The 72,089-nt window shown below is 38.3% G+C and overlaps 1 protein-coding gene across 2 annotated transcripts; it reads right to left on the reverse strand.

Annotated features, from left to right (window-relative positions):
* Nucleotides 1–5,491: 5,491 nt before the first annotated feature.
* Nucleotides 5,492–51,656, reverse strand: CAMK2A (calcium/calmodulin dependent protein kinase II alpha). 2 transcript variants are annotated; one of them, XM_032210707.1, is made up of 14 exons: nt 51,597–51,656; nt 49,832–49,904; nt 47,298–47,400; nt 45,351–45,434; nt 41,102–41,196; nt 38,282–38,404; nt 36,910–36,993; nt 35,402–35,444; nt 29,962–30,002; nt 24,839–24,887; nt 14,218–14,293; nt 11,847–11,941; nt 10,491–10,719; nt 5,492–8,694 (listed from the first exon to the last, which is right to left on the reverse strand). In XM_032210707.1, exons 2-14 carry the CDS (start codon nt 49,856–49,858, stop codon nt 8,691–8,693), a joined length of 1,053 nt encoding a protein of 350 aa, XP_032066598.1. In that variant the 5' UTR covers nt 49,859–49,904; nt 51,597–51,656; the 3' UTR covers nt 5,492–8,690. The 2 variants fall into 2 exon arrangements, with proteins under 2 accessions (XP_032066598.1, XP_032066597.1); XM_032210706.1 differs by having other exon boundaries at nt 5,492–9,608.
* Nucleotides 51,657–72,089: the final 20,433 nt, after the last annotated feature.

Consider the following 72,089-nt stretch of genomic DNA (forward strand, 5'->3'; position numbering starts at 1 on the left):
TCTGATTCCCCACCCCAGTCACTGTTCTACTTACCATTGCTGACTTGAAAGATGAGCATGTGAGCTTCTAAATGCTCCATTTTCAATGCTGCATGCAAGCAAGAAGGTTCCACACCTATTTGCAGTCTGACTCAGATGACTCTAAAGTACAGATAAACTCCTCAATGACTCTCAAAGAACTAACTACTGACGTTCAAAATGCCAATGGCCAGGTGACTGCTAAAATATATATATCTTTCCATCCTTCCCCACCATTCAGCCAGAACTGAGGAAGTTTCTTGGATGGGAAACCTTTTAAGGAAAAACTCCCCAAGAAAGTCCAGTTGCCTTTTGAACAGCACATTTGGGATAACTAAGCATGATACCAATCTACCGCCAAACACCAGCAGAGGATATTACAACCCTTTTGTCAGACCTGCAGCCATCTTTTCTTTTGGATCTTTGACCTGTCACACTTTCTATTATTCTACTATGCATTTTCTATTGTGGGAAAATGGGAGGGGTTGTACGGAGTTACATAGTATGTAGCCATAGCAAAATTCTTTCTAGAAAGCCAAGGTCATCCTTTGTCTCTGCACCTCTGCACCTCTGCACCTGACCGGAAGTGGATGGGTGGAACTGCCAGCGTGGCAGTGGGAGATTAGACCATGTGATGGATTGGTGGGTGTGTGGCAAGATCTTGAATTTTCAACTGGGTGGGAAAAACCTGGAAGCTTTCAGATTTGGGTTTTCCCAGATGTGCCAACACGGCTCTCTTAATAAATTGGAATTTTTAGCAATACTTTGCTTTGGACTCTGATTTATTTTGGATGCTATTTGGAACCCAGACACCCTTCTATTCCTGAAACTCTTGTGTTGTTTGTTTTAAATAATATAACTCTAGGCTGCTAGCAGCAAGTTTAAGAAAAGCAACTTGAGATATTCAAAACAGCAAAGGCAGACAATCAAACACAGTGTACCTAAGGTCCGAAAAATCCACCCCATCTTGCAAATGACTAAAGACAGACAATCCAGCTGGGTTTAGTTAAGATCCTGGTTCCAAGGCTGGAGGGAAAAACAAAGCCTTTAAAGCCCTGTGAAATACCTAGACAGCTGAGGCTTGGAGAGTGTGAGGTATGTGCATGTTGGGCTACACGGAAACAGAGAAAGCATTTCTTCTAAGATCCGCTAGATGGCAGTGCTTTATAGAAAAGAGCTACACTACATTGGCAAATACAACAGCACCTTCCCAGCCAGTCCCTAGATGAAGATGAGCGCAAGTAGATAGACCACTTAGTCCAGCTAGCAAAAATATAGCTTGATGTTTATTTATTCAACATCAGCAAGCATTAACTGGCAAGATGGGACAAAAGCAGGGAGCGAACACATTAACAAGAGGCAAGCATTTACATTATCAAATCTTGCTAATATTAAAAGGTACAGAGGCAGTGGCAACAAGTTAGCTGGCCAGAATCACTTGTGCCTTTTTTGTTCTCATGTCCTCCATCCAGCAAGCACAGCCTCAAAATCGAATATCTTCTACCTTTTTCTTTTGTTTTCTCTTCCACTGTTTGCCGGAGGCCTTCCATGAGTGTCTGTAGTGAAATTTGAAAAGCACATTGTCATCAACTAGCATGTGTTCTTGAAAATAAAGATTTGTTTGGGAGGGGGGGGGGTGTATGATAAACCACGATTGGAAAACTAGTTTCTTTAAAACTGGGGAAAAACTTAATTTCATATGTATGTAGATCTGAGTACATTTTTTGCAGGATTTTGTGTCACAGTTGCCAAGAAATGTAAACTCTTAGTGTTTCCTCCTTTTCCCCATTCCTTAGTTCTCCTTTCCAATTGTCCATATCCTCCACATACTTCTGCCTGATGGGTGACTATATAAATGATATAATAAACAAACGCACAAATAAATATTGTGCTATCTTTAAAGCCACAATGGGATTCAGGCCCTTCATTCTCTACATCTTGGCTTTACTAAATAATTGTGTAAATTTTCATGCGGGGCCCACAGTCCCGGAAAGGGGTCCATGCATTGCAATCTTGCCTTCATGGGCAAGCTATAGCACCCTGATTCTGGCTTAAGACCTGGACTGGGCTGTGCCTCCCTCCAAGCACCTCTTACTGAACCTCGGCAATAAGAGCCGAGGTGGCGCAGTGGTTAGAGTGCAGTACTGCAGGCTACTTCAGCTGACTGCTAGTTCAGCAGTTCGGCTGTTCAAATCTCACCAGCTCAGGGTTGACTCAGCCTTCCATCCTTCCGAGGTGGGTAAAATGAGGACCCGGATTGTTGGTGGCAATATGCTGACTCTGTGAACCGCTTAAAGAGGGCTGAAAGCCCTATGAAGCGGTATATAAGTCTAACTGCTATTGCTATTGCTATTGCTAACTAAATTTTATGTACAAGTACAAAGAGCAAAGTGTGCATATAATATCCAAATATGTTTGAAGGATGCTTGACTGGTGAGGGACCGCTTATTTAGCACCTTTCATCATTCCCAAATCTCATTACCCCAGATATCTATCCTTCAAATCCAAGAATTTTTGGCATCTGCATCCTGCCTGAAGAATTGTGGAAGGTAGAGTTTATACATTTGAAGAACACCCAGGTTGATAAAAAAAGAGGCGGGGGGGGGCAGTGCAGTCAAGAGGGAAGAGGGAACGGCAATGACCCCAATGACTGATTCTTCAGCATCTCACGGCTCTTTGACCACATGATCTACTGACTAAAAAGCCTATCAAAAGAGCCGAGGTGGTGCTGTGGGTAGAGTGCAGTACTGCAGCCACTTCAGCTGACTGCTAGCTGCAGTTCAGTGGTTGAAATCCCACCGGCTCAGGGTTGACTCAGCCTTCCATCCTTCCAAGGTGGGTAAAATGAGGACCCAGACTGTGGGGGCAATATGCTGAATCTGTAAACTGCTTAGAGAGGGCTGAAAGCTCTATGAAGCGGTATATAAGTCTAACTGCTATTGCTATTGCTATTGCTATCATTCTGCCTTGCTAATCTGAAACCAGATTCTTCCTTCTACTTTGTACACATGTACACACATAGCACGTTTTAAAACTTTTCTCTAGGACAGGGATGGGCAACTATGACAACTTTACGACTTGTGGATTTCAAGTCCTAGAATTCCTGAGCCAGCCGTTAGGAATTATGGGAATTGAAGTCCACAGGCCAGTAAGTTGCCATAGCTGCCTACCCCTGCTCTAGGATGTACCTACACAGGTTTTATCTCATCCTATAATCTAATCGTGAAAGGAAATATGTTTGTACTTATAAAACCTGCTTTACCAATCATTGGTCAGGTCAGATTTCCATGGGATAAACATTTCAACCTCCAACAGCAAGTGTTATAGAATCTGGAAATGATCCACCTCAGACAAAGAAATAAAGGAAGACAGACTGTAGGAATTATTCAACAAGAATCAGTATTTTCCATACAAGAATTTGTAGCTATTTTATTGCACTTAAACACCAAGAATAAATTTGACAACCCTAATTTCCCCCCTTCACCCCAAAAAATATAGCATAAAATTTTAGCAGTGATCATTTGTTCACAGCGACAGCTTCAAAAAAACTGGAAGAAAGAACCCGACACGATCACGCTGCTTTACAATTCTGATTCACGTACAAAAGATACTGACAATTTTTTTTTAATTTATTTTTTTCGGAGTATTCCAGTCACATCAAGTTGCAAATGAGAGGAAGAAACTCTCTGAAGTTTTTATTTGCTTACATTACAAAGCAGTTTTTTTCCCCAGTTTGCGTTTGCTTTTTGCATTCGTGTGAAATAAATATTTCCAAAGATATTTCATATATATATATACATATATATTGTGTTTGTTATTTATATAATATATATTTATATATACACATAGTTCCCTTTAATTTTTTTCCTGTTACTTCCCTCTAAAGTTAAAAAGTCATAAAATTGTGCAACACTTAGAAAATGAAAATCCCGAACTGTTTTCCACAGATTTTACTTTAAGGCAGAAAAAAAGTCAAAAGTTGGCTTGTTTGCAGTCATGCAAGAACTGAAGAGAAGGAAGTAAACCCATCACAATAAAACATAAAATATGGAAGATAATTGGGAGGGGAAAAATAGCCTGTATTCCCAGCCATGTGGGAAGCCAAGAGAACGGAATCTTCATTTGGAATCTCCATTTGTTTAGCGGGGGGGATAATCACACCAGTCTAATTGACACTGACCAATGTCATAAGATCTGCTATGAAATTCAAAAACGTGCTTATTTTCTAGAATCAGAAATAAGTTGATTTGCAAAATAATGAATCGGTAAATTCATAGTGCAGCAGAAAATATTCTTCCATTATTCTTTTAAAATTAGTTTCTGAATTCACAAACTATTTCATCTGGAGTAGCCTCTTTTCATCTTGTCCAATTTACTAGCGCTAAAATAGACACATTGATTTATTTAGAAAATCTTCAGAGAAAGAGCTCTCTCCATACCGCTATATAAAAATATTAATAGACAAAGCACACATCAGCCCTGGCTTCCTATTTTTATAAAGAGTAATGTCCAGACAAGACCTCCTGCATTGCAGTTTATGGATGAGATTTGATTTTGAATTAGTTTGAGTGTTGTTATCCTTTCATTTATGATGCTTTTGTTGAATGTTGTTTCTTAACTATAAGTGCATGGATTACTTTTTTGCTCAAAATGTTTGCCATTTTTACTTTAAAAAAAAAACAGTGAATATGCTTCCATTACTTTGATGCAATATCCAGAAAGTCATATCTTGTTGTGATATTTCTATATGGGACAATTTTTGTTAGATTATAAAAATCAACTCCTCCTCCTTTAAAAAAAGGTAGAAAAAAAATCAATGACATTTCTAGGAGAATGGGTGGAAAAAATATAAATAAGCTGTAAGTTTTGTTAGAAGGAATTAAAAAAAAGATGGTGACAAAGGAAGAACAGAGAAATGTTATGAGGTGCTGTCCAAACATTAACAAAGATATTGTGTTGGAAAAAGTTAGCAATCCATTAGACACCAAAATCATTTCCCTCTTGCCAAAATAATTTAAATAAAAATAGAAATGGTTCTTTTTGCAGAATAAAATGATGTAAGATACTTCTTCCCTACATTTTTTATGTTACAATCAAGAAAGGTACTGTGTTGTCTAATCTCTGAAAACAGATCAGTCTTCAAAGTTAATATTAATTATGACTATGGGCCCTAGCATACAAAATAAATAATCAGAATGCTTTGTGTTTTATTGACAATTTCTTTGCAGAAGTTTGGAATCATTAGAAATGAGCCATTATAAATGCTAAAAATCTGAAAAAGTAAGAAAGGACAGAAAATATAGAAGAGAAACAAGTATAGCAATGGATAGTAACGTGGCTATAAATGCTTCCTTAGTTAAAGGGGGGAAAAAGTTTTAAAAATGCCAATGCAATCCAGAGGATTAAAGTGCAGGTGCTTATGTCAGATGCAGTAGGTAAAACTCAAAGGAGTTGAAATACATTTCAGTCTGTCAGGGTTTTTTTTTTAAACTGGAAGACTAAAAACTCAACTCAACTTCCTGTAGATTCTAGCTTCTCTTAGCTTATCAAAGCATTGCTCAAAATGACGATGGAAGCTATAAAATATTACAAAATGCAATGTTTAAGTTGCCACAAGAAAGATACTCAATGGCTACTCTTGATAGACAACATAGGTAGGACTCTTTCTACAAGTGAAAACTCAGGCAAGATAGGCTGTCAAAGTTTAGCAAAGCTGAAAAGTGTTTAAGATTTATTACCTAAACTGGGATTTTCATGAGGAAAGAGCACAACAGTAGGTCTCTAGCCAATTATTTAAGGATGAATGAGTTAAAAGGAGATTCAAGCTAAAAAGAAGATCCATTTCTTCCTTGGAATCCAGGGCTGAGTAGAAGGCTTAGTGATAATATAAAATTATGATCTGTGGGAGAATGACCCTTCAAAAATAAATGTTCATGATAATGAGGACCATATTAATGTGAAATATCAGGATAGAACTGGGTAAGGACCCCTTCCCCCCAAAATGTTCTGAAACCCAAGAAGTTTAAATATGAACACGTATTCAGATCCATACAATCATACAATACCTCTTGAACTCTAAAAGCCCTTCTCAACTCAAATAATCTCAATATAATTCTTCACAGCTCCAATGGAGCATTGAATCATCCAATTATGTTATCAGTTTTGTGTAAATGGTATATTTCTACTTTGTAAAAAAGTAAACTTCTATTTAAGGCAATCAAATCCTATCAAGTAGGCGCCCTGTAATTGTCATCACTTCCCCCCCCTGCTCCAGTGGGAAATTATTCTTGCCTTTTTGCAAACATAGTTTTTATAGCATCATGTATTCACACTTAGAAGATGGAAAGCTAAGCATTTTACGGAAAAAGTAAAACTACATCATTCAAAATGTATACAGCAAGCTTATCCATTTTCTGTTGTAATTGTTCCTAAACCAGCATGGTTTGTTTTGAAATACACATAGCGGTCTATAAAGTTAGATGTCATGCAAATGAAGGAAGCGCCATTTATAAATTCATTCCCCCGGTAGTAGAAGTGCATGGCAGTTAATCTCACACCAAAGAGTAAAGACTCTTAAAGCTGGAAAAAAATAAAAGGGAACAAGGAACAGAGACACTGCCAAAATAATAATAAAAACAACAACGACAACAACCCTCAGGCTTCTTATTTCTATCCTTGGAAGGCAAGTAGTTGATGCCTTCCAGGTCATTTTCAACATGTTTTCTCTGTCATTCAAAAAAAAAAAAAATATACAGGCTTATTTCTCTGTTTCTTCAAGCTGGCTTTTATGTCATGATATATTAACAGGTATTGCCACTGTTCCAACGTTGATTCTGTCTTCATGATGCCATTCAGATGTGCAGTTTGGATTGTCAGGCCTCCGCAGCATATAACAAGTGAACCCTTGGCAAGGTTCTTATATTTGTGTAAACTTCTTTCTGCCTTTCCATAGGGCCATGTCACACATCCTTCTTCCCCGTTTTTTAGTTTCTTGTACCTTTTTACACTTTTCATAACAACTTATCACAAGTCAACTCCAAATGTAAACAATAACATATTAAGTCACCCACCCCGCCCCAACTTTATTTTAAAAAAATCAACCACAAACCCAAAGAGTTGATATTTCTAGGTATTACATAAAGATCCATTTCAGCAATACTCAAAAGTTTACGAAATAACACGGGTTTCATTTTTCCTGTAAAAAGGCATGCAAAAGTACAAGAAATAGCGAAAGGTTTCATTTTGTTTGTTAAAAGCATCATCGAAAAGCCTCAAAGTGTCCTTTGTAAAGCTTGCATTTTCTATCTCTGCTGGAAAGGGTTAGCCTCTATTTTTATTTCAAATTAAGGGGCAGTTTTGTTTCACACTATAGGTATCCTCCATACTGCCATGTTTCCTGAAATTCATATGTAGGAAAGGTGGATGAAGGTAGAGGGAGGGCTTTGGGAGTCATTTGTTGATTTATTTAATGGCTTAGTGCTACCAAAATTCAGCTGACTGCTAGATACTGTAGTAGCAAAGAGAGAGAGCCAGAACTGGGAGCCCGGCTACTGCTATTGTCTAGTTAAGAATCCACATCTTGAAGAGGCAGAGAGAAAATAAAATTCACATTGTTAAAAATAAGGAAACAAAAGGCCTGCTGAGACAAAGTCTAACTCAGTAGCCTGTGAAGTCAAAACAGCACTTTTTTTAGGCAGCTGTTTCCCAACTGATCATAAATAAATGAAGCTTCTGTTATAAATTGAATAGTGGTAATTATATACTTCACTATATTTCACTATTTTGAAAATATCTCACTATAGTGAAAACTAACATGAAAATAATTGTTGTGGGCTCAATATTTTCAAGCTATTTTTTTTTATGGTTACTTATAACAGTTTTTTTTTTTAAATGAGACAGCTTTAAGATGTGTGGACTTCAATTCCCAGAATTCCTCACCCAGGATGGGGGAGGGGTTGAAGTCCACAGATCTGAAAATTGGCAACGCCATTCAGAATAAAGCTTAATTCACTCCAAGGAAAATTTGTGAACATAGAGATTTTCTCGAGTAATAGAAAGTTGTTTGGAATTTATGTAATTAATAGTTTAAACCAAATAATTTTGTTTATTTACTTGATGCGTATGGCCACCTAATAAGTTAGTTGCCTGCCTCCTGGGTTTAGGAGGGTGTGGCATCGGATTGAGTTGACAGCTGGTTCCAGGTACAACTGAAAATGGCTGGCATTGACTCAGAGTGGCTTCTTCACGTGGTGTCTGGATGTTCCAATCAAAATGGCCTCCCATTAGAAGGAGCAGCTACTTGTAGCTTATAACTTCCAGGAGATGGGGGCTGAAGCCAGAAAGTGCTGGTTTTCTATTTGATGAAGGCTTTATCTCAGCCTCTTCCATGTTGGTTTCTCGTTGTCTACTGAAAGCCGTTTCCTGCAACAGGGCCATGACACATGCTGTCTTCTACTAGGATGGCACAGAATAGCAAACATGAACCAGGTGAAACAGGAGGAGAAAAGTCTACTAAATGCTCAGTTTATTTTGGTAAGGAGTTCCAAGGGTAAAAGGAATTCCCAGCAAGAAACAAATAGGAGAGCCAGCTGCCAAGTTCCCTAGGTAAAGGATAACAAGTATCTTCCTTTTATAGTGAGGCAGTGAGAAACTTGGCCTGCAAGGCAGGTGCTTCAGCTGAAAGACACAAAAAGAAATAGTTGTTTTACTCCAACCAAACATTGTTTCCTAAAACTGGTTCTTCACAGCTACCCTTTCTTGCCTCCATATCACTATTTTTGTCACTTGTCTAAAGCTCTACGAGTGTCCTCTGTGGGCAAATATGGAATCTAGTTTGCTACTGGTATTCAGCTCTCACAATCTGGGGAAATAAAGGTGGCCCTTAACAGCAAATATGTACCGTATGGAAGTTGGCTGCTATGTTGGAAGGGCTTCTTCTTGCCAATGATCCTCTGGGACTGGAGGAGAACAGCCTGCTAATAACTGCCTAATGACCAGCTGCTATTACATGTGTGGGGAATGATGCCCCCTTTATGACTTGTGGACTTGAACTCCCAGTGTTCCTGAGCCAGCATGGGAGTTCTGGGAGTTGAAGTCCACAAGTCCTAAAGGGGCCATCGTACCCCACACCTGTGCTAATAGGTTCAGTTAGGGTTGGCCCACAAAGCCCCAAGAACTGCTTTAAAAAGTCATTTTCTCTTGAAGAGAGAAGATAGCATATCCAACCCTCAAATTCTGATATAAAAGAATATGCAAGACAAAGCATACATGTAAGCTTCAACCCAGTTATAAAAAAGGGCTTCACTGTAGCTTTTTAGGCTGGGAGGTAGGAATGGGCAAATTTTCCTCCACCGAAACCTTGTTTTCTCAAACAGGTTGTTCACAGCTAGCCATGCTTGCCTCATATAATCCATTATTTTTATCACTTGTTTAACTCTGCATGAACGTCCTTTGTAGACAAATACGGAATCATCTTGACAGTTGTGCATGTTTATATGTTTGATAAATTAATTTAATGAAATTCTTACCCGTCTATAGCGGCCAAATGAATAGGTGCAGCTCTACTTTGCATGGAAAGGGTCATATTGTACCTAACATCCATGTAGTTGTTACATATAAGAACCCAACAGAAAAAAAAAATCAATTCCAGGAACATGGCTGAATGCAGAAGAATGCAAAATCCACACTTTTCAGAGCTAAGTACTTGATGCTTTTAATGGGTAAATCATCTAGTGTTGTTCAACCCCAATCTACAATTTTTCCACCTCTCCATGAAGAATTTTACATAGTTTACTAAGTTTCTTATTTTTAAAAAAGAAAAAAACTATTCCCATGTTTCAAATTCTTAGTGCAAATCCATTAAATACATATACATGTACATGTACATGTACATGTACATGTACATGTACATGTACATATACATATACATATACATATACATATACATATACATATACATATACATATACATATAGATATACATAACTATGACGTAATAGTATGGATACAATAATGGAACAGAAAGAATGGCAGTTTCTTTAAAAAGAAGAGGACCACTTATTTATTTAATAAATGTAATTTTATTCAAACACATTAATGTAAGCTAGAAAAAATTACCATGCCTCTGAGAAGGATATTAACAGAGGAAGGGTTACCTTTATGCTATCTTGGATCCATTTAAAGTACGTTAAAAGTATATTTCATTCTAGTAAAAGCCCAATAATACATTAGTTCAGCTTCATTGTTGTACTTCTTAGAGTTTTAAATTTCAGATGCTGGGCACAGATAATGAACCAATACTGCATGTTCGTATGTTGGATGCATTAACAATGGTTTTAACTGATGTAGTTTTTTTTACTATCTTCTTTAGAATTAATTTTTGAATCCATATTTAAATTGACACACCTATATACTTTTACCTGTGTACCAACAGAAGCGATAATAGAGATCAGCATAGCTTGGGACTGACTTACTGTGGTAAAACCGAAGGTGCTCCAGATCTGTGGAAGTGAACAATTTGCCATTTGCCATCCCGGCGGTGCCAGATTCGCGTCTCCTCCGATTGGGCAGTGCGTGGGATCCCACTTGTATCCACATACTGTGTGATACGAATGTAAGCGATGCAGGCAGACTCATCTCCCATTAAGTGGATATGTGGATTCAGGATGGTTGTGTGCACGGGCTTGCTGTTCCTGGACCACACTGCAGATGGGGGTTGTGGTGGTGGTAATGTAAAAACATGCATTCCACATTAAAACACCTATGATTTTGTGTAAAATTTTGAGAATCACTAAGAATAACCTGTATGAATAGGGATTTAAATCTGTATGAATAGGGATTTAAATGCTTCTGTTTAGCCTTTTTATTGACAGCCTTCCCTCATAGCAACCTCTCAGATTTTTTATACAAACAACCAGAGAACTGTAGAAATGTAATAGTAAATATATATACAGTTTCAACTCTAATTTTTGACTTCATGAAAGGAAGAGTAGATAGAATGCCAACTCTGTCTTAACAACCTAGAGTTACCAATTCTGGCTCAAACTATTGCTTGAAATTTTCCCATCTATATCTATCTATCATCTATCTATCTATCTATCTATCTATCTATCTATCTATCTATCTATCTATCTATCATCTATCTATCTATCTATCTATCTATCTATCTATCTATCAATCATCTATCATCTATCATCTATCAGCTATCAGCTATCAGCTATCATCTATCATCTATCATCTATCATCTATCATCTATCAATCAATCAATCTATCTATCTATCTATCATCTATCATCTATCATCTATCATCTATCTATCTATCTATCTATCTATCTATCTATCATCTATCATCTATCATCTATCTATCTATCTATCTATCTATCTATCTATCTATCTATCTATCTCTAGCCCTTTTTCTCTCTCTCATCTCTATATCTATCATCTATCAATCATCTATGATTTATATTTATCGTCTATATCTATATCTATCTGTGCATGTGTATATGTACATATGTATATACACACAGCAGAAGCCATTTTTCAAAGGACAAAGTCCAAAGGGGGAAGAAAAGAGTAAATTAAAATTAATTGCCTATAGTTGGTGGTATTTAAATAGTGAAAATAAATAAATAAAGATGGCCTGTATAATTAATTCTTCAATTCACATATGAAGACTATTCTCTCTTATAAGCAAACCACTCTTCCATATAGAAATACATAACTATACCCTCCACTTTCCATTCTTGATTGCTTAGGGGTTAAACACACAGAGAGACATACACAGAATTAAATCCAAGTCCAGCAACTTTTCAAAACATAAAGGTTGCTTACAGTTTTCAAAGTAGAATCGATGGAAATCCAGCCCTTCCACAAGGTTCCCCAGAGCTTCTGGTTCAAATGCTGTCATTCCGGGGTCACACATTTTACTAGAGATGTCCATAAAAAGGTAGAGGGAATCAAGAAAAATAATTATCTCACTTCTCAAATTTATTTAGAAGCTTTTCATTATGCTGATGAATATACAGTGAGAGTATAAAATTATATCCATCCATCAATGAAAAAGGGTGAGAAAGGGAATGGAGGTTGGCTAATATGTCCCAAAAGACTGTCCTTCACTGCCTCCAAGGATATTTATTTGTTCTTTCAATTAACTCATATAGCCACCCATCTCAATCCAATGGACATTTGATTGACAAGGCAAGGTCATTTATGAACATGGTAAGCACACTGAATCTGAATTCAAAGAGAGGAGGTGGGGGGTTGCTATATGAATTTGAGTTGACTTGGGATCAAAGTCCCTTCCTCATATGTGTCATGGAAGGATTAGGGGCTCACTTTGAGAGAAGTGGCCATCCTTGTTAGAAGTACCTTGTACCAACCTACCAGTGGTGGGTTTCAATTTTTTTTAGAACCTCTTCTGTAGGTGTGGTCTGCTTTGTGGGAGTGGCTTGCCAGCCATGTGACCAGGTGGGAGTGGCTTGACTATGTTTGAGAAATCCATTTTTAAAAGAAAATAAACCATAAAGTAACAATTTTAGTAAAGGGAGAAAATAAACAATTGTTTCCAAATAAAACATTCTGCTAGGGTTTTTTTTAAATAAAAAAAATGTATGGAAACTACTTTCTTAACTCATAATTACCCACCAAGGATATACCTTTGTAATTCATGGATGTTTTGCTACCATTAATTAGCTTTTCTGTCTTTCCTTTTAATAATGAAAAAAAACCTATGGGATTACAAATGAAGGTCAATATTGTCAGACTCCACCACAATATTGCAAGAACGAGCAATTTGCCTTATTTGAATCATCTCTAGAAATGTTTCCCATTATTTCCATGATATGTTTGAATCACCTTGTTACTTAATTATTTACAGAATTAGTAGTAGTTTTTGAATACTTGCTTTTTAAAAACTTCATTCTCCGGGATTAAAAGAAAAAACAAGGTCTTTATGCCTTATTCTTCATTAATACATTCATGCAGTGCATTCTCTCAGTCACGAATCATAATTTAGTCAGCAGTAACAGCTAAGATTTATCACTGGTCCTGAATAATCCATTTTTTTTTGTAATTATGATGGAAGATATTAAGAAGATAATTTACAATGGACAGAGAAATAGAAAGTTCCCGAATGTTTGGAATGTTTGGAATGTTTATTATAATTTATAGGCCGCCCTTTTCCCTGAGGGGACTCAGGGCGGCTTACAAAACACGGGAAAGGGGGGTACAAAGACAAAAGACATAAGACAATACATAATATTAAAAATAGAGCACAACATTCATTCATCATTCGGGAGGGGACAAACTAAGATTTTTCATCCCCAGGCCTGACGGGCTAGCCAGTTCTTGAGGGCTGTGCGGAAGGCCTGGGCGGTGGTGAGGGTGCGAATCTCCACGGGGAGATTGTTCCATAGCGTCGGAGCTGCGACTGAGAAGGCTCTCCTCCGAGTAGTCGCCAGTCGGCACTGACTGGCGGATGGGATTCGGAGGAGGCCTACCCTGTGCGATCTGATGGGACGCAGGGAGGTAATTGGCAGAAGGCGGTCTCTCAAATAGCCAGATCCACTACCATGGAGCGCTTTGTGAGTGGTAAGTAGGACCTTGAAGTGCACCCGGAGATCAACAGGTAGCCAGCGCAGCTCACGGAGGATCGGTGTTATGTGGGCGAACCGTGGTGCGCCCACAATCACTCGCGCAGCCGCATTCTGGACTAGCTGAAGTCTCCGGGTGCTCTTCAAGGGCAGCCCCATGTAGAGCACGTTGCAGTATTCCAGCCTAGAGGTCACAAGGGCTCGAGTGACTGTTGTGAGAGCCTCCCGGTTCAGGTAGGGCCGCAACTGGCGCATCAGGCGAACCTGAGCAAATGCCCCCCTGGTCACAGCTGACAAATGATGGTCGAAACTCAGCTGTGGGTCCAGGAGGACTCCCAAGTTGCGGACCCTGTCTGAGGGGTATAAATTTTGTCCCCCCAGCCTGATTGATGGAAGTCCATTTCTAACTGTGTTTTAAATACTAATCAAAGAAAGTCACTAATTTACTTGCCTTCATAGCAAGCTGACATTTCAAAATCAGCCAACATCACTATGCTGTTTTCCATAGATAAGGCATTTAGAATTACTAACTACACTCCTACACACTGGGCAAGCTGAGAGGAGTGTTTTTTCCCTCTATACAAACCAAAACACACAGCAGGTACACTCACGTGTAGGACTCAAAGTCCCCGTTACTTATTGCTTCAATCAGCTGTTCTGTCACCTTAATGATTTCCTGTTTACGTACTGTTGGATTTAAAACAAGAGAAGAGAAACAGTGAAACTATTGAATGGAAATTGACAATGATAAGGAATCCTTCTTAGAACTTTATGTCTGCTTCTGCTGAGCATAGGAAACACATAGAATGTGATTGGGCATAGAAATCAAATTTCACTATTTGGAGGATCCAGTTTCTACTTCTTACTGCTTTGAAGACATATTCAAATCTTTGGGACACCTCAGCAGCCACAGTGATGATAAATGATATCTTCTGTATCTTAGGGGTGGGTTTTCTGCATATTGAAAACTCTCTGAACCAGAATGAATTATGCAAAGTAAAAACAACTACAGCAGCAATTACACAAAGCCAAAAATTAATGAGTGTGCTGTCTTTCACTTTAACATCTTTTAAAGGTGAGGAACACAGCACTTCTGCACTACTGTTTTGTGCCATGTGGAGATTGGTGTTGTCCCTCATTAACCTTACTTCACCCGGAATTCAGCTTTGGTTTTGGCTCTGCTTTGGTTTCTTTGTTTATTTAAGTACTGCAAAGCTGGTGCCTTTCTTTGCAGTTGTGCAAGTTGTGGGGGGTGGGGGGGGTAGTTCACCTCCCCATTGCATAAACTTTTGCCTCATCTCACTTCCTAGCCCTGAGCTCAAGGCAAAAATCCATTATCTCCCAAGAATAATTTAGCATCATGTTTTTGAAATTTGTCTGTTCCTCTTTGCATTGTTTAGAACTCATCCCTCTCCCCCACCCCCATCCAATTACAGCTGCAACATGCAATTATGATCACAGCTATTGGAAAAAGCAACCAATAGCGAAATTGTACTTTCATTTCACCTTCACAGATGTTTAAATATAACAATAGCAGCAAGGCGGTTGGGAAGTGTTTGGACTATTTTAATGCTTTTATTTTTTTAAACAATTGACCTTCCCTTGAAGAACTTCTTATCAGACTTTTTCCCAGAAGTCAGCAAACACAAGAACTTTTACAGAAAAATATGGATGGGAAGGCTAGTAATTTATTTTTCCATTTAGGGGTTACAAGAGTCATTCAGAAAGTGGAACACTCATTGAATTATCTTCTTTGAACCCTCCCAGGAGTGGCATGAAGAATAGGTGAGCATTAGCTGGCTGATAGAGCTCTCCAAACACAGGTTAGCCCCAGCTAATGATGCATCATAGCTCCAAGGACATAGCATCCATAAAGAAAAGATATAGGAAATGAGGAAAATTAAAAAAAAAAAAAAGTCTCCATTGTTTATGTCTGTTTTTTGTCAGAAAGAAACTGACGCCCCAAAGATTACTCTAGTATCACTGATGGAAGGAAGGAGTTGCAGCTAATTCTAAACAAGGGGAAGATAAAAGCATACTTGGCAAATTTAAACAAATTCCAATCTCCAGGATGAATTACTAGGATGCAGAAGGATGTAGAAGAGATGGTTGCACAACTCCTGTAATCTTTCCTGGAAAACTGGTGACATCTCCCAAAAGTGGAGGCAAACAAAAGGTGTCCCTGTTTTAGAAAAGTAAAGAATATGTATGACTGAAGGAATTTCAGGCCTATTAGCTTGACTGAGTAGATTTTTTTAACAGCATATTTATCAGCACTTAGATAGAAATGAAACCATTAGCCAGAAACAGAATGGATTAATCACAAGCAAGTCATGTCAGACTATCTATACGTTCTATTTAATTGCGTCATTATCTTAATAAACTGGGGGATTGCCATGGGCATAGTATTCCTTGACCTCAGCAACAGATTTGACAAAGTATCTGTTCTTCTTATTAATAAAATGATAAGGTAAAAGATATAACAGCCATAACTGGCTGAATGACCACACCCAGAAAGCATTTATCAATGGGTCCCCATCATCTTAGAGAATAGTATCAAGTGGAACGCCATTGGATCTGTTCTGGATCCTATGTTGCTCAATATTTGTATTATGTATCTAGACCAGGGTTTTTCAAACTTGGCAACTTTAAGGTACGTGAACTTAAACTTTTGTTGTTTATTTTAATGTTTTAATATGCTTAGATGTATAGTTTTAATATGGTTTTAAATTGTGCTTTAACTTTTGATATGGAGCCACCTAGAACTGTATAGAAGATGGGTGGCTACATATAGTAAACTCTCCATGCTGGCTGGGAAATTCTGGGAGTTGAGGTCTACACATTTTAAAGTTGCCAAGTTTTTTTTTTAAAAAAATGGACATAGATGAAGGGACTGAAGGGATTATTGTAAAATTTGCAGATGACATAAAACCATTTATTTTCTTCTGCTTTTACAGGCAAGAGTGTTGTATAGATATTTGTATTCAAGCTGGCTTTTTCAAGAGGAAGACTGGAGGAAATGAAAGCAAATTAAAGCCCTGCAGAGTAAAACATATGAAGAAAAGTTGCAGGGATTGGGTATGGCAAGTCTAGAAAAAAGAAGGATTATGAGTGACAGGATAGCAGTATTCCAGTATTTGAGTGGCTGCCACAAAGAAGACGAGGTCAACTTATTTTCCAAAGCACAAGAAGGAAAGATAAGAAACAATAGATGGCAACTAATCAAGGAGAGAACCATCCAGAATTAAAGAGAATTTTCCTAAGTTAGAACAATTAATCAGTGAAATGACTTGCCTCCAGAAGTTGTGGCTGCTTCATTTCTGGAAGTTTTTAAGAAGAGAATGAACAGCCACCTGTCTGAAATGGTATAGGATCTCCTGCTTGAGCAGGGTTGGACATAAATCAGCTTTATTCTAATTAAAGTAGACATAATGGGACATGAAGTTCTAAGTCAACCTGACAAACTAAAAATAAATAAATCCCCATGTGCAGAAATCCAAGTTTCTCAAAGAACAATTCTGAACTTTGCCACATCAGTACTGTTTCAAAGAGCTAGAAAGCAGCCAGGGGCAATAGTAGAAATGATAAATCAGTTAGAAATAGCTGTATTATTACAGGGAAAAATAGGTAAACCCGTAGAAGAATGAAGCTTGTTGAAAAGCCAGCAGTGCTCCCACAAACCACATCTTAAGTACAAATATTTTGTTGTTGATAATGTCAGATATGTTATATACTTGGAATTTCTAAACAATTAACAAAGTATTTCACAAAAAAATTCCTGAGCAAACTCAGCTGCCATGGAAGAAGACATGTAGCCTTGGGAATTGACAATAGTGATAGCACTTAGACTTATATACCACTCCATAGTGCTTTATAGCACTCTCTGAGTGGTTTACAGAGTCAGCATACTGTCCCCAACAATCTGGTTCCTCATCTTATTGACCTCAGAAGGATGGAAAGCTGAGTCAACTTTGAACTGGTCACCATCACAGCTCTTCCCTTTCTGGTATTCTGAGCATGGCATTTGTTGTCTTTGTTCTCCTGTCTCTCTCCTTCTTCCTAAAACAGCAGTGAACATACACACACGTGTTTCTATGTGCATGTATATATTTTCACTGCTGTTTTACAAAGAAGGTGAAAGACAGGAGAAAAAAAAGAAGACAAATTCCATGCTCAGAATATCAGAAAGGGAATTTAAACTAGAACTGCTGATACAGTAACTCCCTTATGAAAATATATAAAAACCAACATTGGCAGAAAGTACATAATGCTGGTGCATCTAAGAGAGGATATTAAAAAACTATATATAAAATATAAAATATATATAAAAAATTAAACCCAAACAATTACATATCCAGAACAGCTCTTTGAAGGAAAAACTATAGCAAATAAAGCTTTATAAACTGAAATGAAGCAATGTATAGGGAGAAACCAGAGAAATATGCAAGGTATACATTTCTGAGGATAAAGAGAAACTTCCTCCATTCCTTATAATATTTTAACTTGAGATATTTCATTGAAATTAAATGCATGAAATTCCTAGGACAATAAAAGGAAATATTTTCCCCACACACAGTGCATAACTGGAATTTGCTATCAGTAGCTCCCATTTATATGGTTTTAAAAGGAGAGTGGACAAATTCGTGGAAGATCAGACTATCAATGGCTATCAAAAATGATGGGTCTTTGTCATCTCCCCAATTGTAGATAGTTTGTCTTAATATGAATTGCAGTGAAGTAGTTGGAAGAGATTTTCCCACATGCATCAGTTGTCCACCAAGTGACACAGGAAGCCAAACCAAATGTGCTGCCAAGAAGGCTCTTCCAATCTTATGTGCCCCCATCCACTGCATTTCAAGGTCAACCAAAAGAAAATGACTTTAGATTGGCCAAGAATAGAAAAGTGGAAACACAGAATAATTATCAGTCACTCTAATCAAACTGTATGGGGCAAATAAAGTTTCCATACCCTATCACAATTAAGGAGAGTTCAGTGCTTGTCAAGAGATCGTTTCCCACTTACCTCTCACTAACTGAAAACTGTAATACAACATAATAAAGTAATCTTCTTATCAAGACTAAACTCATTCTTTGTGCATATTCTGAAAACGTTTATTCCAAACCATCTTTTTAAAAATATTTCAACTAGCAGAGTTGAACTGAGACGTGTTCTTCACCCCATATAATTCTCCAGAACAAATATGAATCCAGTCAATATCAATTTTGTATCCCAAAAAGAGAAGTCATTGGGGATGGCAATTTGGAGACAAGAAAAAGGGGGAAAGGGCTCATTTAACCACCCCTATATCTCAAAATCCACTTAGATGTTCTTTTAAACAATCTGGTGTAAAGATTCAGTTACAAAGTTTTACAAATATGTTAATAAATCACTGTCAGCCAAGGCTGTGTGCGGTTATATAGATGTTATTCCTAAACAAGTTGTCAGACAGACATGAAGCAATGCCTGAATGCTTTCTCTAGATCCACACACTTGGTGGATTAGTCAGAAAGTTTTTGTATGTCTCTTCCTGAATGTAAAACTCTTCAATGTGCTTTTTGAGTCCTCTGGAAGGCAGAATCATATAAAGGAATCCTTTGCTAGGGAAGCGGAGTTTAATGCATATCTTACAATTATTACTATTACTATTATTATATACAGTACTTTATTCATTAAATACGAAACTCAGCCAACATTCAAAAATGCATTAAAATACCAGTGACTGGTGCTAATAGTTAATATGGTTTGCTACCAGCGTCCTAGGTATCAACCAAGTACCTTCTTAAAATATAAGATGTTCCGAGTAGCGCAATTTTTTTGCAGTTCCTCTAGTGTTATTGCAGGAAGCTGCAGTTTGTTGATGTATCTTGTAAAATTCTTGGACATGGTGCCAAGTGCCCCCATGACAATGGGTATCACTGTTACGTGCTTCATCCATAGCCGTGTAGTTTCGATGGCCAGGTCACGATGTTTCTTCATTTTTTCTAGTTCTTTTTCTTTGACTCTGGCATCTCCAGGAACAGCAATATCAATAAACTGTACACTTTTGCCCTCGTGATATCTGGCGTGATGTGCTCCAAATGATGATCCGTATTCAAAAGTCCCACAAGATCTTCACCTTCTCATTTTTGATAACCTTTTCCACTTTAAGTTCCCATGACTTTCTGGATACAGGTAAATCATATTTTTTACATAATGACCAGTGGATTAATTTAGCAACTTGGTCATGTCTAGCTTTGTAATCAGTTTGTGCAATTTTGCTGCATTCACATATTAAATGTGAAATAGTTTCGACTTTGTTATGGCAAAGATGGCAGTTTGGGTTGTCAGTGGATTTTTGTATCTTTGCTTTCATGGCATTAGTTTGCAGTGCTTGTTCTTGAGCAGCCAGTATTAAACCTTCCATTTCTTTCTTGATAGTTCCCATCTTAAGCCATGCACATGTAAAGTTGTCATCACATTTTCCTTCAATATTTTTCAAATGCTGTCCATGCAAAGCTTTGGTTTTCCATCTATTTAATCTGTCATTCAGCTGTTTTTCCTTATATTCTGCCTTTGTTTCTGTTGTTTTTATGTCCATGTCACTTCATGGATATAAAGTGTGGTACATATTCAAAAGTTTGCATGTTTTCCAGTCCAGGTTTTTCAGTTCAGCCAGAGTCCAGTTGATGATTCCAGCGGTGTAGTGTATCACTGGAACTGCCCATGTATTAATGGCTTTAATTATGTTTCCAGCTTTCAGCTTTGATTTTAATATTTTGCGGACCCTCCTGATGTATTCCGTTTGCATTGACTCTGACTTTTCCAGGTCAAACAAGATATTATCTGCTTCCAATATGCCTAAGTACTTGTAACCATCATCCTTTGCTAATGCTTTCACTATATTTCCATTTCCCAATTCTATTCCTTCTGCTTTTTCAATTTTTCCTTGCCACATGGATAATATAGCACATTTTTCAAGCCCAACGTTCATTTTGATGTCACTGCTGAACAGTTGAACTGTGTTGAGTATTGATTTAAGTTCAGTGGGGCTTTTCGTATACATTTTTAAGTCATCCATGTATAGTAGATAGTTTATCTTGCCATGTTGACTTTAGATTTGGTATCCCAGTTTTGTGTTTCGTAGGATTATTGTCAGTGGAATTAATGCAATGTTGAACAGTAGTGGTGAAAGTGAATCCCCTTGGAAGATTCCTCGTCTGATGTTGACTTCACCAATGTTCTCCCCATTTGCTGTTAGAACTATTTTCCATTTTTGCATATTTGCTTTCAAAAATGTACAGATATTTTTGCTGAGTCCAAAGTTTTCCAGACAGGTGTTAATTCAGCTGTGGGGTAATGAGTCAAATGTCTTCTTGTAATCAATCCACGCCATATATTTTTTTCGTTTTGCATTTTTGAGTACCATTTAGTCTATGAGCAGCTGATCTTTTGTTCCTCTTGATTTTTTATAATTTCCTTTTTGTTCTACTGGATGTAAACTGTTTTCCATCAGTTGATTGAATACTAAATTTGCCAGCATCCTTGTAAAAAGTTTGAACGTTGTTGGCAGACAAGTAATTGGGCAATAGTTGCTTGATTCTGTGCCTTTTTCTGGATCTTTCATTATCAAGGATGTTCGGCCAGTTGTTAACCATTCTTCGCTTGTTGCATTTTGAAGCATTTGATTAAATTGAGTGGCCATGCGATGATGGAGGCTTGTCAGGTGTTTTAGCCAGTATCCATGTAGTTCATCCAGGCCAGGTGCACTCCAGTTCTTCACCTTCTTTGCTTGTTTTGCCACCATGTCAGTTTTTATTACAATATTTTCCATCTTCTTTTGTGTTGTTCATTGTTGAATATCTTTGATCCAGGAGGCAGTGTTGTTGTGTTCCACTGGGTTTTCCCACAGTTCTTTCCAAAAGTTCAAAGTTGTTTGTTTATATGGGTGAATATTAGTTTGGATTCGATTTTCATCAAGGGACCGATAGAAGAGGTGTTGGTTTCTTCTGAATTGGACATTTTCACAATATTGTTTTATTCGTCCTTTGTATCTTTCAATTTTCCTTGCTGTTGCTATTGCACATTGTTTTAGTTCTTCCATAATTTCCATTATGGTTTTTCCCTCCGGATTGTATTTTTTGTGTAAACTATTTTTCAGCTTTTTGTTCTTTAGTTTTCCTTCTTTTAAGAACTTTAGATTGCTGATATCCCCTTGTAGTTTTTTAATTTTATTTTCAAGTCGAATTTTCCACTTTGGTGTTCCAATGGGTTTCTTTTCTGGCATTTTATAACCTAGTTCTGCAGTTATAACAGCACCTGTGCTATATATTAATTGGTTGGTTTCATATAGTGTGCTGTATGGGATGAAAGTTAAAATGTTATTCACGGCAGTTAACAGATCTTTCCATCATTTGGTATGCCCTCCGCGAATGATAGGTAGTCTTTTTCTTTCTACCTTTTCTTTGATGTGGTTTTCAATTTTTTCTTTCAGCATTTTCACTAGATCACTTAGTTCTACACTTTCAAGTTGTTGCACAGGAGAGTCTTCATCCTGTATGTTAGTTTCTTCCACTGGCTGGTCAATTTGTTCAGGTGTTGGACCAATTTCTTCAGCTTGTTCATCATCACTTGTTTTTTTTTGTTTTTTTTAGCCAATTCTCGATTTTGCATTTCCGCTTATGGGAAAACTTTATTACGGATGATGAAGCACCTTTGATCCATCAATCTTTGTTCAGTTATGTCACTTTCCGGGTGTTGTTCCTTCCACAGTTGCATCATTCTTTTTTGAAATCCCCTGACTGTTGGTGCTATTATTATTATTATTATTATTATTATTATTATTATTATTATTATTAGTGGTTAATCTTTGGTGAGATTCACAATCTTTGGGGCTGTGTTGGTAGCTCAACAGCCCAAGTCTTAACCAAGGACCTAGGAACTGTTAAGGTAACATCGGAGGATATAAGCTGTTCCAAGTAGGGTGTTTTTTTGTAGAATCAGAATGTTCAAGTCTGATAAATTTAGTGAGGTAGTCCTTTAGGTATTGCTCCAAGGGCTCCAATTACAAGTGGGACAACACACAATTTCTTTTTCCACAGTAGATCAACTTCAATTTGCAAGTCCTGGTACTTTGTGATTTTTTTCTTGCTGTTTATCTTCCATTCGTGCATCTCCAGGTATTGCAATGTCAATGAACAATACTTTTTTCTTTTCAACTATTGTTATGTCAGGTGTGCTGTGGGCCAAGTGCCTGTCAGTCTGAATTCTGAAGTCCCACAAGATCTTGACTTTCTCATTCTCTAAAACCTCTGAACCTGATGTTCCCAATGGTTTTTGCTGTACTCAAATCCAAACTTTTGGCACAATTTCCAGTGAATGATCTTAGCAACGCGGTCATGGCGTTGTAGGTAGTCAGTTTGTGAAATTTTGCTGCACCCACTGCTCATGTGGTCGACTGTCTCGTTTTTCTCATTACAGAGGCGACATTTGCTGTTGGTGGTAACATGTTAAATTTTTGCCTTCATGCAGTTTGTGGCTAAGCCTTGTTCTTGAGCTGCCAAAATAAAGCCTTCTGTTTCTTTTTTCAGTGCTCCTGGTCTTAACCAGTTCCAAGTTAGCTTTTGGTCAGCTTTGCCTTCAATATTTTTCAAGTATTGGCTATGCATAGTTTTGTTTTTCCAATTTTCAACTCGCTTCTCAATTACTTCTTTCTTATATTCAGCTTTTGACTTAGTTGTCTTTAAAAGGCCTCCTTTATTTACTTCCTTAATCATTGGTTCTTCACTTTTCTGGATGTAATCATTCAAGCTGTGTTTTTCTTCTTCCACAGTCTGTTTCACTTGTAGGAGTCCTCGACCACCCTCTGCTCTTGGTAGATATAATCGGTCAACATCCCTTTTAGGGTGCAAAGCATGATTCATTGTCATAAGCTTCCTTGTTTTTCTGTCCAAATTGTCCAACTCCATCTGGGTCCATTACTACTACTACTACTACTACTACTACTACTACTACTACTACTACTATTATTATTATTATTATTATTATTATTATTATTACAATCATCATCATTGATCATCGCACAGTCAGCAAAATGTTCAGACTGGATATGGAATTTTTATCTACCTATTGAGTCCTTACCAAGGACCTGGGATAAGCAAATCTGGATGTTTGAGGTTGTTATAGATATTATCACAGGATGGAAGCTGTTCTTTCTGCAATTGACTGATGGTGAATTTATCAAAGCTTACAGTCAATGCTAACCAGTGGTGGGTTTCAAAAATTTTTGGAACCTCTTCTATAGCTGTGGCCTGCTTTGTGGGAGTGGCTTGCCAGCCATTATTATTGATGAGGTGGGAGTGGCTTGCCAGCTATTTGACTGGGTGGGCATGGCCAACTTGTAAAATGTGGTGAAACTCACTTAACAATGCTCTTGCTTAGCAACCCAAATGTTGGCTCAGAAACTCAGGCATTTGAAGCTCGTAAGTCTTAAAGCTGTCAAGTTACAAGACCCTTGCACCCCTAACCCTTTAGAAAAAAAACCCCAGGGGTGTTCAAACTTGGCAGCTTTAAGACTTGTAGACTTCAACTCCCAGAATTCCTCCTCTCGCTCTTCATCTTGATGATGTGCAGACGGGGGGTGGGGGTGGGGAGGGAGCTGGAAACGGTTCTAAATGGCACTGTAGATTTGTGGAACCTCTTCTATAGAAGAGGTTAGAACTTGCAGGAACCCAACCCTGGGTTGATCCCTTGCAGATGCTCTTTTAAAATGAATGCTTGATAGCTATAGTATGCAGTTTGATATTTGTGCCTTAAAAGAGGACAGATATATCTAAGAATCACAGGACGTGGGCAGAGCAGGGGAAATACCCAGATGAACCCTCAGTGATGGTCTCAGTCCTGCACTGCAACAGCTATACTGCAACAGCAAGGTTGTAGAGGGTTTCCCCATCATCCATCTGTCCTATACATTTCTCATTGTATAATCCTAGGAACTTAACTGCACAGATCAGCAGAACTGAAGTAGTATGAATGAAATCTAATTGTCCTCTAATTCATGAACTGAAATTATAGTGGAAGTAATATTCTGCTGGAAAAATTTGTGCTGTTCAGTTAGCTAAGACATACATTTGTATTTGGGTAATGAGAATTGGGTCCAATGTTTCCTTCAGAAATGAACTTATTTGAACTCTGATTTATTGATTCAAAAGGATTAGAAACAATTCCACACTACTTCTGCCCAATTCTTATAGTACCTTTAGTGTCTTCATCTTCAATGGTGGTATTTGTACTCTCTGAAGATTCCTGGACCAGAAAAGAAAAGAAAAAACAAAATATTGGAGCAAAGTAAGACTATTTCAACTTTGTTTCAGAACTGTTTGTTAACCTTCCATTAAGGTTTTACCCAAACAGCATCAAACACTGCAAAGAAACAAAAACCAGGTAAGCATAAGTAAATGTCAACAACTGCAGCTCTTCCTTTGTATCTGTAACATTTCCCCTGACTTCTATCCAAAACTTACAAAACTAAGCAGGAGGTCCAACTGCATTATCATGTAAAAATGTAAATCGCCTTTCTTGCAATTGTCTACCATCATAAAGAAGACCGATCAGTATAGCAGGAATGAAGGTCCCGGAATCTCCTAACGTAAGGAGGAATAAGAGGGCTGTGTAGAAGTGAAAGACAGTATGTACAAATTAACAGGAGGGAACTAGGATGAGGGAGAGAGGGAGACTGTGCAGGAGTGAAAGAGGCCACACTGAGTGCATAGTAAAGAAAGAAATGTACAGTAAAACAAAGAGAGTTTCTAAGACCCACATAGACCATCAAAGCCTGACACATACTTTCTTCCATAAACATCCAAGTGATACACAAATTAACATGAAGAAAGGAGAGCCATTTGCTTTCCAACATTATCAACAAGACAGCTCTGGTAGCTATACTAGGATTACTCATTCATCCTACCAGAGATGGGCTTTTTTTTTTCATACCTTGGTCTCAAACAACCAATTGACCAAGCTTCATCAGCTGTCTGATTGCTTATGACTGCACAGTTCCAGCAGAGCCATATTAGATAGCCTTTTCCTTCATATCTCCTTGGATGGAGGTAGTCTGCACATCTGCTAAATGATAAGCACCATTGAAAACCTTTCCCTAGAAATTCAGATTAGGTTCTCAGTGCTCTGCAGTGGGCTTCAGCTTCTTTTGTGCCATCCATTCCTGTTTAATGGGATTTGTAGGGGAGATGCTGCACCGAAGAGGTTCAACCTTCAACCCAACCCTCTCTGCTTTCTAACAACAGGAATGGTTGGAAGACGTTGAGAGGCCCAACGTTATCAGCATTGAGGAAGACAAAGGACACTCACCATTAACTGAACGCTGGAACTGGACTTTCTTTTCTGGAAAAACAAGGAGAAGAGATGGGACAAGAAGAGACACAGAGTGAGAAAGAAAGAAGTGAGCAGAACATGGGATGCCAAGGAACCTGGGACACTTGTGGTGATCCCTCTAAGAAGATGGGTTTTCTTGTGGATAAGCCTGATGCTTAAATGAAGAGTTCCAAGTCTTCAATAAAGACAGAAAACAACCATTGTACACAGCATGCTAGTGTAAAAATTTCCCACGCAAGGAACAATTCAATCGACATGGTCCAATTCACACCCTGAGTGCTATTCATCTTTGCTGCCTATCAATCTTACCCTAACACAGCCTTGACATCTACAGTAATTCTCAATTTAGTTCATTTCTTATCCAAGACACAGCAAATATTTCCAAGTGGATATTTTCCAAGCTGAATGCACATTAGATATCACACTAAAACTACCTGCCTTGCCAAGAGGAAATATTGTAATCCTGCTAGTAGAACAGGCAAAATCTGTTCATTTAGAATCAGAAGATAAGCTAGAAGGAATTCAAACAACCCTCTAACTCAACTTAGTGAGGCGGGACATGCTACAACACCAATATCTGAATTTTTCTTAAATAATTGCTGAAGTGCTGAAAGCATCTTATTTTACTAACTTAAAACTCTACACTTGGTGGAGCTGAAATCCATTGCTTCACAAAATGATTAATGGGTGTGCTCTTTTAAAAAACAAATTTACAGAGTATTTTGCATGGATACGTGAAGCATATCTGATCCCACACAGTCACTTTTCAAGATGCCCACATTATGCATCTGCATTGATTACCAGGTAGCAAAACTATAGGTTTGCTATAGGCTGTAGTGACAATAGACTACAGTATACAATTTTGCCTGGAGACAAATTCTCCCAAGAGGAAAATCTGGAAACTGGATTTTAATGATGACAAAGTACTTTCATTCCCACAAAAAGAAGAGGGTTGCTAAGCTTTCTTTTGGAAACAAAAATAACAAATAGATGCTATTCATATCATGTCTGCTTCTTTCCTAGATTTCTGCAAAGTGCAGTAATCATTAACCTTATCTAGGAATGTGTTAACACATGTTTTCATTAGATTTTTTTTTAAAAAAATGTGGATGACTAAAACTATAGCTTCTTTCTATATGGTTAATGCTGAACTGCAAAAAATGCACCCTCTAATTACAATCTAAGGAGCAGAGATTATATTTTATATATGTCATATAACCTCAGAATGGCATCAAAAAATCACCCATATACTAAATGGTGAAAAACAGCCTCTCATTAACTGCAGACATGGACTCATGTTACATCACAAATTAGCACTTTGCATATTAAGAGCAGAAACCCTAGAAATAACCCAAGAAATATAATTTAAAACTTTGCCTTTAATTCTTGATGAAATTACTTCACACTGCACATTGTAAGGGAATTGACTTGCTACATTTCAGAAGTTCCATGAGTACTCAGAAATGTTTTGAAGTTCCCTATTACTTATCATCATTACTATCCAGTTTGGGTTTTTGTACTTTGCTTTGCTCCGGCAGCAATCCTAGCACAATTTTTGTGAAGATGCCTACTCAGACAAGGTAGGAAGTACTGCCCTTCCAAAAGGATGTAACATCTCAGCACTTCAAACAGTGGGTTCAGCTGAGCACTTCAGGTGCTTCACACTTAAAAACTGGTTTCAAATGTGAGTGTTGCAAATTAAATTATGATATGCTTCAGATCATGTGGGTAGAGATAGCGATTCATGCCCATTGGCATCTGGGATCCTCATTCTCTTCTATCATCTGTGTAGAACGTATCTTGTTTTAAATGATTGCTTCACAACTGTCCTCTGAATTTTTTTTTTAAAAAGGAAAACTGATCCTACTATCTCCTAGCTAGGCTACGATCTATGGTAATTCCATTGAAAACCTAGTAAAAGATACAGTAGGAAATCTTACTGGACAATAATTATAAAGGTAATCAGACATAACACGATGCAACACAAAAGCAGTGGCCTCATTTAAGTAGGACAAACATACAGTAAAAGAACACAGTACAGGGAAGTGAACTTAGTAATTTAGGACATAGGATGTGACATGGTGGAGTGCAGAGATTGCATTAATTCAGTGTGTGGAGATGTGATTCTGAATGGGACAATGAACATTATTGTGTAGTCGCTGGTTAAAAATAAGGCTTTTTTTAAATGAGCTGTTGTTATATCCAAACAAGAATATCTATCTTTCTAAAATGGACTATTCCTGGAAAGAACCCTACTTCAAGTTTAAAACATGTGCTCCTTTGGGAGCAGTTTATCAAACCATGGATTTTATTAGAAAAATACAGAAATCTTGTGGCCATGAATCTGGCATTTGTGCCTTGAAACAAAACAAGTAAAAACTCTTCCACTGCATACAGAAATAACCGGGGGGGGGGGGGAGTACAAGGATATATCAGTAAACTGGTTTAACTGTTGTAAAGAAAGAAACTGATCTTTGAATTAGTTTCTGAGAGGAATTAACAGTGAGAGCATCAGAAGAGGCTGTTAGTATTAGGAACAGCCAGCTGTCTCAGCATAAATATATATCTTAGCCCGACAGTCCTGTTGTCAGAATCTCCAAGGCATACATATGGTCATTCTCTGAAACTGCATTCCTTTTCACACCCTCAAACCACCATCAAGTCACCATCTGAACTGTGAAAGGATTGCCAGACACCTTTCCAGGAAATTCCAGTTTGGTTTCCAGAAAATAAAACAGTAATAATGTCAGTGCACAGCTACATTACACTCTCCCAACTCAAATACTTTGGGGCTGAGCAATGGAAGTAGTATTACAGCTGAAAGGTTGTTCATGCTTGAATCTACTTTTCATTAAAGTCAGTTTTCAAAGTGCCAATGGCCTTACAAAAGCCAAAGACTCAGAGGCATTGTTCCTGGATTTACTACCTTCTCCTTAGACCCAGGAGTGACAACAATCTCGGAATTCTTTAATCTATCTCAAGTTTCCAAAGTTGCTTTATCATATTAATGTAGTAGAATATAATTTTCTTTAAAAATCACAAAAAACTATTCAGGTAAAAAAAAAAAGATAACAGCTGGGATTCTTGTCACTGCTCAAAACCTAAGTGAGGAGCAAAATACTGTATCTAACAGATCTTGCCAAATCAAATCACCATGCACTTTCTCCACTGGCCATCTTGGCTGGGACCACTGGGAATTGTGGTATTTTTAATCCCAATTTTAAAGTAACTTCCCCTTACATGGGAGTAGAAATCCCAGAGGCAGTGTAGAATACAGCTGTCATTGCAAAGTGGTAAAGCCTCCTCCTTAAAAAAAACTTCCTTTGCTGGGAAAGATAATTCACTAGGAACTAATATTTAAGGGGATCAAGAGGAATTCACACCAGGGTATATTATGAGATTATACACAGCCACAGAAATATTCTGGGATATTAAATACCATAGGGGGAATTGTGAATTACAGTTCTACACGAAGGCAGTATCACTATAACTTCTGAAAACTTAAATTGGTTCTGAGCCTAGATTATTTCTAAGTAATCACATAATTATCTGATAATATTGAAATCTAGAAGATTAGAAGAAAGGCACAATGTTTTCTCCAATGTGTAAAAGTAAGAAAGAACAGAAAGAGAATTGTTAGAATATATTTCTCAGCCTCAAGGAGCAGGTCAAAATGTTGCTTAGTTCTCTGTTATGGTCTTTTCACAATTCTGCTCTCTACTTTTTTTTTTACATTTATTTTGGTATGGATTAAGTAAGCAAATTGAGGATAAACGGAGGCAACCAGTCCTATATCTAAGCTTTACAAGATATAATTTTTTTCCCTTCAGTTGTATTTTCTGTAGAAAAGGCAAGAATGGAAAAAAATGTGTCTAAAAATAGAGAAACACATGAAACAGAAGATCTGGGCCACGCTGGGACCCACTACTAGAGAAGACATCCAAGTGTATTTGTCATCTTGTAGGATCCAGAAATGAAGAGGACTTACCTTCACACCATCATTCTTCTTGTTGCCACCACTTTTCCCTCCTGTGGAGAAAAGGTACCAGGTCAAGAGGCATAAGCATGATACCAGAGTTAGAAGACTGAGAATCAGCAACATGAGGAGAACTGTCTAAGAGCAGGAGACAAGGGAATTGAAAACCACACAATCAGTGCTGCAGCATTCTCTGATAATAATCCAGCAGTTGGAAGGAAGTCTCTCAGAAACCCATGAAGCTTGCAAACTGGATTACTATCATCCTTCCAGTTGAACAAAACAAGCCACAGCCACTTATAGTCATCTGTTCCCAAGTTTTTGAAGAAGTCAAAGCAGAGCCCAGCAATGTTGGCAAACCGAAGGAGCATTCTCTGTGAAGTTCATTTATTCCTTCTTGAAAGGACTAAGGATCTTCCCACCAAGTGGCCATAACGATTTAGTCTTCTCTTTGAAACAACTCGAATTTCCAAGTTTGCTGGTCTCACTTTTTTCTTAGATCGGTTCACGAATAGTTCAACTGTAGATAAGTGTTCTCTTGCCTGCCTGCTTTTCTCACTCTCGGGCTCTCCTGCTAATTTTAGACCCCCATGCTGGCAGAGATCACGTGCTGCAATTATTACATCCTGACAGCTGCAGCCCACATTTTGACAATGATAAAAAACAGGCCCCTTCTTTACTACCCCATTCCCATTGCCATTGCAGACCTGAATTACTATATTTGGTTCGCGCTTTATAGAAAGTTCATATTGTGTGAAGTTTTGGATTTTTTTTTTTTTTTGTCTTTGTGATAAACCTGTAACATTTCCAGTATTCTCAGCCAATTAACCTTTCCACAGCTCCAGGTTTTGTTTTTTAAACTTGTTTCCTTAGATTGTTAAGATCTATATCCTCTCTTATTTCTCAAGTTGTTACGATGTTTTTCTCGTGATCTTTTTAAATGCTCTTATTCCATCAAATACAAGTCTATTGCACAATCTTTTAAGTGTATTATATTTTTCTACAGCTTGGGATTTTTAAGAATTCTGTAATGCATTTTCCACTTGCTGAAATTCTTAACTGTTTGGGTTCAACAAATTACATATTGTGACATGTAAATACACCTATGTATACTTTATTACATGAGCTGATATGTAAAAGCAACAGCCAATTATGGTTTTGCATCCAACAGTTCCCACAGTGACACATATATTGTCCCTGAGAATGAGGACTATACATATTGTAATTTCCTAAGCAGAAATCTGTTTGTTTGGGGCAATGGGCCCTGAAATAGCCTTAATGAAATAATGTCTGTTCATAACAATTGTTCCTTCCAAAAAGGGTATCTGTCCCAATCAATCAAGTTCTAAAAATGTAAGGGAGTCTTGTTAGAGCAGAGCAAATGTCTGTCTGGTTCAGCATTTTTTTTACAATATGTTTCTTATAATAATTGAGATGACTCTGGGAAGTGCAAAAGACTTAACGATGGTAAATTGTTCAGTGGTTCTAAACCTATACTCTCAGTATCCACCATAAGTTTAATCCTCCATAATTTTTTCTGTTTCTCTTTTAAAGCCATCATTTTATTACTTTCCAAATACAATATCAATCAAAAGATCCACCTTATTTCTTGTGGATCCATTTTTCTTCATGTGAAATTTCAGCAAATGGAAGCTGTTTTTAGAAGATTCCCTGTAAATTCAAGATTCCTTTGGAAAATCCCATAAAACTGCCTTACTTTCCTGAACGGTGATTTTTAAAACTTAATTCTAGTTTATATTATTATGAAAAAGTAAAAAGTTGACGGTAGAAGTTAATGCCTTATTTTACTGCACCAAAGGAGTCAAAAGTCAATGCCTTTCCCCACCCTTGCTCACTATCCACTTCCCTTTTTTCCTTCCCTAATTTCCCTAATATTTACTTTTGTATCGTCTTTATATGTCATATTACAAATTAATAAAAATATATAATTAAACATTTTTAGTTCTATGCAATTCTTATGCAGGAAGGAAATACTTTTATTCTAATACTATTCTAGAAAGATTATTATTATTACTATTACTATTACTACTACTACTATTACTACTACTACTACTAATAATAATAATAATAATAATAATAATAATAATACATGAAAGTCAGTCTACTGAACATTCAAAAACGCATCACAAATACCATTGACTGGTGTTAATGGTTGATATGGGTTGCTGCCAGCGTTATAGGTTTCCACCCTTAAAGTATACGATGTTCCGAGTAGAACAGTTTTTTGCAGTTCCGCTGGCGTTATTGCAGGAAGCTGCAATTTGTTGATTATTTTATACAATTCTTGGACATGGTACCAAGTGCCCTGATGACAATGGGTATCTCTCTTAGGGTTGTTGTTGTTAAAAGAGCTTCATCTCACAGGATGGTGTATTCTGAGGCAAACCCCCTTTGATTAATAATCTTGCAACCCAGCATTTCTCACAAAATAGTGTAAAATGAGCTTTCTATTATCTAATCTGAGCTCTTTCAAACTCCTATTAATAAATAATGATGATGGTTTGAATGCCCTGTTATTGAGGGATAGGAACTTGATTGATTTGTTTAGCACAGCCTTTCTATCAATGAGCAAAAAAAGTATTTTTGTATTTTGTCTTCATTTAATAAACCAGAGAACATGGTCAATATCTATTTATTAATATGACATGCTGGAAGAAAGATGCTAGTGCCTGAATTAATCTCCCTAGTGTCTATCTATATGAGTCACTATGTAAGCCAGACTTAGGTTACATCCACAGACCTTACTATGTTCCTTCTTAACATGGGTCCTTTCCTAATCTTGCTATCTCCATAGCGTGCCATTTCCCCTACAGCACACATTTCTGTAGTGAAAGCTATAATTTTGGTTTCCTTGATTGCATTCCAGTCTTGCCCGACACTATCCTGCATTTGAAAATTGGCACAGACAATACTCTGGTTAAGCCATAGCCATTGCCTCATTGACCCATTGGAGTTATTTTTTTTAATTCTTTAAAAGTTATAGAACAATCAGTCAGCTTATCAACCGTAAGATGACAGGAAAAGTCATTTTGTCTAGTTTTTTTTTTAAAAAATGGCTCCCCTTCAACAGTCATCTAGATTTGCACTGTTGCTGGATCAGTGCTGGAGATCAACTAGATTTTGAACAAGGGGGTAAGCTGTGGGGAGCTGTAAACTAAGATTACCAGAGAAGAGGGTGTATGGAGCCAAGGAAGGGATTTCCCTGCCAGGCAGGTTACAGAATGTAAAAGACAATTTTTTCAAAACTTCCAGTTATTTGCTCGAAAGGAGGATCATTTAGGATCAGGTCTCTAAGTGAACCAATGGATAGATAAGCAACCCATTTAAAAAAGAAACAAGCAAGCTGGATTTCAGACTCCCTCACAGCCTGTGGGTGGAAGACCAATCAGGAATGGGATGGGGTGATGGTTCCACAGGAAGGTCACAGAACCAGCTGGAGCCAGAGGTTTTCTAATGCTACATTCCTTTGTCTATGGAGATTCTGAATCATCCAAGTCATCGTTGTCTCAAAGGTGCTTTTCAGAATCCAAATTCTGAAGTGTTTCTTTGGTGGGGGGGGGGTGTTCGTTTTTTTCCTTGGAAACATTTCATTTCTCATTTAAGAAGCTTCTTCAGAATTGCCTTTTGAAAAGTACATTTGGAACTCCATTTATTTCTGCTTTTCTGGTAAGATCTAAGAAGGTCAGAATGTTCTAGATTCTATTGCTCAGCCAATGTCACTTGATATACCAGGGTATATTCTTTCTCTCACTACCTCCATCCTTGGACCAGCATTCTTCCCAAGATTCAGTTGACCCAGCTCTATCTTGCCTTTGAAAGGCAGTAACCTTAATTCTTTCTCCAGGCACTGGGTCACAGAATGACATGATCCCATAGGATGACTTTTTCCAAGCACCTTATGGCCTTATGTTTTTGTTTATACATACATACATACATACATACATACATACATACATACATACATGATAGATAGATAGATAGATAGATAGATAGATAGATAGATAGATAGGTATAGGTATAGGTATAGGTATAGGTATAGGTATAGGTATAGGTATAGGTATAGGTATAGGTATAGGTATAGGTATAGGTATAGGTATAGGTAGGTAGGTAGGTAGGTAGGTAGGTAGGTAGATAGATAGATAGATAGATAGATAGATAGATAGATAGATAGATAGATAGATAGATAGATATAGAGATAGAGACATAGATGAGAGAGAGAGAGTGTGAAATAGATAGATAGATGATAGATAGATAGATAGATAGATAGATAGATAGATAGATAGATAGATAGATAGATAGATATAGAGGTAGAGATAGATAGATAGATAGATAGATAGATAGATAGATAGATAGATAGATATAGAGGTAGAGATAGATAGATAGATAGATAGATAGATAGATAGATAGATAGATAGATGGATAGATAGATAGATAGATAGATATGTATATATGTATATGGCTGTTTATTGATGATGTATGCTGCTCTGAGTCATGTGCTAAATGGATGGCTATATAAATCAAATAATCAGAATGGAAGAAGTCATTTTAGGCCACCTCTTCTATGGCATCAACATGCCCAACTTTGCCTTGAAAGTGTGCGGGAGACGGGATAAGAGGGAAGACGTTACTCTACAAATGGAACACTTAAAGCTATCCCTGGTCTGCCTCAGCTGTGGTTGGATGATGAGACACAGGCAATGATATGCAGATATGTCCTTTGGAAATGCTTAGTTGATGTTCCTCAAGCTATGCTGATGAGCTGTTAATCCAGGGGAGTTTACATTTATCACACTCTATGAATTGGGGCCTGAGCTATAATTAATTACAGTGGCTTTTCAGCTTTAAGTGAAGAAAAGGATATGGGGGTGGGTTGTTGAAGGAAAAAGTATTTGTATTGTTTAGGAATACTAGACTGCATAGAAGAATCTTTCTTTTACAAAATTATAAGGAATTAAGAAGCCAACATCTTTAGTACTACCTCCTGCAGAGCTACAGAATGTGCAGATTGTATTAAAAGTCCTCATGGATTCTTCTGCCAAAGAAACTCTTTCTTCCACATTCAAATGGGAACTTTTAGGGGTATTTTTAAAATACAGTAAGGGAAGTAGTTGGTCAGATCATTTTCTAGATTGGTGGTATATTTAAGTCACAATCCAAAAATATACATACTGTAACATAAGATCTTCAGACCTTTCTCCTCAGGTCACCACTATGATATATGGGTTACAACATAAATTTAAATTTTTTCCTCTCTTCTCTTTCTTGTATGAACATTTCAACAAACATAGGGAAAAAATCACATTTGGGAATCACATAAAAATATCCAAACCTGCTTGTGGAAGTCTTAGTGCAGCAATCAGCCATAGTTTCTAACCAAAGTTAGTAGCCAATAAGTGACAAGGTAGCAAATAAACAGAGTTGGGTTACCTACCAGAAAAATTACGTGTTGCTAGCATTGTAGTAAGGATTGCACCCTGGAACACACAAAAGACAAAAAGGAAAAAAAGGGGAAAGAGAACACAATGTTGGATTTAGAATCAGGGCTATCCCTCTCCTCCCCCCCCCCACATCCCACTCTAATATCTCCTTTTTCTTAAAAACATCCCATGGAAAATGGAGCTGGCTGAGCTACAAGGGGAATGTACCTTTGGCCCTGTTTCAGGGCAGGATGAATATAGTTCAGGGAAGATATTAATAGAAACAGCAAACAGTTTGCAGAAATCAAGTCACTGGATATTAGCTCAGGGATTTTTAACATCAAGTTTCCAAATGGTGGACACAGAGTTTATTATAGCCATCTTATATAGAGATTAAAAAGCTTTCCTTCCAATGTTAATGAAACTCCATTCTCCACTAAACAAGTAACGCTTGAGCTCTGCTGGGACCAGAGTAACTGATAAATGTCTTGCTGTATTAAAGAGGATTTCCTACAGTATCCCAAGTGTAATCTCAAATATGCCATCTATCTTTGAGACATCCAACAGATTAAAACTCTTCGGATGCATCAGTCATTTGTCTCAGGTTATAGAACAGAAGAAATTATCCCAACGAACAACCAATCCCTCATCCTTCCATATTCAGTGTTGTAGTAAAATGCAAGATTGCACTATAATGCCCGAAACTCACTCCACTTTCAGAATTTTTTTTTTAAAAAAAACACACATTTGGGCATGTTGAAAAAGACTCATCTGTAGCATATATTTCTCCTCCATTTCAATTTAGCAGCTCTAAATAAAAGCTACCACAATTACTACTACTATACTATTACTACACAAAGCCCTCAAGCATATGCTCTCATAGATCAGTCTCATCACATCCATTTGAAAGGGGGGAAGACTTCAATGCATTACTGAAGTAATATATCCAGAGCCATTCTCTGTAAGTCAATAAAATAAGTTATGACAGGTACCTGATTTGCAATAGTGCAGCAATATATTTTAATGCTGGGCTTGTTAGCAGGAAGTGTCCATTTTTAATAAGAAAAGGAAACGTTCCACATATGTTTGATGGGGAATGCTGAGCAATTGGTTTAGCATTTACAGAAAAAAAGCAAGATATACTTGCACTGAATAAAACTGAATTAGTATAAGAATACAATGTTTACATGTCTGTTATTCTAGCGATGGATCGATTTGAAATGTCCATCAAAATATAATAGTCCAGTCTAAACCTCTTTTTTTGTCTGTCTTTTCCTCTTTGGTGATTTTTGGGTGTGTGTGTGTGTGTGTGTGTGTGTGTAAAGAACATCACCACGAGTGATGAGAAAATATAGAAAAATTACCCATTACAGGTGATGTCATCTGGATCTGTAGAATATAAATAAATAAAAACCTGCAAGAAGTCTAGTATGGAGCCATGTGCAAGATGTGGAACATAAACATGGGGAACAAATGAAAGTGGAAACTTCCAATTAAGGAAACAGGGAAGTCTCATAATTACCTTTAGCTTTCTTCTGGCGTTGAATTTCTTCAAGCAATCAACAGTCTCCTGTCTGTGCATGCAAGAAGCCACAGTGGAACGGTGCTAAAAGATATAAAGAAAACATGCTTAGAAATGGAAATGAGTACAAAATCCTTCTTTGTTTTAGAAACCTGGACTTATAGTAGAAGCTGTGCTTCTTTGTGTGATTGTAAATGTGATCTATGAAACAGGATTGCCTTCTATTCTTCAGTTCCACACTGTTGTTGTCACTGAAGGACATTACAAGCTGGCTTTTCTGCAGAGACTCAAATATATTGGTGATATGAAGAAAGCAATGATTAAGTACTGAAAGACATCCATACACCCTCCTGTGGCTCTGCTAGGACAACCTGTGGCAGAATGCTGCTTCACATTAATGTTACAAAAAGGCTCGACAGTTAGCCCAATTAGATTTCATGGTGTTTTTTTTTAACAGAGCAATGAAGTATCAGCTTGACTGATCTCATGTGCTTTTCTGCATAGTTTTGCATATTCTCTACTAGGAAGGTAAATTTTTTCCTTGCATCAAGAACATTTGGAGCCTGTTAACTTTTTGTGGTCAAGAGCCATACTTGTTCCTTCAACAATTTGCTTTAAGAAATTAAGTTTAAATTAAATTAAAATTGCACTCAACATGACCATTACTTCTGTGTTTTAAAAAAAATCCTTTTTTTAATCTTAAGCACTACAATGTTTATTTATTCAATGTGTACCCTGTGCAACAACTCTGGACAGTTCAGAGAGCAACTTTCTCAGGAATTCAAAAGGAAACTTGAAAGATTTTGGAGGGCTTGAATGGAAGGATTTAGAAGGCCCTGGGTTTTCATGTTGCAGACCCCTCCCACTTAAATTGGGAGAATACTGTCACCTGGAGATTATCAAAATCCAGGTATCAGGCCTGCAGCCATATTCCTTTTGGATCTTTGGCCTGCCACTTTTTCTATTATTCTACTATGCCATTTCTATTGTGGGAAAATGGGAGGGGGGATAGTATGGAGTTAAATGCTATGTAGCTAAAATAAAATTCCTTTCTAGAATCCAAGGTCATCCTTTGTCTCTACACCTCTGCACCTGACCAAAACTGGATGGGTGGAACTGCCAGCATGGCAGTGGAAGATTGGACCATGTGATGGACTTGTGGGTGTCGGGGCAAGATCATGAACTTTCAACTGGGTGGGGAAAACTGGAAAGCTTTCAGATTCGGGTTTTCCCAGATGTGCCAACATGGCTCTCTTAATAAATTGGAACTTTTAGCAATACTTTGCCTGGGACTCTGATTTAATTTTGGATGCTATTTGGAAACCTGACACCAGGCAGCTACTAATAAAAGTATGATTCACTTTGCACTTACTGATATCCATGGATGCTTCAGAGCTTCTGCTGCTGTGATACGTTTGGATGGGTTGATTGTTAACATTTTATTGATGAGGTCTTTTGCTTCAGGAGTAACAGTATCCCACTCAGGAGAAGGAAACTGCAAGTACAAGAAGATAAAACTCTTCATTCTCTCTTCTGCAGGAGAGAATTGACACAATGTATTTCTCTGAGACAGTAATTATACAGTCCAAGCATTAAGTACACATTCTGTATACACACATTGTCAAAGAAAATAGGGAAAAAATCTAGATGTATGTATTTTTTATCTTAATTAGCTTTGTGTTTTTGTTGTTCTTTATTTTATGTCATTATTTTAAAAGCAATAAAAACAAATTAGAAGTTCATGTCATGTATGAGTTTTCCCTTGGTACGTAGCTGACTAGGGGGAAATTAGTACAACAGTTAAATGCAGTACAAAAATATTTATTTATTTAAATTTCATATTTCTTAATTGCCAATCTCCATTTTGCCCATTCACCCATTTCAAGATGAGTTGAAAGGGTCTTTTAAAAATACTAATAAAGGTATTAGGCTGGTCCACATTGCAGAGAATGCATTCCAAGAGGTTGAGCTTCAGAAGGTACCGTAGAAATTACAGGCAAACATTTTACAAGTGTGGAAGTTCAACCCAAAAACTATAGCCTAGAACTAAATCATGTAAAGCTTTGAAGATAACCTATGTGCATATTAGTATGTGTGCATGCACGCTTTCAAGTCAATTTTTTTTTTTTACTCCTGTTGACTGCCTGGACAAGTTTGTGCAGTATGTTGCAGACTAGACAGAAATAACAGATCCAAACAGAGGATATTACTCTATTTAAATCTGGTTATAACTCTGGCCACTATTGCCGTACTCTAAGGTCACTATCTTCTGAAAGACAAACATGGTTGGTATATTTCCTGGAGCTCTTCAAAGGCACATTTGGCCTTGCTTTAACCTTGAAAATCAGAGAGGGATTTAAGTCTAGAATAGGGATCTCATGTTGAGCACTTCTCTCTTGTCTAGGTCCAGTTTCAAGAAATTATCACCCATCCAGCCCATTACTAACTGCGAGAAGGCATTCAGGAGAGCCATTCCATTTCCTAAAGACATCAAGGAGAAAGAGTATCATCAACATACTATAGCATTCATCTCCAACTCTCTTGTTTATTTCCCTCCAGCTGCTACTTCTAGACATTGAAAAGCATAAGATACATAATGGAGTTCTGGAGGATACCATATCACAGCTTACATGTTGAGGATGCAGCATTATCTGAAATCTACCTGAGAGAGATAGCAATAGGTCCACTGCAAAGTTGTGCTTCCTATTTCCAAGTTTATCAGATGATCTAGAGCAGGAGTGTCAAACTCACGTCATCACAATGGCATCACCTGACGTATTGGGACTTTGTTAAACTGAGTGTGGGTATGGCCAGTACAACTGGCCCATGGGCCAGAAGTTTGACAGGTCTGATCTAGAGGCTATCAAAACCCATTGAAATGTCAATGGGAACCAATGAATTCATGTTCAATCTATCGATTCCTAGATAAAAATCATCACCAGGCAGACCAAAGCTACCTGAAGCCCATCATCAAAGCAGTTTGAAATGGGATAAGATAATCTATGGAGATTCTCAATCAACCAGGTCATGTTGTCCCAAAGGTATTTTTCAAAAAGCAACTAGACTAGCTTAGTTTTTGTTCCTTAAAAATGTTTTAATTCTCATCCAAGAAACTTCTTCAGTTCTGATTGAATGGTGGGAAATTGAAAGATTTATATTCTTTGCGGTCATCTGCAAAGAATGACTGAGGTCACTCGTTACGCTCCGACAGCTGTTGAGGCCACTTAGGGGTTTATCTGTACCCTCAGGGTCACCTGAATCAAAGTGCAAATGGATGTGGAACCTTCTTGGAACTGCTGAAAGGATTGCATGGTACACAGGGGATAGGTGGTATTGTATCACTTCCCCTCTGTTGAAAGAGGACTCTTCAATTTTAATATAGATGGCCACTCTTCAGACATTATTTTGAAGACAGCAAAGTCCACATTCTGAACAGAGAGACCACTGGTTTGAAAGAGGGATCAAAGAGGCCATTTGATCAACCTAAACTCCCCCCTAAAAAGAAAGAAAACTCCCCAGTGAGTCAACAGATCTGTTTGATACAGAGCTGCCACAGGAAGGAAAAATCATCCCATCTCACGCAGAGGGGTCATGTTCCAGCAGATGCTACATTGTTCATAAACTCTCCTTGTTGCTATTCCTTCTTTACTATAATCTCATGTGTTCCTTTTTGTAGATACAATAAAAACAGTCACTGTTATTTTGTAATTGTTTTACTGATATTGTAGACCTTTAAATCAGCATTTGTTCTACATAAGCTGCTGAGAGATTTTGCTGATGAAGGGGACATAGAAATATGTTAAATAAATATAGAAGATCCAGCTTTATTCATGGCAAGCTCACAATATAAAATAGTCTGAGAGGAACATTAATCTGGAATAGGAGTCTATGATTTCCAAATCTTGTTGAATTACATCTTTCAGTATCTCTCTACATTCTTCATATATCTTGCTAGAACTGAATGAAACTGGTGTTGAACAGCAGTTCAGAATCATGGTTTATCAGTCCCAATTACCCAAGTGTGGACATCAGCATAGCCTAACCCCTAGTCCAACATATTAACTGCAACATTAGATTGATATTTAGATTGGTTTCCAATATGGTAGTGCATAAATAAAGCAAGTGAGGTAAAGTTATTAAAACAAATTAAGGTTGGAGAGAGAAGAGGAATATGAAAGGGAGGATCGCTTACATCATAGGCTCCAGCTTTGATCTGCTGATATAATCGGTGTTGATCCTCATCCCAGAAAGGAGGATAGCCAACCAGTAGAATATAGAGAATAACTCCTGTGTGTTTAGAGGGAACATTGTTACATAAGCTAGTGGAAAGGAGTTGATTGACACAGGAGATCTGAATTGGCCTACACAGTGAGCAAGATTTAAAAAAATGAGATGAGTCAAGAGCTGAGTATCTTCCTGTATTATCAACATCATCCCGATGTTGTATAAAATGGTTAATTCTTAACTGAAATGTCAAGGTTTCAGGCATAAGTGTGAGCTCTTTGCAGTTCAGTCTGAATCATCAGTATCATCATTTGCCTGAAAACAAGACCCAAAATTCCTCATGAAAATTTGTAAAGATATCTCTAGCATTTGCTTTTTGCTGAATGATATTGTGACTGCACTTATCTACCTATTGGAAGGAATCCTTAGATATAGTTCTACAAATAGATACAGGTAGTCCTCGACTTATGACCAAAATTGGGACCAGAATTTCCAAGGCAGTTGTGCCTGATTTTACTACCTTTTTTGCCATGTTGTTAAGCGAATCACATGATTAAGTGAATGGTTTCACCCACTGACTTTATTCGGAAGCTGGCTGAGAAAGTTGTAAATGATGATTACATGACCCTGGGACAGTCATAAATGCAGGTCTCCAAGTGCCCAAATTTTGAACATGTGACCATGAGGATACCACAATGGCTATAAGTGTGAGGACTGATCATAAGTCCCTTTTTCAGTGCCATTCAAATTTTGAATGGTCACTAAACAAATGGTTGCAAGTCGAGGATTACCTATAGCAGGTTTACTAGACAGCCCAGGCTTCAGGAGGCTTGTCTTCTCAGGAGTTGCCACAAAGAAGAGGGAGTCAAACTATTTTCCAAGGCACCTGAGGGTAGAGCAAGAAGCAATGGGTGGAAACTAATCAAGGAGAGAAGCAACTTAGAACTGAGGAGAAATTTCCTGACAGTTAGAACAATTAATCAGTGGAACAGCTTGCCTCCAGAAGTTGTGAATGCCCCAACACTGGAAGTCTTTAAGAAGATGTTGTATAGCCATTTGTCTGAAACGGTATAGGGTTTCCTGCCTATACCTTGGTTGGACTCCAAGGTCCCTTACAACTCTGCTATTGTATTGTATTGTATTGTATTGTATTGTATTGTATTGTATTGTATTGTATTGTATTGGTGATTGGCTAAAAAGTCTGAAAGCTTTGACAATCACTTTCTATACGATTGCATTTTCTCCTAATAGCAATAGCACTTAAACTTATATACTGCTTCATAGTGCTTTTACAGCCCTCTCTAAGAGGTTTACAGAGTCAGCATATTACCCCCAACAATCTGGGCCCTCATTTTACCAGGATGGTAGGTTGAGTCAACCTTGAGCCTGGTGAGATTTGAACTGCCGAACTGCACCTAGCAGTCAGTTGAAGTAGCCTGCAGTGCTGCACTCAAACCACTGTGCCACCTCGACTCAGTACCCCATCAATGGAGAATTCAAAGAACGTTTTAAAGTCCTTCAGCTTTAAGCATGTAGAACCCACTGTCTGAGACAAAGCTGAGCCGAAATTTTGAAAGCAATGATCTTCTGACATTGATCTTTATTTTTGTTGTAATAAGTGTCCAAGTGGGGTTGGATATCAGTACAGGAGAGAAAAATAAAAGTTAACATTTCTCAATGTTTTATTTTTCTAGTCATTAGAATTCTTCATTGGCATTATGTGATTGGACTCACAAGGAATTTGTCTCCAGTGCATAAGATCTCAGTGTACTTGCAAGCAACAAGTAATAAATCATGATCATAATCATAAAATATTATCATCATCAATCATAAGATACAAACTCAGTAAATAAGCATATTTACTTATAAATAAGCATAAACATAAATCATAATAGGATACTAAATAAAGGCAATCAAAATAAATCATGAGATATAAACAACAAAATTATAGTTCATAAGAAGCTAAGGAAATAGGTAATAGGAAAGATGAAAAGATGAGAAGGATAATCAACGTGTCATATTTTTAAAAAATCTGCAGCATGAAAGCACTTAAATATTTTTATTATGAACGTTGTTGTAAAAAGGTGTTAAATTGCAAACGGGATGACTTTTGTTCCTCACATCTATCAGAATGGGGGTGAAATAACAAGGAACAATTCTCAGTTTACTAAGATTTATTAGGAATAAGGTTGCAGTAAAAACACCAGATTTCTGGCAAATAAGTTTGCTTTCAGATGTGAAACCTATTTATAGGCAATTTAAGCCATTAGATGCTGGCTTCCTTCCTTGCTTCCTTTCAGCGTAACAGGAAGGAGGGCAATCCAGTCTGCCCTTATAATTTGTTGACATAATGGCTACATTAGGAATGTGAGTATTTCCTCAACTAAGTTGTTTTGCTCTGCTATGGAAATAGGGTGCTGGAATAAATGATTTGATTTTGACAAGGATTTATTACAATAAGTCAATAGTAGGAATCAGGAATAGTCACTCCCTGTGCTGGAGAAAGCAGGCCTTAATGACCTAGGAAGCATTAATAACGGTCTTCATCCAATATTTTAAAAGGGATCTGTGGGAGATCCAGAAAATTACAGCCCAGGCTGTTTAACATGTTCCAGGCAAATTGGAAGAAACTATAATCAAACCAAAAACAAACTGAGCCCACAGAGGGATAAGTCTTGCTGAAAGAAAACCAGCATGGATTCTGAAGAGGGGAATCTATCTCATGAATCATTTAGAGTTTTTGCAGGCCAGCAAGCCATGGATGGTGAGATCCTGTCAATATTGTATATCTAGATTTTCACAAGGCCTTGACAACATTCCTCATAAAAAGTTCTTGAGTACCTTTATCTATTATGGGATTAGATGATTTGTCCTAATATTTTGTTTATTACTGATGAGAAATAAAAGCATAGGAACATGTGGCCATTGTTTTCAATGGAGATAAGTTCAAGGATGAGTGTTGGGACCAAGATCTCTTATCTTGTCCATACATTATTGTTATTTAAAAGATAGCACTCAGTTGGATATATCATCAAACTATTCTGATGCATGTTGGAGAGCAAAAACTCTTAATGCCATACTTAAACTGATAACATCTGCACTGTCTGTAACTAACCAGAGGTCCTTACTCAACGAGGATATTGTGGACCAGGATTTCTGTCATTAAACAATCCTAAAGTGTGACATCACAGCCAGTTGTGTGACTTTGGCCAGGCAGGAGGGTGCTATGGCCTGCCTGGGTAGGCACACATGTTTTAGGGAGTGTGGGCAGGGATGATGCAGAATAAGCAAAAAATGGTCTGGGAATAACAACTCAAAGGAGGGACTGCCAATTACCTCCTCACAACCTATTAGATCACACAGATTAGGCCTCCTCCGAGTTCCATCCGCCAGTCAGTGTCGACTGGCAACTACGCGGAGGAGAGCCTTTTCAGTAGTAGCTCCGACCCTTTGGAACAATCTCCCCGTGGAGTTTCGTACCCTCACCACCCTTCAGACCTTTCGCGCAGCCCTTAAGATCTGGCTATCCCATCAGGCCTGGGGATAAAGATTGTAATCCGTCCCCACCCAAATGATGAATGAATGTTGTGTTCTATTTTAATTTATGTATTGTTTATGTCTTATTGTTTTGTATTCCCCTCCCTATAAATTGTAAGCCGCCCTGAGTCCCCTCAGGGAAAAGGGCGGCCTATAAATAATAAACCTTAAACCTTAAACCTTAAACTTGCAGGCTCATATTTTTTCTCATAGGATTTCATTTTAACCTGTTACTTGGGTTAATGGTGATATGGACTCTAGCTTTTCCAAATTAATGGCCTCCAATCTATCAAATATCAAATGCTTATTTCCCTCCACCCAACAAAATAATTTCTGAAAACAGTTGGGGAAGGCATTCCATTAAATATTTTCATAAATAGCCAATCCCACAGACAAGCTACAAATAGACAAAAAACTGGTAGTAGGAACCCTCTTTCTGTTCCTAAGTCAGGGGTCCTCAACCCCCAGTCCATGGACCTGCACCGCTCCACAGCATGCCAGAAACCAGGCTGCATGAACAACTGCAGCCCCATCCTTGGGATGTAGGCATCACATGAAACCATGCCTTCTATCTGTGGAAAAACCTCCCTCTACAGAACCGATCCCTGGTGTCCAAAAGTTTGGGGGGCGCCGCCCTAAGTTACCGTCTTCAGTATCCTTTGAAATAAAGTTTCACTTACCACATGCCCAAAGGTCAACAGCTTTGCCATAGGGATCCTTCCGGAGTACTTCAGGAGAAAGGTAACCTGGAGTGCCTGCAAAACCTGTTAATTGTCAAAATAGACAGCTAATTACACTATTTGCCCCCAGGAGAATCAACAACTTTTCATTTAGAACAATTCTCGGTCTTGGGATTTCTCATTACATGATAAATATGAAGAGCTGAATTAGCAGGGATCATTGTCATCTCCCGAGCCTCATGTTCTATTATGACACACATACTATGGGAGCAGTTCTTCTAACTTCTACTCTATTTGGATCCGGGTTTACTGCTCCCGCTACTCCCAAATGCTTCCCAAACAGCCCTATTTTTCTCTCCCCTAAAGCTGCAACTGCAAGCAATCTATTTCCCCACTGGAGGGAACTCCTCCTCCTGGTTTTGAGTTCACTCTATAAAGTCCTGTACGGGGAACGCTGGCTTGATTGCTTCCTAGCTCTTGCTCGATGACACGTGAAAATGACAAAGTTTTCTTAGCCTGCAAACAAAAACAGCAGGCAGGCCTTGGTCTTGTCTTCCTTTGCTTTCTTCCCCTCTGGAATGGGAGGATATTTATTGCTGCGGGGCCTTTGGCAGTTGAGCAATGATTTCACTCTTGATTTTCACAGCTGCAAGTCTCGTAGATTTGAAGAGGATCATTAATCATCCTCCAGTGTGCTTTGAGGGATTATGAAGGACAGGCAACGGCCAACTGAAAGCGCCTTGCATCCCACCGCTGGCCCAGCTAGACGAGCGCTATCAGATCAAACCGAAGACAGCTCTGTGAAGTCTCAAAGCAATCATCTTTTACAGCCTTGTTATTCAAGATCCTTCTGGGACCTTTTTTGGTTGCAGAAGCATGTGCTGCCCTAGCGTATTTGCAAAATGTATTTATGGTTTAGGAATTATAAAGGTATTCCCTTAACAGCCTGTGTCTACAGCTCAAAGATACAATAGTAACAGACTTTAGGATGACCTAATCAGCTTGCAGTTATTATGACTTAATTAAACCCCAGCTAGTATTCCAGATTTATGTCTGTCTGTCTCTGTAAATGCACACTTTCTCTCAACTGGAGTGGTAGCTAACTTTAATATTGTATAATATTATGCACACAAAGGCACAGAAAGAAATGTCTAAATAAATGCCACTGGGGAAGACTGATACGGCCACACTGAACATATTTGTTTCTGTGATCCCTTTAAAATTAGAGCACTTAGTCTAAATCAGGGTGGTTGACTTTTTTCAAAACAGAAACTCCACTGAAGTAATTAGTTTTAGAATACAGACTATTTCAGCAATATGCGATTCTCATACATCTGACGTGTTGTAAATAATCACATCTCTCCAGAAGTTTAATCCTTTAATTTGACCTAGCAGAAGATGCTTAGGAATGACCTGGCCAGAATAAAGCTTTAAACACAGCAGCTGATTCACTCTCTCAGAGCAGAGAATAAAGAGTTTTGACACATATACAGTGTACTTCAGTATTGAAACTGTTGGATTCTTCATCCTGGCTTTGTCAAATTAACAGATACATGGTGGTTTGCTTGGTGGCATTGGGTGATTGTGATTTGGCTCTTCCCAGACTGGGAGGTATTGATTATTGACTTGCTGGCTTCAGCCTTATACCAGTTTACATTCTTTCTTTATTTTAACTTTATTCTTTATTCTTTCTTTCTTCATTCTAACTTTATTGAAAGTTTTAACAAGAATAAACATGAATATAAACTAAAATGGAGTAAGAAGGGGAAAAATACAACAACCAGAGGAAAGTATTAATTTATCATTTTTAGTTGTAGAAAAATACCAATTCACAGTAGTGCAGGATTAACGCCCTGCGTCATTTTACTGAGAGAGAGAAATGTATTTTGCCCAATTACATACACACACAAAATGGAACCTCTGTAAGCCCGGTTTTCTTCTACTCACCAAACCAGGCCTGCTGTTCTCCTTCCACTTCAATAGCAAGACCAAAGTCAGCTAGTTTAACAGCAGCTCCCTTCAGTTTGGAGGCCAGCAAGAGGTTCTCTGGCTTTAAGAGAAAAAAAGAGAGAAGGGAACAATAAAAATGCAAAGGAAAAAAGCTCCCACTTTTCTCTTGTGACTGAGATGCAAAAGTGTAACAAACAGAACACTAAACTTGGCGCACCTTCACATCCAGGGGTGGGGCTGAAAATTTTTAACAAGCAGTTCTCTGCCCAGTTGCTGGGTGGGCATGGCCATGAGGGTGTGGCCTAGTTATCTTCCTGCACCACGGTGGGGAGGGGGGCTTTTTCACCCTCCCCAGGCTCTGGAGGCTTTCCTTGAGCCTCTGTGAGGGGGAAAATGGCCTCCCAGGCTCCAGAGGCCCTCAAGAGGCCGAAAACGGTCCCATTTTTGGACTTCTGGTATTTCCAGTAGCCCCTTTTTTCACCCTCCCAGAGCCTCTGTGTGGGCCCTGCATTTACCTGGCATTCAAAATGGGCTGCGTGGAGAGTCCTGGGATGGGGAGGGGATGGGTAGGCAGAGTCAACCAGGCCTTTCAACTACCGGTTTGATGAACCAGATTAAAATTAACATCCGGTTCACCCGAACTGGTCCAAACCGGCTGAATCACAGCCATTTACATCTCTAAGATGACAAATCTATATTTCTGGGAAATGTGGAGAGAGTAATAAATATATATTTTAATAGGAAGGCTAATGAACAAAAACAATGCAAGAACATTTAAAAAGATGAAGAGAAGAGGCTGTGGATGAGAAACAATGTACAGAATGATTGATAGAAAAAAAGAGGTTGAACCATGCCATATTAAGACAGAAAATGGAAGCTGCAAATGAGAGAAAAGAAATTAAGATTAAAAGTGGCAGAAAAAAATGCAGTATTTTAATGAATAAAAAATCATTTAAGAAAAAAAATAATCAAATGGAATTCAGAATAAAAGTGAGCGGCAGGCTGGGCTGGCTTAAATTTGTAGGTAGGTAAAAGCACGCTTTTTTTGGCGCTCGCAGCTCCCGCCCATCAGCTGCTAGCTTGCTGGGCTGGCTCATTGGTAGGATAGAGAACAGAACGATGAGCCAGCCCAGCAAGCTAGCAGCTGATGGGCGGGAGCTGCGAGCGCCAAAAAAAGCGTGCCTTTTAAAAAGGCGGGCGGGACGCGGGAAAATGCATTGAAAAGCGGGGGTGTCCCGCCAAAAGCGGGACGTCTGGTCACCTTAGGCTGGTGGTGAGCTCACCCAGAAGCTATAGTTGATAACAGAATATGATTGCAATTTACTGACCACCAATTCAATAGAACCACACCGACCGGGAAGATTCAATTCAAAGTACTGATTGTTAACTATAATGTAGTTTAAGTCTTAAATCCTCCTTTACTTTGGACCAGAGGTGTCAAATTTAAGGCCCGTGAGCCAAATTCGGACCACAAGGTGCTTAGATTTGGCCTACAGGACCACCATGGAAACAGCAAAGGATCAGCCGCAGTGCCTCAGCCAGCAAAAATGGAGCTCAGGAAGACCACACATGGCCCTCCTGAGCTCCATTTCCGGCCATGATGGCTTCCTGCAACCCTCTGCCAGCTAAAACAGAGCTCTGGTGTGTGGCCCTCCCGAGCTCCATTTTCACTAGCAGAGTTCACACACCACCACAGGTGCCTCAACATGAGTGACATCAACTTGGCCATGCTGCCCCTAGCTGCATCTCCCCCCCATGAGGTCAAACACAACCCTGATGCCACCATCAATGAAATTGAGTTTGACACCCCTGCTTTGGACAATCTACTTCAGGGGGGTTCTGCCTGCCTCATACAGTCTACTTGGAGAGAGCACTACAGAGACTCCTGGCCCCTGAAGTTTGTTACTGAGCAATGTCTTTTTCAGTAACAGCCTCCTCATTATGGAAAATGTTGCCCCCCCTTAAGTCAGAAGTCAGACCTCCACTTTTTTATGGGATGATGGCTAAAAAGAATTAAATTTTCACAGAACCTTTCAAACGGAAAAATCCTTCAACAGTAGGCAATTGCATAAGGGTGTTTGTTTATTACCCACTGCAGTCCAGAGATTCCTGGCATTATGTAAGGTATAAAGCCAAATAAAATATCAATCTAATTATAAAACAATTAAAGAACTGGAGCGACACAGAAAGCTATAAGTGATAAAAATAGGAAATGAAGATGGCTTGCTAAAATCAAGAGAAGAATTTCTTTACAAGCTTTTCAGATGTTAGCAAAGAGAGACCCGGAATCTGAAGTAGTTTCTCTCTGTTTGATTGAATTGGTTGGGCTGTTACTGGTATGACTAAGTGGTCCTGCAGATATATATCCAGGTGCCAGGCCATAACAGCTTAAATCAGCAGCTTAAATTGCACATGAACAAGAGAAGATTTTTATTTCATGGACTACACTTCCACTCTAGGTTTTGTGAAGGAAGTTTAACCAGAGGAATGCTTTTAAGTTCTTTCAATTTTACAATGTATAAATATTTTACCTTTAAATCCCGATGCACCACACCCATCTGATGACAATGCAAGACAGCTTCCAGGATCTGCTGAATACAATGGCTAGGAAGAAGAAACATTGTCACATTATGTCATATTCCTCGTTATGGGTAATGGCCCGAGATAATGTTTCTCAGTGGTCTCCATTTCATGCTTCACTCCTCCTCTCATTTTCTATCTTCCTATGTGCTTTTCTGCTGAGAGCCAAGCAGAACAAGCTTTCATTACAATTTTATTTAACAAAGAGAAATCTTTGTGTAATGAAAACCAACCGGGGAATCTTTAGAGTTACTAAGGCTTCTTTCTGTGAGAAACAAACAAAAAGAATTTAGAGGTTTCTTTATGAGGTGATAGCAAAAGTAACCTTCTCACATAAATGATGATTTTAGATGGCACGACCATCCCAAGAGGGTTACCATTACTGGTCTGTAAAACTCCAGATGATAATGAGATAGCAGCGAGGAGGCCCTGCTATTTGGCATCATTTAGTGCTCATTAACATTTGGCAGATTTGATATGGTAGCCATAAGAACCATTTTGTTGGTAGATCTCACCAGGGTTGCTAGATGAGGTATAGGCATCATGCAGGAAACATAAAGATACAGGTGGCAGAACAGACAGAAGAGCCACCTCTAAAATGAAATGACTTGATTCACAGATGCTAAAATGCAACTAGGTTTGAATTTCAAGCCTGCAGCAAATTTGTACTCATTGAATTGGGTATTTTTTACCTTCTGCAAGGCAATCACATGGATTAACTCCTCTGCGTTAGATGCAGAGCTCACCTTGAATTTGCTTTACAAATTGGAGGAAACAATTACCTCACAAAGGCCCAATACCCACCTATGTCAGCATTACATTGAATTTTAAATGATCAAATTTAAATTGAAAATTCAGATACAAATTAAGTACCATAAAAATGGAACTGAAATGAAAAGGAAATTCATTATTTGGGAGATTGAAAGGCATACATTATTCTTGATTATCTAAATCAAAGGGAGCAGACCTTTGGCTTAGAGGATTTTCCTTTTTCAAGGGAAGGCTGAAGACCACTGATCTCAGTTGCAATTTAATCATGATGGGTTCACAGATTGTGTCATGTATTGTATAGCTTTGTTGAGTTCAGTTTAGCATGTTATGTAAACCTGGTTTTTTTTATAAATCATACATTATAATAAATATATTATGTGAACTCATTTAATAAACCCGCAGTACAGCACAATGTGTGATCCCCTGTATTATCTTGACCACAAAACATGGTAATCACCTGTAACTATCTGAATCCCCATTAAGCCTTTGCCCACCTGTGATTACAAACAATATTTTTTTCTCTTGTTTCAGTGAAATCAAAGCTTGGAGATACACAGCATCACAGATTGTCGCTATTCTAAACAGAAAATAATAATAATAAAGTCCCAGTACACTAATGGTTGAAATGTAGTCCTAACAGAAAAAGCAGGCAGACTTAACAGAGCAAAGAGCTGAAAATAAATTTTATAAGTGAAAAAAGTAATGTTTTCATCCTTCTGGCCTATCAATTCCAGATAGAAAATTTAGAAACCAGTTTTTTCTAGACAAGTGATTTTCAACCGTAGCAACTTTAAAATGTGTGGACTTCAACTCCCAGAATTTGTCAGACTGCCTGCTAACAAGGGAATTCTGAAAGTTCCACCAATCTTAAATCAACCAATCTTAAAATTGCCAAAGTTGGAAAACATTGTCTTAGTTTGTTACTTGTTACCTTCCAGTACCTACCTAGCATCTGCTTCACTATAGTATTCTCTGGCAACAATGTCTTCAAACAGCTCCCCTCCAGTTACACTAAAAAGAAAGGAAAGGAGAATCAGCTTCCATTGATTGACAACCCCAAACAATCACATGTACTATGTAAGGGCCTTGACCCAAATTTAGGTAAGTACAAGACATAAAGAGTTTAGTTGATGTAGGCTGAATTGTAGAGGATAGTGGGCTCACTCTGTTCTCCTAATCTCATGATGAACCCTGTCAATCTTAACCAATATCAGGTCTTAACACAGTATGGTTATTCTGACCTAAATGCATGTTCATATATATATTGGGGTTTGATTTTTTTTCAATTTAGTGATTAACTATAGGGAACAGCATATTACCATAGTTTTTTGTTCACTTATATACAGGTAGTCCTGGATTTACAACAGTTCATTCAGTGACTATTTAAAGTTACAGCGGCTCTGAAAAAAGTGACTTATGACCATTTTTTACACTTACAAGTGTTGCCACAACCCCGTGGACACGTGATCAAAATTCAGATGCTTTGCAACTGACTCATATTTATAATGGTTGCAGTTTCCCAGGGTCATGGGATCACCTTTCAGATAACCTTCTGACCAGCACATTCAATGGAGAAGCCAGATTCACTTAACAACCATGTTACTAACTTAAGAACTACAATGATTCACTTAACAACTGTGGCAAGAAAAGTCCTAAAATGAGCAAAACTCACTTAGGCAATGTTTCACTTAGCAACAGACATTTGAGGCCCAATTGTGCTTATAAATTGAAGACTACCTGTAATGCCGTAATAAACTATGAAATAGGTATATGTTTGATAAAGCAAGATATTAATATATAAATACATATCTGAAGGATATTGTAATTAGCCATATCCATGGTAAGATAGGTTATAAGAATAGGGGCCTTTAAAAAAAAGACTGCATGCCATGCTAGATTAACAGGTCTGTTTTATGCATATGCAAAACTATAATGAATGGCAAAACAGAAAAGCTGTTCAGAATAGTTTTACTTTCTAATCTGCCTGGATACTTTTTGAGATCAGCAAAATGAAGTTAAATAGGATTTTTAAAAAGCATGAATTAAAGCTAGATATTCCCTCAAGGGCAGGAGCTTTCCTGGAAATGAGTGAATATAATACATGTGTGCAACCATTAAAGGTGAACGAACATTAATGGGGTTTGTTGAATGCACTGAATAAAAACACTGTGAAAAGTTAAAACTTTGAAGGGTAATTACAGCTTGACATTTGGATAAAGAATGGCAGATGCCCACTCAAGCGGGGTGAGGGGCGTACTTGGGTTCTTTAGAGTGGAGAGAATGTGGGCTGGGGTAAATCAATCATTCAATCAATCTGGCCATACACTAATTCAAAAAGATGACAAATTTTGAGACAACAAATAAAAATTGTAATAAAACTAATGAGCCTTGGAGGTTGGACAGCCTTGATATAGGGTCTCCTGCTTGAGCAGGAGGTTAGACTAGAAGACCTCCAAGGTCCTTTCCAACTCTGTTATTCTGTTCTGCTAATGATAAAAAAACATGATCTCAATGTACTACATATTCTACCAATATTAAAGCAAAAGTTAGAGAAATAAAATTACATTGGTGTCACAAGAATAACCATTAAGAGAATGAATCCAGGCAGCGTACAAATCAGAAGTGAGTTGCTACCAGTTCGCACCGGTTTGGGCGAATCGGTAATGGAATATTTGCAGAACGGGCAGCGACCCAGGCTGGCCACACCTCCAAACCAGTTCTCTGGTTGCCACAGCATGTTTCTTTGGCATTTTTAAAATGTTCTGCACATGCGCAGACCAGTGGTGGGATTCAGCCAGTTCGCACCACTTCAGGAGAACTGGTTGTTAACTTTCTGAGCAGTTTGGTGAACTGGTTGTTGGAAGAAATCATTAGGGTAGAGAACTGGTTGTTAAAGTATTTGAATCCCACCACTGGTGCAGACCTATTTACAGGCAACAGCACACACCGCACCAGCAGTAACACTGACAGCAACCCATCCCTCCTACAAATATTAGATTATTAGATGTAATCAGTGTTGCAGTCAGAACAATATAACAAAACATGACAGGAAGTGGGGATTCTCTGGGATATGGGAGAAATATCTTCATTGCTGGGAAAAAAGAGGAATGTCTATGGATTTTGAATTCTTCTTCTTCAATGAACATAGTTTGAAGGAGTATAATCCTAATTCATACATTTGTCAAATATAACTTCATCTTTCTTTTATGCATGAATGAGATTTCCATCAAGTATACATTTTGTTTTAATTTGCATAGTGTCTGCCATTTATGGAGAGGGCAATTGCCTTTCAGCACCACAAATTCTATCCTCTGTTATCTGTAAGCAAGTTATTAGGTTTTTCATTTCCTAAACCAGTTTTTCCCATCCTTGGTAACATGATGCTAAGCCTTGATGGTGCGTGATTAGAATGCAGTATTGCAGGAAAACTGTGCCACAGACTGGGGTTCAATCCTGATCAGCTCAAGATTCCATCTTTTTGAGGTCAGTAAAATGAGGACCCAGACTGTTGGGGGCGATATGCTGATTCTATAAAACCACTTAGAGAGGGCTGTAAAGCACTATGATGTGGTATATAAGTCTATTGTATTAAGATATGTGGCTTCAACTCCCAAAATTCCTCAGCCAGCATGAGTTTTAAAGTTGCCATGTTTGGGAAACACTGCCACAAGCAGTTTACAAACTGGTCTGTTTCATTGTATCCTTGTAATCTTAAAGTCTTGAACTATATGGCATCTCTTCTTGGCTTACAGAGCATCTACTTCTTCCTAGAGTTTGCCAACTGTTTCTTGCTTGTCTAATTGCATACCTTCTTGGAATTGAAAGACCCCATTTCCATCCCAATCTTGCTCTCTTGATAGAGGCAGAAAAAAAGAAAGCAAGCTTCTGGGAAGAAAGGTTAGAATAAAATAGCTGTTTTGATTATGTGAATTTTACAGTAATGAATCTAAGCTGAAACAGCAGGCAGGATCTAATAAAAATGGAGAGAACAGTGCAAGAGCAGCTGGTTCTCCAGGGACTCCATGTTAAAGATGCTAATTTTTGCTCTAATAACTTTGAAGGACTGATCTGCATAAAGAGCAATGGCAATTCTATTAAAGCTGCATGCCTCATAAGGGGGCACTTAAATGCAATCATTTCATGAGTTGATGAAAATTCCAGATGTTCCCATTCTCCATTTGGGATCATCATAGATTATCCTACTCCATTTTCCATCTTTTTTAACGATGGGAAATGCCTCAAGGAGTAAGAGATGGAATAGTTGCATTGTGTGTTTTTATTAGCTACTGCAGGAAACAGCTCTAACTTCTAAACCCCTTAGTTACTACTTTCTGATCAGAATGAAGCACAAGCTACAGGGCCAAAGTTTCTAAGACGGAGTGTCACCATCTCAAAGTAGAAACAGAGGATAGATTTTAAATGGTTGTCCATGATGTACATCACTTGACTCATAACTGATAGTCTGGAAAGTTGAAAAACCATCCCAGAAAAAGTCTATGGCAACCACTTCCTCATCACTACTAAGAAAACTTCATAGCTGCCATCACTAGGCAGCCAAACTTGATTGAATAACACCTTTATGGTACTTTACGGTTTCTAATCAATTGGGAGCTAATGTTTTTTGTAGCACTAACCTGTTTTTTGGAAGATGGTAACAGAACAACAAAAAACAGTGCATACAAATCATACACAGCAAAAGATCCAATATGCAACATGAAATTCCCTGGAAAAAACACCCTATGAAAAATGAAGTAGGCATGCATGTTTGTGTCTATAATCTTTTTATTTTGTGGAACTCTCAACATGTATATGAAAATGTTTGGATTTTCTGTAATTACTTACAGGTCAAATATCAAATAATGGTGTGCCTCTTCTGATATGCTGTCATGGAGTCTCACTGCAAAAATAAAAGAAACATAAGATTATTATTATTATTATACAATTGTATCACAGCGGCCAGTTGTTTCGCCGGATTTGGCATTGGTTACTAGTCGGGCCTCACCCAGGGGCCTAGGACGTCATAACGTATTTTCGTAATATGTGTGCAGATCCAAGCAGTGCAGCTTTTTGCATTTGACTGATGGTGATTTTGTCAATTTTTAACTGTTTCAAATGTAATTCCAGTGCTTTTGGAATAGCACCCAGTGTGCCAATTACCACTGGAATTACCACTGCTGGTTTGTGCCATAGTCGTTTAATTTTGATTTTTAAGTCCTGGTATTTTGCAATTTTTATAATTTTTTATAATTTTTTATAATTTTTTATAATTTTTATATTTTTTATAATTTTTATATTTTTATAATTAATTTTCATAATTTTCATAATTTTCATAATTTTCATAATTTTCATAATTTTCATAATTTTCATAATTTTCATAATTTTCATAATTTTCATATTTTTATATTTTTATATTTTTTATATTATTATTGTTGTTGTTGTTGTTGTTTGTTGCACAGTCAAACAGTTGTTTAGACTGGATTTGGCATTTTGTCATCTATTGAGTCCTTCCCAAGGACCTGGATAGGCTGATGTTGTTTGATGGCTATTATCACAGGTTGGAAGCTGTTCCAAGTAAAGTTGCCTTTTGCAATTGACAAGTGGTCATTTTCTCAATGTCAATTGGATTAAATAGAGCTCCAGATGTCACCATAAAATATTATTATTATTGTTTCTTTATCCAATAATTGAAATTCTCTAGAATTCTAACAACAATTTAATTTTTCAGTTCTATAGTTGAATAATACACTTCCTTGCTATAATGTGAAAGTACAAGAGCCGAAAATAAAACAATATTGTAACCCATCTCTTTCATTTTCTCAGTCAGGCCTCCTCTTCAGGACTGCCAGCAGTTGAAATCCAAATACATCTGGAGGATGCAAACACACAGATGTTCTTTTAGACCATGAATATATGGCAACATTTCCATGGGAAATATTGATGATATCAGACTGTGAAACTAATAGAATACAAAATTTGGATGTAGTACGGAGAAGAGCAGAAGGAGGTATGAAATTAAGAGAAGGCACAAAGCAGACTTGGGACCAATAGACGGGTATTTGGTATTTGTGTCCAGATGTGGATTGATGGGATTAGTATTGTTGCTGAGAATTGGGAACTTATTTGTTTCAATTCAAATATTCAATTCCTTCAGCTTATATTAGCCAGTAAGATTTTTCAGATCTTTGTGTTATGTGTTTAAAGCTATTACAACAAAAGATGCATTGCATATGTTGCAATGTTGCTTTACCATTGTTCGTATCTTGGCCTGTTTCAGAAAACAATAAACACCTTGATTCACTGTATGGTTTTAAATTAAAATAGGAAATTATTTATTGCTTCTAAGTTGTCATAAAATAGTCAACCGACCATTACTTGAATCCTTAGCTGAGTCGTGTATGTGATATAGCCTAGAAAATTTTCCTTTAACAATGAATTAACAATTAAAATGTGTTGCAATTTAAGTGTTAGCTCATATTCAGGAGAAATCATTAATGTACATCAGAGATATATGAAAACATTTTAATGTTATTTAAGACAAGGGAATCCTGGGTGTTTTATATATTTACATGGATATTCAGCTTGTAGGTTTTAATTCAATAGATATATTTTAAAGCATTCTGACTATATTGAACTCAATCACACAAAAGCATTGCAGGTCTGAAATTTCACCTCGCTCAGACAATATTGGGAATCAATCGTAATTGTAATTTTCAGCAATTTTATCTGGAAATCACTATAGCTTATCCAGTTTCCTTTGTTTAGTAACATGTTGGATCAGGAGGAAAGCTGAATAACATCACGACTGAGAAACTCCCCATCTTCCAAATAGCAATTGAGGAGATTCTCAGAAGTGCTGTAATCAGGTTTAGAATAGGATATTCAAACTTCAGAATGTTATCTTTGGAATCCAACAATGAGAGATCAAATCGATGCTTTCTACTCAACAATAGCTAATGTAATTTGCTTGGCAGGGTACCTCCGCTTTAAAAGAAACCTTACTATCACAGCATTCTAGCAGGCAGGTTGGCTTAATTTGATATTTAGTGACAAATTCTTGCAGACACTAGTTATCAAGTCAATCTTCCATCCCTCACTTTCCATCTGGAGATGGCTTTCATGTCCAAAGTAACGTTCCCTTTACTTTGACTGTAACTCTGAACAAATGTAAAAACAAAATGTGGAGCATACCAGAGCTACAACCAATGCAGCTAATAGGTTAAAAATATCCAAAAATCCTCCACCCCCACTCCCCAAAAATCAAGTGAACAATCTTTTTACTGAACTAGAATTTACTGTTTGTTTGTATAGTGGTGGCGAATCTCGTGAGAGAGGTGGCCCACAGAGCCCAAGCTTGTTTCAGGTCTATGCCATGCATGCACATGCGCCTCCTGCTGGACAGCTGATCTTTGAGTTTTTGCTGTGCATGCTTGGGGGCGCGCACGCTCCTGCCCCCATGCCTTGCTGTTTGGGCTCGCGCATGCACTTTAGGCACTTGATGACTAAAAGGTTCACCATCATTGATCTATATCTATATCTACATCTATCTATACATCTACATCTATCTATACATTCAGGGGCGGGCTTGAAAAATTGCAGCAATGGGTTCGCTGCCCATTGCTGGGTGGGTATGGCCATGATGGGTGTGGCATAGTTGGCTTCCTGTATCACGGTGGGGTGTGTGTTTTTTTGCCCTCCCCAGGCTCTGGAGGTTTTCCTCAAGCCTCTGGGATTTGGGGGTTCACTGAACTGGGCAGAATCCTAGCTAGAGGATCACCCGAACTCATTCAAACCCCCAACAGTCCATCCCTGTATACATCTATATCTAAGAGTCACAGTGGCACAGTGGTTAGAATGCAGCTACTTCTGCTGACTGCCGGCCATCAGCAGTTTGCCAGTTTGATCCTCACCAGCTCAAGGTTGACTGAGCCTTCCATCCATCCAAGATCGGTAAAATGAAGAGCCTGATTGTTGGGGGCAATATGCTGACTCTGTAAACTGCTTAGAGACAGCTGTAAAGCTGTGAAGAGGTATATAAATTTAAGTTGTGATTTTTTTATTCTCAGTATTCCAACCAACATATCCAGGTGAGAAGAAGTCAATATATAAAATGAACAAGATACAAATAGAAATTAACCTTGTGGTTCAGCCAAGTCAAGAAATAATGGAAATGTATTTATGTTATTGTTGATTTTGAAACTATAACTTGTACATTGCTCATGTTTATTAATCATTTTAATATGTTCACTAAATGATCACTCCAGTATAAAACTAAAAAAAAAATAACCAAAGTTAGTTCCTAGTAAATGCAAATACTTCAGGATCACAAGATCTTAAAATCTTGGTTACAAATGCATTAAGCTTAACATTCCTCCACACTAAAAACTGATTCACACTACCTCTAATGCATTTTTAAATTATTCTTTTAGGGTTCGATAATCTGAGCAATTATGTGCTGTTTCTGAAAGTTCTGAATGTTAATAACAGAAAATCTTTCTTTAAAATGTTTGGTTTTCCATTTCAGTTTAAAACATTCTTCACACAGATGGGAATTACTGGAGTAGAGTGCAATTATTTTAGATTTTGATGAAATTGTTTTGGCCCCCATTAGAAATTGAAAGACAAATGGTTTAGTAAATATAAGAGTTTGGGAGAAACATGTAAATCTTCTTCTTGAAGACCACCAGGGGCTATGCTATTGGCATAGTTCTGCACTGTGTTTCCTAATTTTCTGTTCAAGATGGACAAAAGTTTATCTGGAAATGGAAAGTTACGAATGCAAATTATTATCTAGAAATGTCTCCATTCAAATGCTCTGTTATTAGGTAAGTGGCTGTACTTTGCTCTCAGTTATTTTCATGTTTTAAAAAGTTAGTAGAATATGTCTTTCACTGAAAAGGACTTTCCTCTGCTTGCTTCTCTTTTCAAAGGAGAAGGGCTTCTTTGGAGCAGATGACAGGGCACATCAATCCAGAGTGTCTACATGTGTATAGGAAACAGGGAAAACATATGTATAAAAAAACAAGGGAGGGAAAGGAAATGATTGGCCCATTAGTGGGAGAAAAATATATGATGTCATAGGAAATGTGTAGAATAGGTGGTACTACTACAGTACAGTAGTTCTGTTGGTACTACTGTATCAACAGTAGTAACTGTGAGAAGGATCTTGGAGTCCTAGTGAACAATTACTTAAATATGAGCTAGCAGTGTACTCTAGCTACAAAAGAGCCAATGCAGTCCTAGGCTGCATTAATAAATGGATAGAATCAAAATCACATAAACAGTTAGTATCACTTTATAATGCCTTGGTAAGACCACATTTGGAATATTGCATCCAGTTTTGGTCACTGTGATATAAAAAAGATGTTGAGATTCCAGAAAAAGTGAAGAGAAGAAGAATAAAGATGATTAGGGGACAGGAGGATAAATCATATGAAGAACAGTTGCAATAATGTCTGGTTTAATTAAAATAAGAATAAGCTACTATAAAGAAGTGGGGGATCAACTATTCTTCAAAGCACCAGAAGGCAGAACAAAAAGCAAAGGATGGAAACTAATCAAAGAGAAAACCAACCTAGAACTAAGGAGAAATTTCCTGACCAAACAATTAATCAGTGGAACAACCTGCTTCCAGAAGTGGTAGGTACTCCAACCCTAGAGGTTTTTAGGAAAAGATTAGACAACCATTTGTCTGAAATGGGATAGAATTTTCTATTTAAGCGGGGGGTGGGGGGGGGAGTTGGATTAGAAGACCTCCAAAATCCCTGCTGTTATTCTGTGGATAAACAAAAGTACCACCTTTTATATAACGACTTTAGCATAATTCAGTATAATACAGATGTTTTTTCTCCTGAAGTCCAATTTGCACAAGTCTGTTCTTTTGTTATTTTTATTAGCTTCTGTCATCTTTATTTAGCTCCTAAGTGTTATTACTGTATATCCAAACATTGTTTTTATTCCCACTTTCTTATGTATTTGAAATTTTTCTAATATTTTACATCTTGTATCATATATTTGATTAATTTTCTTTATTCTTCACAGACTTTTCTGGCTTAATGTGTAAAAAGGTAATAAGATTTATATATGATTTTACAGTTTTCCCTTGCATGCGTTTTCGTACAGCATACATGTATCTTTCATAACATCCTTGTTTCCAATGTTTATAATCCAAATCTTTATATATCTCCTGAAAGCTTCAAGATCAAATATGACTAGGAATGATTAGTTTATTGTATCAATTTTCATTTATGATTAAGCACAATACAATTGCATATACTCTTCTAAGTATATATCAATATGTAAAGGTGACCTGACCTTGATACAGTTTGATTTATTTTGGACATAACTGAGTTATCTAATTATTGCAATAGGGAACCACAAGAAAACCAAACTGGTCTACTTTATAGGTTTCTTCAAGGGCTAATTAATAATATATGTGAGGCACTTTAGACAAACATTTTATAAATACTTAATCGTTATACTGCATAGAGGAATAAAATGTTATGTAAGGAAAATGTGGCAGAGATTAAAAAACTAGAATACCAACCTCTAGGATATGAAAAGATAGGATAAATGAGAGAAGAAGAAGAAAAATCACTTTTATGATGCTTTAGTGAAAAACATTTCCTATGACATGTTATATTTTTCTTGCAACATATTTTATTTTTTAGCATGCTTGCCTTGAAATTTTCTTCTAAGCTATAAAAATATCACCTTCGGTAATATATTGTCATCTTGAGCCAGTCTGCACTGAATTTCCTCTGAAATTTATTATAGCATTGCAAATTATTATAGGGATTTATGAGTTCTGTTATGCTTGAATGAATCTTTTTTTCTCATTCTCCATTGTACATTTGAAGATTTGAGACATGGCTGTTAATCCTATCTGTTTGCTCCCTAGTTCCATGTGCGCATAATGACAGGCAACCTGATGATAGTAAACAGTATAGTTCAGTAATATTTCTGCTTATCCTATCTTTTCCCCTCTGTGTGCTCTTATCGTTCCCTTGTTGGGTTTTGATTTTCTGGGGTTGGGGATGGGTCCTATGTCCTCTGTGTCACATATTTAGACCCATAAATGTCAAACAGCATGAGCAGCAGCATTTGATTCCGACCACCATTCAGAGGTGGGTTACTGCCGGTTCACTCCTGTACGTGCTTCATGCTCATGCACAGTTCAATAGAAATTGTTCTGCACATGCGCAGAACTACAAAACAAGATGGCAGTGGTAAGTGCGGTGACCAGGGAGATGGTTTGGAGGCGTGGCCAGCCTGGGTCACTGCTGGTTCTGCAACCCGGGCCGGCATACCAGTACCAGTTCAGCAAAACCGAGCCAAACCCACCTCTGTCACCATCAGACCATGACAGAAGATCAAGTTTTCTGCTATGCATTCTCATCTAAAAATAAACTTTGACCACGTCAGATCAAATTTTGCCATCCCAATTCCCCAGAAACAGGCGAGGCAAGGCAAGGCGAAAGCAGTGGGGGAAGCAGGGAGTGGAGTCGAATGGAGAGGAGAGGAGAGGACATTGTTATTCACTGCTCTTGGTTTCAGTTCTACAAAATTAACTATTTTAGGAAGCTTCAAATGGTTAATATTAGGATCTATCTGGGCATATCATCTAAAGATGAACAAACTAGATAACATAAAGGCCATATAGTAAATCCAAGTACCTGAATGGGAAGCAGGTTCAGGACTTGCCAAAATAATATTCCTCCAATATAGACCAGGGGGTGTCAAACACGATTCCATTGAGGGCCGTGTCAGGGTTGTGTTTGACTCGAGGTGTTGGGATGGGCATGGCCAGGATGGGTGTGGCCAGCTCAACATCACTTGTGTCGGGGGCATCTGTGGTGGCCTGAGTGATCTATCAGGTAAAATGGACTTCCGAGCTCCATTTTCAGCTGTGACAGCCTCCTACAACCCTCTGCCAATGAAAAAGAAGCTCGTGAGGGCCGTGAGCCTTCCTTCACTGTTTCCAGGGAGGTCCCATGGGCCAGATCTAAGCACTCCTTGGGCCAGATCCAGCCTGCGGGTCTTAAATTTGACACCCTTGCCTTAGACCTTAAATGGCACTCCCAGAAACATATCTTTTAGGAGCTGAGTCATCAACATATGGAAAACCATAAGTGTACGAGGAAGGGAAGCAACTGTTTAAAGGCAATTTTCTTAAGCCTGGGTGTTGCATCCCTCTGACGCAGCTGGCAGCCAAGCCACGCCTTGCAAGAGGCTGATTGGTCCTGGCGCGGCTGCCGGCCAGCAGGAGAATTGCGGCTACCCCATTGGTCGCCCGCCTGACAACTATCAGTATAAATAGCAAGTCTAGCACACGTATTCTGAAACTTGCTGTCAGTTTGGTTCTCAATAAAGGTTCCTGTTGAACGTTACCTCAGTGCCTCCTTGTAATTAAAACTGACCTTCATAAATCTAGGCTGTTTAGTTTAGGGTGAGGTGAGGAACAAGGAACCTTGGGTGTTTATGGCCATCCCAGAGTGGGAATCATAGGAGAAACAACTCCTGTACAACTAAGTCCATAATTTGGCATCGTCTATTTATGAGTTTCTTGAATTTTGAAATAGGTACTACCATTGTCTTTATCACCTGAACCTGGCCCAATACTATAAAAACAGTCAAAGCAGTGACTGGGGCCACCTAGAGGTTTCCAAGTATAGCAGGCCTTTAGTCTTTAGAAAAAAATCACACCTGCTCATGGGTGCTGCAGGGCTAGCAGGTCCACATAGGAGACCCTAAGCATTTGCTTATAGTAGCACGATGAGGGAAGAGTGGAGCAGCATAAAGAAGGGGGTCAGAGGGCAAGTGCTAAACTAGATTATGAAACTTGCCATAAATGCATATTTATAAGTATGGATAGGTATTGGGCCATTTTTGTTGCCCAGAAGGATGAGTTTGTCAGCTCTGGAAGCCATCTTTTACATTGGACTTTCAGGCCTGCCACATTTTTCTGCTGTGGGAAAATGGGAGGGAGGGTAATATGGAGTATGGGAGATACTGTATATAGCCTAAATAACATTCCTTTCTCAGAGAGTCAAGGACATCTTGCCCTGCACCTTGAGTGGTGTGACTGGGAGGCATCTCCAGTTGGGATGGTGCCTGATTGGACCATGTGATGGACATGCGGGTGCTGGGCAGGGACTTGAACTTTCACTTGGGTGGGGAAAACCTGGAAGTTTTCAGATTCAGGTTTTCCCAGCTGTATCAATATGACATCTCTAATAAAATGGAACTTTGAGGGAACTCAAGCCTCGGAGTTCTTTGTTCATTGGGGGTGTTATTTGGAATAGCTGACAGAGCTATTCTACTACTTCCCAGTCTGGTGCTCTCCTTATATATATTGTGTCCTTAATGGAACGTCAAGGCTTTTTTTTCATCTTCAGTCTATATTATAGCAACGTGTAAGGAAATGGAGGTGATCATAGAAACAGTTGTAGATAGGCTATAAGCAGTACTTTGGCTTGTTAGCTTGAGAGGAATCAAATGATTGTGTAATTGGATTTCACACCTCCAAAGATTAATGCTATTCTTCTGTTCAAGTAATGTTTGTTAATTTAGTTAACTGTCAAAGGAAGAAAACCATTTGTTCTCAATTTTCTTAAAATAACTGATCTGCAATAAGAATGCGACAGCAAGGTGTACCTAATGCGTTTCTACACATTCGCTTACAAAATTTATTTAATTGTTAAACTTTTTTTTTTTTTTTTTTTTTTTTTTTTTTTATTAAGAATTTATATGCCGCCCTTTTCCCTGGAGGGACTCAGGGCGGCTTACAATAATGAGGGGAAACACTGAAGGAAATCTGTAGAATAATGATAATGATTTATCATAGGACGGCAACACAAGCTGCTTCTTCACACTATGTGATGTGCTATTCAATGGAAAGATGGGTTTCTGCTTCAGAAAATTAGAAATTGGTCCATGTAATGTCAAATTTTGAAAAGAAATTTGACACTTAGGGGATGAATCAGGAAAGTACAAGCTTTATACTTTAAAGATAGGTTTAATCACTTATAATTAAAAATATATATGTACGATAAAACTCATTGAAAAGGAATCCAATTATCTTCTACAAAGTCCTGTCTAGTTAAACTATTATAATTCTGTGGGAATGGAGGAGTGACATTGGTAGATATTTTCTTTAACTGAGCTCTCAAAGGGGAAAAAAAAATCAACACTGAAGTTATGGAAGACAACTTAATAAACCCATTCTATCTTGCGATGAAACAGGCAAGAAATATAATAAGCATCAGTAAGAAAACAATTGAAAATACAATTGGCATTATTATCATGTCTTTATATAATTCTATGCACAATTCTAGAAAATTTTTCAGAACAGATAGGAAGAACTAAAACCAACCACGTATTGAAACAATTCTCTTACGATATATTATTGCAATGTAGATATATCAGCTTAGATAAAGGCAGTAAAGTGAGTATTATCGACGTTTGTGCTAGCAATGGAAAAAGTATAAGGGTTGTCCCATGAATATTTAAACGAGATGAAGAGATGACATTTGACACATAGTTAATTTATAGACAAGCAAAGTTCATCATTTTGAATGAGGAATTAACTACTAATGGCTTAGTCATAAGAGTGATGTGTTCATTCACTAGAAGTAGCATTCTTTTAAATAATAGTTGCTGAATAAAAGCAAAATGCTTAGGGTCAAGCATCAAGCATCTACTATTATGGAAGCCGAATAATGAATATTTTATTGTTTTATTTATTATGTTCTCATCTGCTTAACAACCACTATACCAACCATCCTTTGAAATGCCTCTGTAAATGGATTTAAGTCACGGCAGCTGACAAATACATCAATGTTACATGAGCATATAGGCCAATCCCAATTGCTTCCCTCACTTTTTTTAAGCTATCAGAAGTTTATCAGACTTTTTCAAAGTAAAACACATTGCAGGGTAGGAAGTTAGCACCCACCCCTCTCTCAGAAGAATGAAATATTCTAGGAAATATTAAAAAGACAGAATATTATACTTTCCCTAAAGGAGAAACATGTTTCTAAAGACAAACTCAGAGCCTTAGCTCCCTGCCCCAACCCAGCAGATATTTTGGTGCCAACCTGTCTACAAGACAAAAGGCCTTCAGCTCCAGGGTGATAGGATTAGCCTTCTACCCATCTCACTACATGGCAGCTGGGAAAATTACATCCCACAGCATGATTTAATCAAGCTTGGAACTCAAGACAGCCTACAACGTTACCCCTGCATAGCCCCATTGGAGTCTGAAAACCAATCGGAATACTTTTCTTACACAGGAACAGGAAGCTCTAAGGTGAGGCCCAAGAGAGGGTATAAATCTCCTTCCCTCCCTCTCTCCCTCCTTCCCTCCCTCCCCCCTCTCTCTCATGCTCTTTTTGCCCAGAACTTCAAACCATGTGGTCCTGTCCACCCTTAAACCATCATTCCAAATAGCCTCCATGTTTCCAGTGTCTTTCTACCCACTTGGAACTGAACTCAGATGGACATTTCTTCCAATAGTGGAAACCTAATCGAGAGATTTCCAATTGAAGTTCAATCTATTGTTGTCAATCTATTGTTGGGGGCACTGAGGAATCTCAAGAAATAATTGCCACAGAGTAAAGCTATAATCCTCCAATACCACCTTTTCTTACATGGCGATCAAGTAGCAACTGAAGTAAAACAAAGCCCTCTAACTTTCAGCTGGAGAGTATATTTAGAACCTATTACCAAGATCGATAATGCTAAGGGGGGGGGTGTCAAAGCAATCAATAGGATTACACTTCCTTTTCTGTCTACCAGCAAATGTCATATTGGAGGGCAAACAAAATTGTTTTCTGTCCAAAGGCTCAGCATGATTTTTCACTGTATTGATGAAGATGTCAACTTCATAAAAAAATCTCTAGACTGTTATGGAATCCCTTACTCAAGTATCTTATCTCGAAAAGATATTAGAAACTAATCATTATTCCAGATCCAAATGTATTTCTTCAGGAGCAATCTGGTTTCTATCTCTTCCTCTTTCAATGAGTAATTAAGAATGATGTGGATCCCTGTGGCCATTTCTTCCTCACTAATCTAGCAAACCAAGACAGTCAAAGATTGAGCATAACAAAGGTTGAAAATAACAATTAATAACATTTGTCCAATTTGCATCCTCACCAGTGGTGGGTTTCAATATTTTTAGAAACTATTCTGTGGGTGTGGCCTGTTTTGTGGGAGTGGCTTGGTGATTATGTGACCAGGTGGGCATGGCCAACTTGGAAAATGTGGTGAAACTCACTTAACAACGCTCTTGTTTAGCAACCAAAATTTTGGGTTCAATTGTGGTGATAAATTCATTCGTTCTTTCTTTCTTTCTCTCTCTCTTTTTTCCTTCCTTCCTTTTCTCTCTCTCTCTCTCTCTCTCTCTCTCTTTTTCTTTCTTTCTTTCTTCTCTCTCTCCCACTTTCTTTTTCTTTCTCTTTCTTTCTTTCTTTCTTTCTTTCTTTCTCTTTCTCTCTTTCTCTTTCTCTTTGTCTCTCTCTCTCTGTCTATCTGTCTGTCTCTCTGTGTGTGTATGGCTCTTTGCCTCTCCCTCCCTCCCTCCCTCCCTCCCTCCCTCCGTGTCTTTCTCTGTCATTCTCTCTCTGTGTCTGTCTGTTTGTCTGTCTGTCTGTCTCTCTCTCTGTATCTCCTCCCTCCCACTGTGTTTGTGTCTGTCAGTCTGTCTGTCTGTCTCTCTCTCTCTCTCTCTCTGTGTGTGTGTGTCTCTCTGTCTGTCTGTCTCTATCTCTCCCTCTCTGTGTGTTGCCTCTGTCTGTCTGTCTCTGTCTGTCTGTCTGTCTCTCTCACTCACACACAGACACACACATACATACTGTGATCACCTCGTTGAGTATTCCAATCATATTTGAAACACTCAACAACTGGCCTGTATTTATGGTTTTTTGCAGCATTCTGCACTCATAGGACCAAAATATATGGTTAAAAGTACCTGGCAGCAGCATTTTTCCAGGGGGGGGGGGAGGCTCCACAGAACATTCCAAGACCGATGCCACCAAATCTGCCCTCTTCAGGGATAGGTCCTCTTCAGAAGGACGAAGCCCCGCTGGTCCCCTCACGTTCCTTCCATAGCTCCACGCCATGGAAAAGATAGGCAGACGTACACCCACATAATTATAGGCCCGGAGAGGGAGCCTCTGCACAAACCTGGGAGAGTGAGAACGTTATGAAGGCTCAGGGATGAGGGACAGAATCTTCACTGCAGGACAGTAAAGCTCCGTCCGCCAGAGGCAGCAGGGCCAAAGCCCCTCTTCCAACTGGCCCTTCCTCCCTCTGAGGGCGAGGGACCCAGCTGCCCCGCTGCCTCTGGCTTCCCTCCGAGAGTCTCCGCTCTCTGGGCCTGTAATTGTACAGTGTGCGCGTGCGCCTATGTTTTCCACAGCATGGAGCAACTCCGGAGCCAGTCCAAATAACCCTCGTTGGCTAATTTAGTTGCTATGCCTATTCATTGGCTGACCTTGTGTCAGCTGAATACCATGGATTCTGGAAGGCAGAGGCAGAATTTTTTTTCTTCTTATTTTCCTCCCCAAAAACTAAGGTGCATCTTATAGCCCGAAAAATATGGCAATTGTATTTCCTGTGGGATCCAAAATATAAATGATTTCAAAGCGTTCAGCAAATTTATCATTGCAGCAGTTGAAGAGCTGATTGATTCCTTTCAGTCTTTCAAACGAACTACAGGTAGTCCTCGTTTTACAACCACAATTGAGCGCAAAATTGCTGTTGTTAACTGAGACATTTGTTAACAGAATTTTACTACCTTTCTTACCGCAATTGTTAAGTGAATCACTGCAGTTGATAAATTAGTAACCCGGTTGTGGAGTGAATGTGGCTTCTGTTGAATATGTTTGAAGGGAAAGACGCAGGAGCCATGGAATCAGAGAGTAAGATGTTTATTGCGAGATGACTGCGATTCAAAACGTCCCTGCAACTGTCAGGGCATTTATACTCGAGCCCAAGCAACTGTCAAATGACCAGCCAATCAGAGAGCTGGTAACAGGGAACATTTGCATATATAACACTCCTTCCCCCCAGTTATTTGCATACTCAACACTCCTCTAACATTTGCATATATAACAGCTTCCCCATTGATTTTGCTTGTCAGAGGGTCACAAAAGAGGATCAGATGACCTTGGGACACAGCAACGGTCATAAATATGAACCAGTTGCCAAGCATCTGAATTTTGATCCCATGATCGTGGGGATGCTGCAAAGGTGGTAATTGTGAAAAATGGTCATAAATCACTTTTTCTCTATGCTGTTGTAACTTTGAACGGTCGCTAAATGAACTGCTGTAAGTCAAGGATTACCTGTATCTCAGTTTTGGGAGATGTATACAATCAGGCATACCTTCTACCTTCAGAAGTTGTTGAAGTTACCAAGAAAATTATATAGCAATTCTTGGCAATGAGGTCTGCCATTAGCTTATTGTGCATGCTTATGGATGGAATAAAAAACTAATTTAATTCCTTTGGCAGCTACTAGGTTTGTTTTTACAAAACACTGTAGAAGAAAAGTACATCTCTTTTTTTTTTGTAGAAGAACTATTTAAAAGGGTAGGAAAGTGCATTGGCCAAAAAATTAGCACAACAATGAAGAGCTTTGAAACCTTGTAAAAATAAGAATGCGTTTATTCAAATCTAGTCACTACCCCTTTGCTTTATTAACAATGTTTTTCCTAAGAGGTTACATTCACCTGAATAAATATTCTAAGTAAAAAATATTGAATCAGGATCTTTAAAGTCTCTTACATCCATTTTAAATGCTTGTACATATATGTGCATGTTTCCAATTTATTTTCTTTTTCCATCGTTATTGCTCTTTTTAATTTAATCCTTCCATGGTTATTGTTATTGCTTTTTAATTTCTTTTTATTTCTGTGCTTTATTTTATCTTTTGACGTTTCCTTTAAATAGAAAAGCAAAACAATGAAATAAATGGCTTCTTTAATTTATTTTTAATGTTTTTATCTGTATCCCATCTTTGCTATTTTTACAAAATACCTCAAGGTGATGAACATATATCAACACATCTCCTTCCTATTTTCCACAGAACAATCCCTTTGTGAAGTGGGTTGTGCCGAGAGAAAATATGACTGGTTAAGGTCACCCAGCTGGGTTTCATGGCTAAGGTGAGACTTTCTAACCTGGTGCCTTAATCACTTGACCTTCTCTGCCCGTAATTGTATGTGCTACAATGTAAAACGGGGAAGGTAATACACAAACACACAACCTCTCCTATTCATTGCACTCAGAATCAAGCAAATCCGTATCGGTCTCCGGATATGCTTCAAGGTGCTAGTCGTAACTTATAAAGCTCACATGGTATTGGACCTGGGTACTTGAGAGACCGCCTGCTGCCAATTACCTCCCAAAGACCCATTAGATCACACAGGGTCGGCCTCCTCCAGGTTCCCTCTACCAGCCAATGCCATCTGGCTACTACCCGAGGGAGGGCCTTCTCTGTGGCAGCTCCTGCCCTTTGGAACGAGCTCCCCGCAGAGATTCGGACCCTCACCTCTCTCCAGGCCTTCCGAAAAGCCATTAAAACCTGGCTGTGCCGGCAGGCCTGGGGTTGATGAGTTCCCTTCCCCTCTCGACCTGTGTGGCTGTGTGACTCTTGGCTATTTTTAACTACTTGTATTGTACTTTGTGTTCCCTTTCCCCCTTGAGTTGTTCGCCGCCCTGAGTCCCCCTGGGAATAGGGCGGCATATAAATAAAACAAATCTCAATCTTTTAAACCGTAAGATTCTAACTCAGTGAAATTGTCCTTTCCTTCATAGGGTGGATGGTGCAGTGAGGTAACATGAATCTCTTCAGTTAATAGTTTCTTAGCCTTTTACATCAGGGGTGTCAAACTCGATTTCATTGAGGGCTGTATCAGGGTTGTGTTTGGCCTCGGGGGGAGGGGGATGTGGCCAGGGAGGGGCGTGGCCAGTTCAACATCACTTCTGTCAGGGACACCTGTGTTGGCCCAAGTGCTCTGCCAGCGAAAACTAGCTGCCAAGCTCCATTTTTGGCTGCCTCGTGCAACCATTTGCCAGTGAAAATGGAGCTGGGGAGGGCCGGTCCTTCACTATTTCCAGGGCAGCCTTGCAGCAGAGGTGGTATTCAGGAGGTTCTGAACAGTTCTGGAGAACCAGTAGCGGAAATTCTGACTACCACTTCTGACTGGCCCCGTCCCAACTATTCTCTGCATCCCAAGTCCCAGCTGATCAGGAGGAAATGGGGATTTTGCAGTTACCTTCCCCTGCAGTAAGGTTGGAATGGAGATTTTTACAGTATCCTTCCCCTGCCACATCCACCAAGCCAGGGCCACATAACCAGTAGTAAAAAAAAATTGAATCCCACCACTGCACTGCAGGCCAGATCTAAGTACCCCACAGGTCGGATCTTGCCCTAGGCCTTGAATTTGACATCCCTGCTTTAGATAGTAACCTCTGCCATGTCATTTATTTCAATATGTGGAAAGCTTGCTCCTCTTTAATCTGATAACCTTCCTGTGCCTATACTTCTGTATTATACTGACAGCACTACTGTTTATGGCATTAGTAGAAGAAGACAGAATTCAGAGAGTCTGCTCAATCATGGTTTCATGAGCAAGCCACCATTGGCTTAGTTTTCATAAGATGCTGTGCTAAACTTAAAGTATATGACAGCTAACGGTGATACAGGAAACCAGCCCAAGTACCCCCAAAAGACAGAACTCTGCATTTTTTTGCCCTTAGCTTCATAACCACATGGATCTCAGTTCAGTCCTTCCAGAGTCAGTTTGCCTTTGCATTTCCAGCACTGCATTCTGGATCCTTCTAGATCAATCAAATAGTCAACCTACTTATGCTGCTGTCATAAAGAATGATATCTTTGAATTTACCAAGCAGCAGCGAGCTGTGGGGGTGTGAAGGGGAAGAAGAATAGCTTTCTGGGTATAAATAGCAACCTGTTAACTAGTAGGCTATTATGTTAACACAATCCTGTCTGACTCAACAGAAAAGTGCTGCCATTTTGTTAGGTTCAGATTTAGATCTTTCAGGAGAGCAAAGTAAGAAGCAGGGTCCATGCTTGATCATTTGGCCAAATAGCCAAATCTGAACAATGGGAAAGAAAGTGGTATGCAAGTAAACTGCAAATGAAGTAAAATAAATCCTAGGGAATCTTTATCTGCAGATTTCTGAAAAAACCAAGCTACTGTGATTAGGTATAGTTGCAGTGACTAAATTGAAAAAGCTGTCCCTAGCAGAAGGTAGGATGGCCTTTCAGTTGTATTTGTGCTGGATGTTTACTTTGAATAGCAGAATAACACAGTTGGAAGATCTTCTAGCCAACCCCTGCTTAAGTAGTAAACCCTATACCATTTCGAACAAAGGGTCACAATCTCTTCTTAAAAACCTTCATGATGGA

This window comes from Thamnophis elegans, chromosome 2 (genome assembly GCF_009769535.1).
Source record: "Thamnophis elegans isolate rThaEle1 chromosome 2, rThaEle1.pri, whole genome shotgun sequence".
NCBI classification, from domain to species: Eukaryota; Metazoa; Chordata; class Lepidosauria; order Squamata; family Colubridae; genus Thamnophis; species Thamnophis elegans.

Excerpts from the sequence above, each read along its gene's own strand:
- CAMK2A (XM_032210706.1), bottom strand. The coding sequence starts at position 49,858 with ATGGGTGTGGTGCATCGGGATTTAAAG. Across the intron at positions 47,401-49,831 it reads TGGTGCATCGGGATTTAAAG|CCAGAGAACCTCTTGCTGGC; the intron begins GTAAAATATTTA and ends TTTCTCTTAAAG. Across the intron at positions 45,435-47,297 it reads AGAACAGCAGGCCTGGTTTG|GTTTTGCAGGCACTCCAGGT; the intron begins GTGAGTAGAAGA and ends GACAATTAACAG.